At 46.0% G+C, this 62447-nt stretch overlaps 4 protein-coding genes across 5 annotated transcripts; 3 read left to right on the forward strand and 1 right to left on the reverse strand.

Annotated features, from left to right (window-relative positions):
* Positions 1-3366: 3366 nt before the first annotated feature.
* LOC139658582 (C-terminal-binding protein 2) lies at positions 3367-20478 on the forward strand. Of its 2 annotated transcripts, XM_071536710.1 has the most exons (9): positions 3375-3525; positions 6904-7048; positions 8310-8516; positions 12154-12368; positions 14454-14584; positions 15853-15980; positions 16665-16782; positions 17358-17432; positions 18445-18579. In XM_071536710.1, the coding sequence occupies exons 1-8, from the start codon at positions 3388-3390 to the stop codon at positions 17419-17421; spliced, it is 1146 nt and encodes a 381-aa protein (XP_071392811.1). In that variant the 5' UTR covers positions 3375-3387; the 3' UTR covers positions 17422-17432; positions 18445-18579. The 2 variants fall into 2 exon arrangements, with proteins under 2 accessions (XP_071392812.1, XP_071392811.1); XM_071536711.1 differs by lacking the exon at positions 17358-17432 and having other exon boundaries at positions 3367-3525; positions 18445-20478.
* A 1331-nt stretch (positions 20479-21809) lies between these two features.
* LOC139658589 (ubiquitin thioesterase ZRANB1) lies at positions 21810-35637 on the reverse strand. Its single transcript, XM_071536718.1, has 10 exons — positions 35373-35637; positions 33977-34832; positions 30544-30731; positions 29339-29492; positions 28269-28340; positions 27042-27240; positions 26184-26304; positions 24187-24316; positions 22998-23227; positions 21810-22833 (listed from the first exon to the last, which is right to left on the reverse strand). The coding sequence occupies exons 2-10, from the start codon at positions 34809-34811 to the stop codon at positions 22618-22620; spliced, it is 2145 nt and encodes a 714-aa protein (XP_071392819.1). The 5' UTR covers positions 34812-34832; positions 35373-35637; the 3' UTR covers positions 21810-22617.
* A 1218-nt stretch (positions 35638-36855) lies between these two features.
* LOC139658598 (4-hydroxyphenylpyruvate dioxygenase-like protein) lies at positions 36856-39443 on the forward strand. The gene is made up of 5 exons (XM_071536729.1): positions 36856-37526; positions 37617-37783; positions 37885-38036; positions 38592-38719; positions 38858-39443. Exons 1-5 carry the CDS (start codon positions 36856-36858, stop codon positions 39057-39059), a joined length of 1320 nt encoding a protein of 439 aa, XP_071392830.1. The 3' UTR covers positions 39060-39443.
* Positions 39444-42277: 2834 nt separating this feature from the next.
* Positions 42278-58135, forward strand: fam53b (family with sequence similarity 53 member B). The gene is made up of 5 exons (XM_071536719.1): positions 42278-42469; positions 50134-50364; positions 51318-51372; positions 53151-53914; positions 57517-58135. Exons 2-5 carry the CDS (start codon positions 50275-50277, stop codon positions 57877-57879), a joined length of 1272 nt encoding a protein of 423 aa, XP_071392820.1. The 5' UTR covers positions 42278-42469; positions 50134-50274; the 3' UTR covers positions 57880-58135.
* The last annotated feature ends 4312 nt before the right edge of the window (positions 58136-62447 follow it).

The raw sequence follows: 62447 nt of genomic DNA on the forward strand, positions 1-62447 counted from the left end.
TAACTGTGAAACTATGATCAAAATAGTCAGTCTTCTACATTCTCTAATTGTGTTCACTTCTTGTAAATGAAATAATGGTGAAGTCTAACAATTTATCAATTTGCTGGGGACCCCCTGGAACCCCCTTAAGGACCCCCGGTGGTCCCCGGACCCCACGTTGAGAACCGTCGCCCCAGATATACACGCACGCAATCATTCCTCTGTATTCCTCTATATATGTATATACGGCGCTATCTGTCTCATATGCACGCACACGCTCTCACAGATAGGACGCTAAACGCTCGAGCGCCCTCACACACACCCTCACACACACCCTCACACACAGCCTCACACACACCCTCACACACGCCCTCACACACCAGCGTGGCGTAAGTGGCCTCGGTCATCGGCGGCCGGTCATTACCAGCTGCCTCCATTAATATTCAAAGAGCTGTCAGTCACAGATGTGGACGCACAGAACAGACACTTGCGCCCCTCGACCTCTCGGCTCTCTCTCGGCGCGGATTGCCGAAAATAAAGTGCATTAAAACCAGCAGCCGGAGCCCGCTAAGTGATCACCATGACAACAGGCGGCGGGAGGCACGGGGGGGGGGGGGGGGGGCGGGAGGAGACGACACCTCCGCTCCGATTCTTCCTCCTCCTGCCCCCTCCACCCCCTGAGAGAAACCGCGCTGCCGGACTGCTCGCTTTTTCCGTTCCAGCCGGGCTTTTTCTGTGTCGTTCCTGCTCTCTCCCTCCATCCTCCTCCTCCCTCTCCTCTGTCTTCTCTGACTCTGATATGTCTCCGGGGAGCTCTTTAGGGTAACAGGCAGTGTTTAGTCTGTCTTAATGCGCACTCATTTCACATTTTCATTCCACTCCTCTGTCTCACTGTCTGTTTTTTATTTTTTTTCTCCCTCTCTCCTCCCACCTGTTTGTCCTCTCGCCGTGTATTTCGGGCCACACACACACAACTTTCTCCGCTCCATCTTAAAGCTCCTAATCTCACCTTTATCTCCCCTAATCGGCCTCGTCTGCCCCTGTAATCCCGCAGTGCGCGTCCCTAATGAGCGCTCCTCCTCCGCTCTCCTCTCCCCTCCTCCACCCCGACTCCTTATCTCGCCTCCAGAGCCTGACGTCATGCTAATCTGCAGGGATAACTTCAAACACACACACACACAGCGCATGCACCTGCACGCACACTCCGGTCAGACTAGGGCTGGGCCACACTGACAAAATCAAATATGACAATATTTTAGACCGAATACCTCGGTATCGATAATGTGAAGATATTTTGTGGATGAGTATTTGTGCTTTCATAAGATATTAACACACAAGACCATTTTGAAAATTAGTAATGATAATTAGCAATCAGTAATGTGTTATGAGTAATGTAATGTAATGTGGATATGAGGAGCAGGTAAAGCCAATCATTGTTCATTTTACTCAGCCAGAACAGGCTAATAAGTTCAGAACATTGTGTCACTTTACTGTAACGCAGCTTTTAAGACCAGGAAGAAGTAACAAAATCCCAGACGATATCTAGTCTCATATCAAGATATCGATGTTAACGATATATCTCCCAGTCCTAGCAGACCTATGCATGCATATCTTAGCAGCAAGCCGCAAAAGAGCAACAGAACACAAGACAGGAAATCACACAGCGTGGTCCAGGGGGAGCTTGCTGTTGCGGTTCTGTACAGGGAGACTTTCGACCTGTTCTTCTGCCCCGGAAGACCCAGAGCTGCCAGCTGCCTGTGAAGATCCTGACCTCTGCGGCGATGGAGCTTCTCCGTACCTCCGTCCGTCCGTCCGACCGGCTGGCTTTTTGAGCTGCGCAGCGCTCAGAAGGCACAGCCGGCCCGGCAGCATGAATATTGATGGTCCCGGGCTTGTTAACATTGTATGAAGCAGGGGCCGGTAATTGTCTGCCTTCTCGGTATGGCACGTCTTCAGTGGGATGTGTGAGAAGGTCGGCCCGCTGGGGAGCTCGGCTCGGCTCAGCCCTCTTCACTTTAAGTGAGGGGGTGGGGGATGGGGGGGTGGGGGAGCGAGCGGAGACAAAACCGTGGTTCGGCCCCCATCGGAATTGCGACACGCACCGGCTCTGTAATGGAGCTTTGTCGAGTGCGCCGGGGTGCAGATGTGAGTCGGCTGCGGGTTTGTTTCAGCTTTCTCCGACACTCTCCGTCTCAGTGATACATGGCTCTTTTGAGGCAGGGCAGCGGCGGACCTGATTTCTAAAGGTGTAGCTCGCAGCTTCTCCTCTTTTTTTTTTTTCATTCCCCCTCTCCTTCGCTGTCTCTCTTTACACAGCTGCTGTTGCCACTCACAGCGAGGCAAACACAGAAGCCAGCCTCTCCTCTGAACTGAGAGCTAACAAAGTGCGTGTGTCCATGTGTGCGTGTTTGTGTGCATTTGTCACGCTCACACACGAGGGAATACGTTGCTCGCGGCATGATGGAGTGCATGTGTGTGTACACCTGTGCGTATATATTCTTATCCACGCATACAGTATGTGCATTCCCGTATCAGTGTATGTGCAGAAAACGTCTGTGTGTGTGTGATTTGGCTGGGTGTGAGTGTTGGGGAGTGATGAGGAAGTGCAAGGTGAGACGGGGAGGATTCCTGTAAGCCAGGCTGAGGTCTAATCCAGTCTCGAGTCAGAGCATTGATTTATTGAGCAGTGTTTGTTAGCTCGGAGAAGCCCTGCTTCCCACTATAACCTAATCAACGCATGCACACAAGTGCATATGTACACACATACGCGTATAGCAGCTAATCATCACTCCTTGTTTTTAAATTTCAATAAAATACAAAAACCAAATCTGTATTACCTTCAGCTGGCAAGACAGTATCAGTTGATGCTTGTTGAACTAATAATAAATTTGACTTGGCAGATTGTGACTTCTGCAGCGCAACATAAAAAGTTGGAAGGAATCTGAGCACTGACAGCATTTTACTGGCAATAGTGGAGTTTGTTCCTGCCAGTACAACTTTGTATACCTATCCATCTGTTTCTATTGAACTTGAACCCAGGGATACTTTACAGGGTCAATCAATATTGGAGGTGGGGTGGGGGGTGACCCAAATACCATTTAGTGATAAATTACCCTATGTAATAAACAATATTTTTCATTGTGCATGTATTTTCATTGGTGATTTGAAACTAGTTACACCTTTTTTTTTTTTTGCCATTTAGCCATCTTACCCATAGCGACTTACAAGTGCAACAGGAAAATAAGATAAAAGCTCCAAGATCACTGAGATTACAAGCAACAAATAGGAGTGCAAGGGTCAAAGCCTTTGTCCCTAAAATGATGATGAGCGATAGAAGCTACAACTCCTGACCCGGCTTCTCCTCTCCTCTCCTCTCCCTCTGTCTGTCCAGGTATTCGGCCCCAAATCATGAACGGGCCGATGCATCCGCGCCCCCTGGTGGCGCTGCTGGACGGGCGCGACTGCACCGTGGAGATGCCCATCCTCAAAGACCTGGCCACCGTCGCCTTCTGTGACGCCCAGTCCACACAGGAGATCCACGAGAAGGTGACACACACACACACACACACACTGCGCTTTCCACAGAAGAGCAGCAGGCAGATAGTTGACAGATAGCGTTGTCTGCCACTCACTCAAGTTCCCCTCTGCCTCTCCTCCCCTATCATGGTGGTAATATGTGAATCGTATTATATTGGCCCCATACGCTCTTGCCAGTTAAAATAAAGTGGCTTCATTATGATTTAATGTCACTTGGTGGCAAAGTGCGAGATGCCTATATCACTGCCATTGTTCTAATAGAGAGCCTGGTATGGGGGGGGAATGCAGTGTAATTACATTGCGCCGGCTTGTAGTGGCTCTTTATTGCTTTTTATGCAGCGCCGTGGCTGCAAAAAGAATATATGGCCACGGAGATGGGTATCGCCGAGGTGCTATCTCTCCATCTGCGGAGGGAGTGAGGGCCGCCGCACTTTTCCTCGCGCTGCCTTTATGAAAATAGGACATATTAAAAAAGAGGCATTTGCATAGAGATCAATTCAATCAAAGACCTTGGGCGGTGAGGAGCGCGCGGAGGAAAAGGGAGGCGTGGGGCGCTTTTTTTTTTTTGTGTTTGTTTTAACACCGCCTTATCAGGAAAAACATGATTGTAATGTTCACCTCGCCAACATATTCAGCAGTTCGCAGTAATAACTTGCGGTCTAGATACCCAGAGGGGCGGTGTAGATCGAAAATGTCCAATCTCTTATTTTGCGCGGCGGGGAGATGATGGCCGGAGATGCGGAGATGGCGTGCGGATAACTCAGTGAGTTCCAGTGAGATGCTGTTACGCCAGACACCACCTGCCGCACGGCCCTCCATCTACACCGGGCGAGATAGAAACTCACGGGCGAGGGTGGTCAGCGGAAGATGGAAGTATCCCGGGGTTACAGCGGGTCATCCGCCCCGGTAATCCCCTTATTACTGGAGCCGTAGGGGTGCGATGAAACACACGTGCGAATGCTGTTCTAGATGGAGCGGCGATACCACTTCAGCGAGACCGAATCCAGCACACAGCACCTGAGACCATCATCCAAGGTCAACGATCCCCCGTCTTTCTCACAGTCGTGTCCCACGCTCGTTTAAAGTCACATATGGCTCATAAAACTTGGATGATGGCCCATATGGCATAGAGTCAACATCGGTCTATCACATATTACGCTGCCTGGCTCTACTCCTCCAATCCAATCAATTGGGATGTTAAGGCTACAGGTCTATTCCCATATTCACCGAGTGTACAGTCTTTTTATTATTTAACCTTTATTTGGCCAGGTGTGAAAAACAATCTTTTATTCAAGGGAGACCTGGCAGCATCAAAACAAGCATAAGAGTTGCAGAACAACAACATGCATATACAAGTCATAAGGTGAGAGAGCAAAATACTCAAAATCACACAAAAAAAAGAAAGTACAATTTTCAGACTATTAGGACCGTCTGCTCTTCGCATGAAATCGACTGACCAGACGAATCCGGGTGAAAGCTGTGATCCCTTATTGATCGCACCTATTATGAAGCGGAGGTGTGGATGAAAGGCAGAAGACGGGTTAAAGAGCGCTTTCTGGGTGTCGGAGCAACGTTTTCGAACAATGCAGCCTCTCCCTGCCAGGTGGAGAGTGTCTGTTCTCAGCATTACATCCAGCCCTCATCCCCACACTGCATCCACCCTGCTCACTAGTGGGATGACCTCATAGCCATAAAGTCCCTCCCCAGTAAGCCATGGAGTCACACACGGACTCTCTCTCACGCAAACACACACACACTGCGCCTCTGCGTCATGTCAAAAAAAAAAAAAAAAAAAAAGCCTCATCACAAATGATAGATGTGGAAAGCAATAAGGCTTCGGTTTCAGTGGAGAGTGGCGAGGAGGTGGGTGGAGGGTGGGGGGGGGGGGGGGGGGGGGGGGGGGTTGGTAGACAGATTAGGTCAGAGTTTCCATTAAAGTAAACTACATTCACAACTGATTTCCCTCACAAAGCCCCATTCCTCATGCTACAATGCTTTGTCTCCAGATCCAAAACAACACTCGGCCTTCAGGCTTAGTCCAGACAGAGAGGTGGAAGAAAGTGTGTGTGTGTGTGTGTGTGTGTGTTTTTGTGTCCGGTCGTACGCGCATGCATGTGTGTCTCCTTGTGTGTGTGTGTGTGTGTGAGGTGTGTAAGCAGCATTTTAACCTTGAATTAGTATCTGCGAGGCCTGGCTGGGACACGGCGCTAATAAAAGCAGTATGGAAATTCGGGGCTAATCTGCTAATCACAGGAAAGCTAATGCAGTTTGGCTGGAGGTGAATGCGGAGCTGTTATTTACCGTGGGGCGCTGACAGGGGGCCGGGGCCGATACTGAGGAGAACGGTTAGATCCACATCGGGCTGAATCACAGGCCGGGTCACCTTGTCTATGTAAAGTGGCGGAGGAGTAGCATTTCACAGTGGTGGGCCAACATGTTTTCCCCCCTCGCTGACTGACTGAATTCAAATTTTTAGACCCTTAGGCGAATGCTGGTCTCAAGTGCATTTGTTTAGATGTGGGATAATATGGCAGCTGTAGCATCAATGTAGAGTATATGGGCTTTTTATCCAGACCAGGGCAGGAATATGTTTATTTAAATTTAAAATTGAGTTGCACTCGATTTAAGTGAAGACGTCACTTGCAAGTTGAGGTTAATCAAGGGCTACATATGTATTTCATTTATTCATTCATTCACATTTTCTATTCTAAATTTTTCCACTCTCCTTTCATTATGCGGGCACACCATTGTAAAGGAGACTCGGGTCACAATAGGTTTCCCTTTTAAAGGTTAAATAAATGAAAATCCAGCTATTCAAAAGGTCAGCTGGGTCCCACTCTCTGTTTCTTTGACCTAACCACATCTTATGATATCTTCAGGTTTAGCGCGGGATCAGCGGCTGCCCTGACCCCTCCTCCCAGTCAATTAGCCTGATCCGTTGACCGTAAAGACCCTCTGGGTATGAGCGCAATTGTGATGACCATGCAGAACCGCGGCCCCTCCGAGACAATATAATGATTTGTTCCAGTCGGGGCTGTAAAAAGGACAGTGTGTCACTGCAGGATGGCGACCATGTGATGTGTGTGGTTCCCCCTCGTTGTGAAATTGAAAACCGTTTTTTTTTTTTCCATGTTTCAGTGTCCTAAATCATGTCAGCCATGTGATTTTCATGGCCTCTCGGGAAGGAATGCGATCTTGTGATTGTCATGGGACCTTATGAGCGAATGGACTAATAGCCATGAACTATGAAGAAACTAACTATGAAGAAAGGAAATGAATGAATGAATGAATGAATGAATGAATGAAAAATAAGACACTTGCTTTTCATTACTTGACGATCAAATCACACTAATTACCACCCTACTCTGTGTTTGTGTGTGTGTGCAGGTGCTGAACGAGGCGGTGGGAGCGATGATGTACCACACCATCACCCTGACCAGAGAGGACCTGGAGAAGTTCAAAGCTCTACGCATCATCATCCGCATCGGCAGCGGCTACGACAACATCGACATTAAGGCCGCCGGAGAGCTGGGTACGAACAGCAAACAGTTACTACTGAACATCATCAATATTAGATCATATCCAGCAACACAGTGCCCACTACTGTATGTGGCACTTGCGGTATGTGAGTTACCTAAAGATCAAATGTGTGCTATACATTTTTGAGAGATGTTTTTTTCCATAGAGCTAAACAAGATCTTAGTAGACTTACGCTCCTTTGGTGTTTACCTTATCCATCTACCCCGTGTTTTATTGATTTCATCGTGGGGAGAACTATGGATCGCTCTCTGTCCATTTGTTTGTTTGATGGTTTGCTGGTCTATCCGTCACACACTATATCTCCAGCACCGCTGATGGGTTTTTGGTGAAACTTGGGGGGATGATGCATCCCATCACTGCGTCCCAGATTTTCTAAAAATACACTGATTGGTCCAAGGGGGGGCGCTGTAGTTACAGATCAAAACAAGGTGACATGTTTGATGCTGATTGGTCCAGAAGGGGACCGACGTTGTTGCTGTTGCCTTGTTTTACTGTATGGATTTTCAAAAAGCCGAAAGGAACGGCATCAAAGGCGGAATTAAAGAGTCAGATGAATGGTTGCCATCCTGGTGTGAGGCAGGTTGTTCAAATAGAGGGAAGGAGGGAAGGAAAGAGAGAGAGAGAGAGAGCGAGAGAGAGAACTCAATGGTACAATTCAGTCCCGACTCGGAGCTGCCACCCAGGCTCTATCAGCAGGCCGGTGGCTCAAACAGCCCTTGCAGTTGACAGAGCTGCCATTTCCCTGCCAATATGAGATAGAGTGTCTAACTGCCACCCACTCACCAAAGGAACCCTGCCTCGCAACGCAGGAGTCAAAAGCTATCGTGCCTGGAGAAGGCAGCGCTGATACGAGGGCTATTCTCAGGAGAAGAAAAGGGGCCATTGATCGAGCAGGCTCTGCTTTTTTTTTTTTTTTTTTTTTTTTGCTTTCTTTACTGTCCAGAGACGGCTCTGCTACTTGGAGATACAGAGTGGGATGAGGATATTAGAGGCGAGCGAGGGCAGGCTTATAGAAGTGCTGAAGCATTACAGCAAAAAAGTTCTTTATGTCGTTTGAGGGAAGAAGAGGCAATACCGTAAGGTCAAGGGTTTGAATTCCCCCGGGGCGGCGAAATTATGAACACACTGCTGCTAGAGAGCGTGGATGAAAGTGTCTAACCCTTACTTCATATGTAGCTTGATGAGTTCTCAACTGATCTGTGTTGTGTGTGTGTGTGTGTGTGTGTCTGTGTGTTCGTGGCGGCCCCCTCCAGGCATCGCCGTGTGCAACATTCCCTCGGCGGCGGTGGAGGAGACGGCGGACTCCACCCTGTGCCACATCCTCAACCTCTACCGGCGGAACACCTGGCTCTACCAGGCTCTCCGGGAGGGCACGCGGGTCCAGAGCGTGGAGCAGATCCGCGAGGTGGCGTCCGGCGCCGCGCGCATCCGCGGCGAGACCCTCGGACTCATCGGCTTCGGTGAGGAACTCGAGGAACCGCGCGGGGCTATAGACTGTCACTTCATCCCTTGTGTTTTTTTCCCGCCGTCTCTCTCCATAACTCTCTCCCTCTGTCCCTCCCGCTCTCTCTCTCTCTCTGCCCTCCTTCTGTGATTCATATCCTCTCTCTGTTCCCCGCGCCCTTCTGTTTTCCTCCCCTGATAAGGTTATTTTTCTCCCTCTGCCTGTCCCGCAGATTATCTCAAGGTTGTCTCCTTGCCTCCCTCCGGGCAGGCTTCCTATTCTCCGCCATCCTGTTCTCTCATCTCTCCCGCTCTAATGCTCGCCATTATATCTCCATTATTCTCTCTCCTTCTCTTTTCAACACTCTCTCTCTCTGTTTCCCACCCTCTCTCTCTCTCTGTCTCTCTCTCTCTCTCTCTCTCTCTCTCTCTCTGTCTCTCTGGTCCCTCGCCACCCTGCCCTGCCATAATCAGGCCCCTCGTGGTAGATTTGGTTCTCTGCGTGTGCATGCTTGTGTGTGTGTGTGTGTGTGTGTGTGTGTGCTTCCCTCTCCGCACCTGTTGTGTAGTGCTGAGTGTGTGTGTGTGTGTGTGTGCGTGTCTTGTGTGTGTCCTCTGTGCTCATTCTGCCCGTCTCAACATCATTGGGCTGACAGATGCTCTCTCTTCTCTCTCTGCTCTCACAAGCCTTTCCAGAGTACCACCTTATCTCCGTGTCCACATACACCTACCCCCCCCCCCCCCTTCCATCCCAATCCCCACCCTCCACCCCCCTACACACACACACACACACACACACACACACACACTCCTCCCCCACAGGCGCCAGACAGCTGCCCAGAACTGCTGTGCCCAGACGGAGGCCCTGGCATTGAGACCCCCCCTCCACCCCCTCCACCCCCTCAAATCCCAATCTCGTCTCCCAGTCTTGCTGGCTCAACCCATCTCCAACACAATGTCCATTGTGGGGGAGGTGGGGGAGGTGGGGGGGGTGGGGTGGGGGGGTTGGAGAGAGCGAGGGCCTCCTGGTGACACTGAAGATAATGGGCCTGTCTGTAGGACCGGCACATACAGCCAGCGGCACAACTCTGCAGGCTGCAAATAGACAGGATGAAAAACCCCTGGCGGTTCAATAGGCCCCACCTTCCCCCATCTTTCAGGTCTCTCTGCGCTGTTTAAAGTCAAGTCACTTGTTACTTATTTCAGAAGTAATGTTATTCTTATCACTCCCTGGATTACTTTTCTGTTACATTCGCTAAAATTGGTGATTGCATCCTCTCTTACCTTTTTGTGTAAATGATCAGGGGAGAATCAAATAGTGTTAATGTGCAAAGTTCTCAAAAGTCATCCTTTTGCTTGATTGGATCAAAGTTAGCTTCTCTGCCGTCTCTTTTTTAAGCTACCTTACCGGATGCCTGTGTCAACTGAAAGGACGATGACTAATTATAATGAAAATCTTATCAGGGATGAGGGCAGGATTTCATTTTTGGATAAATCAACTTCAATCTGATATAGCTAATAACTATACAAATAATAATAAATATGACACATTGCCACCCAAAACCGTTACTAATGAAGAAAAAAGAAAAGAAAGTCTGGCCAAGCCCTGCAGCCCCACAGGCTGACACACACAGCTTCAGTCACAGATGATGCAAACGGCTCTCAGTATCAGCTAGCATGGATCAACACACAGCCAACCTGGCAGAAGGGTAGAGAGAGGTGAGGAGGGGCGAGCAAGGAGGAAGGATGTGGTCAGCAACAGTAAAAAGCAGTGAAAAAAGGCAGGGGAACAGGAATCTAATAATTATATTTATTAATTATTTATATTATTATTAAAAACAGTTTACAAAGCAATTACAGAAGGGAAAAAATGACTCAAAAACAACACATAAAAACAGTTAGTCAATAAAAAATAAGAACAAAAACAATTAAAATGTAAGAATAGTTACAAAAAACAGTTTTATAGAAATGGGTTTTAAGAAGAGATTTAAAGGACTGAATTGATTTAGCCCGCCTCAGCTCCTCAGGCAGGCTGCTCCACAATGTAGGTCTATTGATGTTGTAAGTCCCCCCAAAAAATAAAAAAAGAAATCCTGAAAACAACTGAAAAATCACATCCCCGAACAATGAAAATGGCTGCCATTGCCCTGACCTGGTGAGAGCTGATGAGGACTAGCGGTGACTCACCAGACACTCTCATCCCTACTGGAGAGGAGGCACTTAGCTCTGAGAGAGAGAGGGTGTGTGTGTGTGTGTGGGTGTGTGTGTGCGTGTGTGTCGGGGCACTGACTGTCGGGGAGAAATCCACAAGACCTCATCCAAGGCTGCAGACCATTTTCGGCAGCCTACTGTCCGCATTACACTGAATGGGCTGGTTTACAAAAGCATTAGGGAAAAAACAAAAAAAAAACCATCGTTCTTTCATTACGGTGCCCTTGACCAATCCCCACCAGTTCTGCTGCAGCGCCTCTGGGTCGGACCGCAGTGTTGTTCTCACAGATCGCTGTATTCTGGCCTCCGATTTTTAGCGCAATGTGCCGTCCTTCGCCTTTTGCCTGTGGAATGATGAATGAGCAAAACAAAGCAGAAGTCTAACGTTGCGGTGCGGTGCCAGAGATCAACACATCCGTATCAACCTCGGTGTGTGGCATCAGACCCTCTGGTTAGAGTATATGCTCTCTGTTCGTGGTTCTCCTGTTCCTCGGGCTCGTCGAGAGGCATTCTGGGAAATGTAAGAAATCACAAACTGTAGGTAGAAGCAGACGAGGCAGGTTGAGGGAAAGTGGATACATCACAGATTAATGATATGTAACAGTATAAGAGTGTAAGTCCCACCATAGTGGAGAGTCAAAGTAATTCTGTCCTTATCACTATTAACATTATGAAATGGCATCCGTCCACTGCCATTATAAAGCTCAAAATCATTGCTCATATTGAATAGTATTGACACGCGTGAACTGAAACCACGGCATAAGAAAACACACAACTTACTATTACAGGGCCGCCATCACTGATTCTTTATGCTGTTGTTATCCTGTTGGAAGGGAAAATAAAAGCGAGGGGTTCTCCCTACAATCAGCACACAACGCTCCGTCAGGTCAGAGGACCTTGAGAGAGGAAGGGACCTCGTCGATCCTTTCACCAGCAGCAGCGTCCCTCATCCGCCATCGCTCTCCCTCGGCTCCGGGCTTCTTCTCGCCGACAGACCCGGAGACTCGCACAGCCCACACAACAAATGGCTGCATGTGAGAGACGGGCGGGCGGGCGGGCAGGCGGGCGGGTGAGGGAGAGAGAGAGAGAGAGAGAGAGAGAGGCTGCCGCGCGTCGGATTCGGTTTCTGATTCAGCGTCTCGCAGTCTCAACTGAGAAACGAGCACCTGGCATTGTCCACTTCCCACTGAATGATTTCGCCTCGCTACTCACTCACTCACTCTCTAATCATCGCACTCTAAAAAGAAGAAAAAAAAAATATTCTCCTATCTCTCTCTTTAGCTCCTTTTCTCTCTGTTTTCTTAGCACTTTCACTCTACGGTCACAGGAATGCAGCTAAATGCCTCCAATGTTAACCTTTTACATTCTCTCTCCCTTTGCCTGTGTGCATAAATAAACTTCTCCCTCCTCTTCTTTCTTTCTCCCCGTGTGTCCGTTCCTCAGGGCGTTCGGGCCAGGCGGTGGCGGTGCGGGCCAAGGTGTTCGGCTTCAACGTCATCTTCTACGACCCCTACCTGCAGGACGGCCTGGAGCGCTCGCTGGGCGTCCAGCGCGTCTACACCCTGCAGGACCTGCTGTACCAGAGCGACTGCGTCTCCCTGCACTGCAACCTGAACGAACACAACCACCACCTCATCAACGACTTCACCATCAAACAGGTGGGGGGGGGGGGCCGGGGCTCAGGGACGCACTGCATTGGTACAGAGCGGATGTACAGACACACATTCACTACCAGTCAAAAGTTTGGACACAATTTTTCACATTTTAGAATAATATTAAAGACCTCAAAACTATGAAATATCACAAATGGAATTGAGCAGTGACCAAAAAACTGTTAAACAAATCAAAGCTATCTTATATTTTAGATTCTTTAAAGTAGCCGCCCTTTGCCTTGATGGAAAGGCAAAGGCTTTGGAAAGAAATTCATACTTCACTATTTATATTTGTCTAAGAAACAAATTACAAGCATTTAAGCGTAAGCCTTTAGATCAAAATGGCTTTAAGAGAATGAAAAACACAGTACATTAAATCAGGTGTGTCCAAACGTTTGACTGGGATGTGCACATGCAAACAGACATAAACTCCATGAAAAAGACAATCACATATGTGTTCATACAGTCTCAACATCATCAGTTAAGATTTCACCAACATTTCGTCGAGTGTGAAAGTGTAACAGAATGGGAGGCATTCCACATGCACGCACGCACGCACACACAGGCACACACACACACACACACACACACACACATTATCCCAATGCCAGCCATGTCATCCAAGCAGAGCCAAACATCCCATTGATCAGCTGTGACCCGACCTGGGCTTAAAGCAGTGCTATCTCCAGGTAGACAAGCAGAGCTCCTGGTGTATTCCAGCTCCTGTCAGCCTGGAGGCTGTCCTAAAGAGCATTACAGTCGGAGAGAGAGAGAGAGAGAGAGAGAAAGAGAGGAAACAGGCCGTCGTGCAGCAGCCAGCCTTCCTGCCTGCACATTCCCCAGCTCTTTATCTTAAGCTCCACCAAAGCTGGACACAAATTCATTCCTTTGCTCTGTCAAATGCAATTAGCGCCAGCCCACGGCTACAGCAAATATATCGACTAGGCTCCGCAGCAGGGGGTTGAGAGCAGTGCGAGGGGAAAGTGCTGTTCTCTGAGTCAATAACACACTCGCACACACACACACACACTCAGGCGCTGCCTGCGGCGACACCTGCAGGGAAGCGGGGGAACTGCACAAGCTGAAGCATCTCCCCCCCCCTCCTATCCGTCGACGTCTCACTGTGTTGCTGCTCGCTCTTTAGTCGCTGTATCTTTCCATCTTTGTCTCCGCCTCTCGCTCCTCTTCTCTTGCAGGTTGATTTCAGTGCTGTCAGATGTGAAGTGTTATGTGAAGAGAGTAATAGAAAAGTGGGTGTCGGGTAATAGCCTAACCTAGTTAACTCTGTTTCTTCTCCAAAGCTAAAGATCCTCAGCTGCCTCTTAAGTGCCACAATGAAACAATACTTTCCTCTCTTTCCTCCCCAAAAATGTTGGCAGCCGTTCTTAGCTCCTACATTCAAAATGTGTGCATGCGTGCGTGTGTGTCTCTGCACTGTGTGTGTGTGTGTGTGCACGTTCGCGTGTTTGCGTGTCTCTGTGTGTGTCAAAACCACCAAGGCCTAATAAAAGACTGCCTGGCAGCGCAAGGGCTTTTCATGCCCTGGATTTCAGCTTTTGTCAAGATTAAGGGATTACTTTCTTCTGAGCATAATTCATTTGATTTTTTTCTCTCCCTCTTACACTTTTTGTTGTTTTGTTTTTTTTCTTTCTGGGGTGGGGTGGGGGGTTCGTGGGGGTGCCTCATCTTTCAGCTCATCCCTCATCCTTCATTTCATCTCCTGGTTTTGGATAAAGACTTTTCTCTATCCCAGATCTGACAGCATTTTGCCCAGTTGCTGTCTGTCTCCCATGGACCTTTCAGTGGTGCAACAAAGGTGTCTCGGATTTTTTTCCCTCTCCATCTCTGTCCTGTGTAATACGTATTGAGACCCCCGACATGCAGCCAGCGAGAACCCCCTACAAACAATCCAGATTGATGTCCCACCTCAGATCAAATAGATCAAATTGGCTCCCGTGTGGCTGGGTCCTACACACACACACACACAGCCTCTCACTCCTTTTGATCTTTCATCTTTGAATAACTGACTGTACCTCTGTGTGTGTGTGTGTGTGTGTGTGTGTGTGTGTGTGTGTGTGTCCCGTACCGTAGATGCGTCAGGGGGCGTTCCTGGTCAACGCGGCACGAGGCGGCCTGGTGGATGAGAAGGCCCTGGCCCAGGCCTTGAAGGAGGGCAGGATACGCGGAGCCGCCTTGGACGTCCACGAGACAGAGCCCTTCAGGTGCGCTCACACACACACAATCACAGGTTCACTCTTTAGGTAGGAAAGCCATATAGATAAACACTTCACTTGGAGCGACGGGGACAGACAGGAAAATAGATGGGTAACGCAGGAAGGGAAAGAAAGCCAAAGATTGGGCAGGCGAGGCAACAAGGCCGAGAGCCTGAAACAGGGGAAGAGACAGACAGTAAGGCAGAAACAGTGGCAGACATATGATGAGTTACAGACACCTCATACTCTGCTAAGTGGCCCCTATAGGGCTCTGAAGGTAATGAGAGATGGAATCCAACCCCACACACAGGAGATGGAGAGCTAGCTGTTCCTGTCAGGAGGAAACTAAATACAGTTAAAGGTGCTGGTGGAGAGGAGGGGGAGGGGGGTGGGGTGGGATGGGGTGGGGGGTCAACTGCAGCGCATACTCTCCATCTTCCCTGTTTCCATTTGCACTCCGGCGCTCAGCAGAGGGTAAACAGCTTGACACGCCTCCCAGTTTATCGCTTTTTTTTTTTTTTTGCTTTTTTTTTTCGAAGGCCCCCATGTTTCCCCATCTCAGAGTGTAACTGGTGTTGATGTGTTGTTCACGCATCAGGGCTGTTAGGGAGTGCGGAGGCTGCTCCTTTTCTGGCCGGCTGCTCGGCTGACTGGCTGGTTGAGAAGGCTGTGAAATCCAGCCTGATGAGCCGCGCTCATGCTCCGCTGACCCAGTATGTCAGCAGGGAGGAGTGTTTCATAACTCTGGGCCCTCCGTCCCACGCCACACAACACTGGGTCAGGTCGTGGCTGAGGCGCCGCACACGCGCACGCACACGCACACGCACACACACACACACACACACACAACCAGGCAGGGGTTTATGAGGATGGAGGAAGAGGAGGAGGGGGGAGTCAGAGTATCTCTTTTGAGTGCTAGATGAGAGGAGAGAGATAGGAGGTTTAGGAAAAGGAGGAAGAAGAAAAGACATTAAATTTGTCAGACCGATCATGCCAACCTGACATCATTATTTTTTCCACAAATGTGTTTCCATCGCTATTTATCACATAATTTCTTTATAGGCAAAAATAGTTTCCGCTTCAAGTGAGTGTGAAAACCTTTTTATGATATTGGGGAAGTTTAATCGAAATTTTTTCCATTCAACGTTTCTAATTTGATTCATCATAAAAGCTTCGGTTGCCTGTCTTTTGTTATTTGCCCCAGTCTCTAATACATTTCTCTCTGTCATTGTGTGTGTTTCTCCACCTCTCTCTCTCTCTCTCTGTGTGTATTGCAGTTTTGCCCAGGGCCCTCTGAAGGACGCTCCTAACCTGATCTGCACGCCACACACAGCCTGGTACAGTGAGCAGGCCTCTCTGGAGATGAGGGAGGCGGCCGCCACTGAGATCCGAAGAGCCATCACCGGTATGCCGTCGCCACACACACACACACACACACACACGCACACACGCACACATGCACACGCAACAGTTCCAGTATGGTACACTCATTAGATTGGGCCTGATCCATACAAATTTAGCCACACAGATTTTTATTTTTGGTTTCTACCTACCAGTTCCAGCTCATCCAACGCACATCAGATCCTCTTCTGAGCCCCTGCACCGCTTTCTACTCACACCCACGACCTCCCCTCCCCCCACCCCCACCCCCCTCCCCACCCCCCAACCCCGCCCTCAGACCCAGTCCACTATCTGATCTGATGCACGTCTTTCTTTCCCAGATGTCACATTTCCACTTCAATAGGCCCCGGGCAGCCGTTATTAAATCTGGACCTCTTAATAGATGTCATCATTAGCCTCCCAATGCACAGCGGAGCAGAGCCGAGCCGAGCCCAGGGGTTGGCCTCCCTGATAACATCCAGATTGTTAAATGATCTTAATTTGCGTTTGTGTATCCAAGCCAGATATGTTTGTCAGGCCAAACTCATTAACGCAGAGGCGTCTTTCTGGTCTTTTCATCCCCTGCAACAAGTTATGGCCTTTTTAGTGTGCGTGATTTATGTCGGCGCGCTCTATCGCTGTTAACTATGTCTGTGTGTGTGTGTGTGTGTGTGTGGTGGTGGGGGGGGGGGTTCTGCTCACATAACAGGCCGTATCCCTGACAGCCTAAGAAACTGCGTCAACAAGGAGTTCTTTGTCACCACAGCACCGTGGGCAGTGATGGACCAGCCAGGCGTTCACCCTGAGCTCAACGGCGCAGCCTACAGGTACGGGCACGGACACGCCAACCGCCTCAGACGTTTTATTTAAAGCTGACCTGTGTCGGATTTTCTCTAAATATATCATCAAATGAATTGTCATCAGCATCGCGTCCCGTAGCTCCTTTAAACTGCTTTTTTTTTTTTTTTGGTATGTTTCATTATTTCCTTGGAAACCTTCTAAAGGGAATTGTGCTCAGTGTGTGTCAAACTGGAGCAATGTCTTAAGCAGATTATTGGGGTTTGTAATGGTGACAGTTGTTTTTGTTGCTATCATTAGAATGCGCTGTCACAACTAATTTCCCACTGATATATTAATGAGAAAATCCTGCAAGTACCATGTTAATTTCACGTTGTCTTTTATCTGCTTGCCGATATTCAGTCTGTTCCATTCTGTTTTGTTCAATTCACAAACATTTGGTTGCTTAACAATGTCTTATCAATGAACCTATCAGTGCCCCCCCCCCCTCCTAACTCTCCTCTACAGTAGTAGTGGGTAGGGTAGCTCTCCCTTTCCACCAATATCCCATTGTGGGCCCTTCCTGATCTCAGCATGTCCGCCTCCATGTGCTTCTCTCACACAGCCAAGTGAACCAAACTCTTCCGGCCCTAACAACCGGTGTCCCCCAAGACAAAATTAATGCCTAGATCAGGAGCAGGTAAATACAACCATCCGGGCCGACAGCCTCTGTCTGCCGGTCCCGGATAGACCCTCTCACCTGATCTACTGTGTGCCAATGCTGTGTCCCCCCTCTATAACACCCCCCTCCCCGTCCAGTCCCCAATACTCATCTGGGTATAAGTAGAGGTGGTAGCGAATGTGGGTTTGGAGTGTCCAGTAAGCATGAGGTGTCGCCATTCACATGGAGTCCTTTCACTTTCATGGATGGAGTCATGCTTCGTGGTTTTCCTTCTTATGGGTTCTGGGCTGTTATGTTCTGTTGGGTTGGGCTGCTCTGAACTGCATCACCCTTTTCCCCTGTTTTGTTGAATGGTGTTACTGTGAATTTCCCTCGGTAAGGGTGTTTGCCAGGATATTGCTTACTCATTGTAATGCTTTAGCACTAGATGTCAGGTAGAGCTGAACAAAAACAATCAGAAAAAAAAAATGCAATATGCGCAATATGAACTTAAGCAATTTCCAAATTGCAGAGGCTGCAGTTAATTGCTTAAGAGAGAGGACGTTCCAAATTGATTTCTAAGGTCTAATTTCAAGATGTTTTAGAGCTGTAGGTAATCTTTGGTCCATGAATCAAGTACAATATTGGTGAAAACCTTTCATCATACTCAAATTCAGAAAATTCTGCACATTGAGATCTGTTTTTTTTTTTAACAAAATCACTGTTCTTTAAACAGTTTTGAAGTTCTAAAAATTGTAGGACAAGAAAAACTTGCAGTTTAAATCACAATTGCAATATTCTGTCAAATAATCGCAATTAGATTTTTTGTCAATATCTTTCAGCCCTAATGTCAGGTCTGTTAGAGAATCCTGTCTTTCATGGTGTTGGGGATATGGGCTAGTCAAGCTGTGAGTCACTGGGTATTGCCCCTAGCGGTCAGTGATAGAACCCTTTATCACAGTGTCTGAACCAGAAAGCAGGCAGTCGCCCTCTCTGTCTGTGCCTGCCGGTCCGTCTGTGGCTCTAACCTGTGGGCTTCCCCCGTTGCCAGGTACCCGCCGGGTGTGGTCGGAGTGGCTCCGGGCGGCATCCCCGGGGCGTTAGAGGGCATGGTGCCGGGGGGAGTGCCCATCGCCCACACCCTGCCCTCCGGGACACACCCCTCCCAGGCCCCGTCGCCCAACCAGCCCTCCAAACACGGCGAGACCAGAGAGCACCTCACCGAGCAATAGCAGCAGACGAGACGAGACGGCGACATCTCATCCGACCAGTCAACACTCGAACGCCACCAAGCAACCGACCGATTACAAAGCAAACCGACCAACTGGGACCAAGAGACAGTGAAACATAAGCGGCTGCCTGTCACTCAGTCAGCAGCCGGGAACGAGCGAAGTGTTCCGGGCGAATTTGTACTTTTAACGTTTTAGTTTTTACTCTCTCTGTCTCTTTGGGTTCCGTACCAACTTTACTCTTTGATGATGATGTTTGTTTTTTTTGTTTTTTTTTCTCCTTCTTCTTTGGGACATGCCTGTCATTCTGGAAACAGAGTCCAGTGGTTTTTAGCGCTCCGGGATAGACTTGCCAGCCGCCGCGCGATGAGACTCTGTCCCCCCCCCCCCCCCCCCCCACCCCCACCCCCCACCCCCTCCTCCACCTCAAGAGCTCATGGGAAAAGTAGGCCCGCATCTCGACACACCAATGGGAGAACAAGAGAAAAAACTTTTGACATCATGTGCTACTGGACCTTATTCCCCCGACCCCCCCTCCCCTACCTACCCTCCCACCCTCTACCCCATCCCTTCCCCGAGCCCTCCTCCATCCTCCCTCCCCACCCCCTTATGTAACTAATGTGTGCTGTTTAGCCCTCCCCCCCCCTCCCCCCAGTCCATTCTGTATTATGCCTCAGAAGAGAATATTTTTCTTTCGTTCGATCTTGAGTGTGAAAGGCAGAAATGAGACTAAAAATGGATTATCGACTTATATATATTTATCATTCATCAAACAAAAAGGAAAAGACAAGATTGCTCATCAGTAATAGTAATCTAGAGAGTGGGTTTTAACCCTTTCCTGACTATATTACGTCAACTACGGTGTGTGTCGCACTTGTCGGTTACAGGTATGCAACCCCAGAGGGCAACTTTCATAGCCTAGGAGTCTCATTGTCACGACTGTTGTGAATAAAGTCAATATCAAGCCGTCAGCGGCGAGCACTCAAAACATTCACTCTATATATTTGACTGTATTTGCTACCTGATATGAATTTATGTGAGTTAAGAGGGAGTCGGCAGCTCTGAGTGAAGTGAAGGACTGTGTTTGGTTTTGTTTTTTTAGTTCATAAGAAGTGGTAATGTGTCATTCAGTAGTAAACAAAGTAAAAAAAAAAAAGACTTTGTCAAGAGGACACTGCATCTCTGATTCTTCGTCTGTGTTGATGGGAGCGGACATTTGTGATGACGACTGACGACCAGTGGACAAGCTCTCTTTACTTTCCACGCTGATGGCAGCAGAAGACAGATGGCGCCGCCCTCCTCCCTCGGACAGGACAGCACACTTCACACCTCCGTGGACAGGAAAGGGTTAAAGCAAACTTCATTCCTTAATGACTCAGGAAAACACTTTTTTGCAGATATTGTTTATTCCCAAAATTTTGTCTTGAGGAAAAAAAAAAAAAAAGAAATTACTAATCTGGTTAGTCTGGATATTTTCTCTCTTCCCTCATCCTCTCCATTGTGGTATTTTTATATACAAGACGCATCCCATGTTTTTGGTGTTAAAAAGAGTTTTGAAGAGTCCTGTTAGATTTGTATTGCCTAGTTAAATGTTCCTATAACCATAGTCCTATGTGATCCACCCTCTCTCTCTCTCTCTCCTTCTTATATTTTCTTTGTTCTATTGAAGGCCAGGTTCTTTGGGGCATCCTGTACTCTGTAAGAGCAATAGCAAAACTCCTACTTAGTGTCCCAACAATAGCAGAAGAGGCAGCCAGCAGTATGTTTTGTTTTTAGTGTGAGTATTTGTATTTGTTTCTTGTACAAGGTGAACATTTAGCATTCAGTGCAGTTCAAATAAAAGATACAATTCTGAGAACCAACTGTCTGTACTGACTGCTTGCTTGATGATCGATACTTGATATCCCCTCTATGTAGTAGGTCTTACATTCTGTTTATTACTTATTATGAAATACCATTTAATCCTCCAGGATGCATCTAGTTTGAGCTTCTGTCACTAGGGGGCGCCATATATCAACAAGCCCTGATAAGGGGGTAACTCAAAGGATTGAAAGAAAACGAATTGCAGCATGGACCAGATTTCTGACTTGTACATCTGCCAGGACTGAGTTTTGAAAATAAGCAGAGTTTTTCCATTTGGACCCACATGACCCATTAAAATATACCACAAAAGACTGGAACCCTTTGAAAATTAACTCAAACACAAGAGAGGCTCCCATGGGAAAAAGGAAACGTTGGCTACTACAGCTAAAACAACTTTGATGACATCCATCGCTGATAAAAAAAAAAAAAAGTTTATACTGTAGTTGTGGGAATGTGTGGGAGGTACTGTAAGACTTGTACAGATGGTCAATTAAGTTTTGAGGTCAAGATGTATCTCCATTGAATTTCAGCAGTGAAAAAAAGATCTGAGAGATTGGCGTGTGTGTGTGTGCTGAGCAGAGGAACATGATCCAGGGAGAGGTCAGGAGGAGACAGAGGAGGAGCAGCCATGTGTCACATCCCTCTCAGCTGTGGATGGGAGAGCCACAACCTCATCTTGTACCTGTGCTACTCACCTTTACACCTTCCTTATAATGGAGGGAGCAATTTTGTATCAGGTTTTTGCATCTGTTTGCAACAAAAGTGGGTGAAAGTGATATTGGCCTAATTCTTCCCAAAATAACACTATGCATTGCTCTTCTTAATGAAAATGTTCTCTAAGTACAGGTTTCTGCCCCACACTGCAAAAAGTTTCCATCTTAACATGGGAGTTAGGTCTTAAAATCTTATTTTTCCTAAGATTTTTTTAGAAACAAGTGTTAGTACTTCAAAATGAGGCAGAATAAGATAGATCACTGTGAAAATTAAACTTGATTCAACAATTTAAAAAATGTTTTCATTTGCTTTGAGAAAAGATTTACATTTTTTGCGTGTGTGCGTCTGTGTGTACTGCGGTCATCCATTGTGCTTCAATTGGCATCATTCATCATCATATTGGTATTCATCAATTATCAAATTGCTAAATCAAACTTTTTGAAACATTGCTCTCTAATATATGACTCAATGTGTTTTGTATGGATTATTTTTAGTAATGGTAAGAAAAATTACAGACTGGAGCGACAGTCAAACACAACAGTCCTGGCACCACTAACCCAAACATGGGAACTGGAGATGAAAAAACATGCAAATGACAACAAGGAGGATGTGAGTGAGTCAAATTTAATGTTAATGCACTCCATAGAAAGAGGCAGAGTGTTTGGTTTTCTTGTTCCCCCACCAGCATCACCGCCACCCACTCTAACATCAAAATGAGGTACTAAATCACACAAAAATGTCAGTAAACTTGTACAGTTTTTTTTTTCTCTCACAGAATGTATGTATATCTGTGCAACATAAAATTCTTCAAGATTGCATGAATCAAACGAAACACAAACAAAAACGGGGGCAGAATAAAGGTCTTGCCTCTGCGCGCTAACTCTCCTAAACAAATAAATAGAATCCAACCTTAGAAGGGGGTTTGCAGAAGGCTTGCAACGGGATTAACAATCAGGAAAATAAGTGCTCTTTAAACCTTAATAGACACACAAGGATTATAATGCTCTCGGTTTTAAGCAAAATTTCTGTCAGGCAATTCTGTAAATAAAATTTCTCAGCAAGTGCAGCTTCGGGATTTCCTTAAATATATTTTCCTATATGTATTAGTATTTCTCTCTGGTCGAGTATTGCGAGTATTTTCAGAACAAATGAGGAGAAATCTGCAGGATAAAGGGGGGCGAACTAAGAGGAAAGCAGACCGAATGTGCTTTCATAGGAGAAATAATCAGGATTCTGTTCCTTGGTGCTGGTATTTTCTTTTCTATCACAAAGCTTACAGAACACATGCATTATTACAAGTTAAAGATTTACAATTTGGGGAAAGGAAAAAAAAAAAATTCTTGATAGTAAGGTACTCTTCCAGAGCCCACGAGCCACAGTGGGTGTCCAGTCTCCTAGTTACCATCTCTCTCTCTCCCTCACTCGTCTTCATCCTCCTCCTCCTCTCCATCAGAGAGAGAGGCACAGGGGCGGATCTGGCGGTATCTGTCCAACCACTTCTCCACCATCTGGGTGACCAGGGGGTGGTTACGGTGGCGGGAGCTCTTCTGCATGGCTGCCAGCATGCCTCCTTCTGTCACGCAGCAGTCCAGCCATTCCCTCAGTAGCTTCTCCTGCTGCTCCTCGTTGCCCATCTGAGTCACAGACAAACACTGCATTACTCATCGCGGGATAAGACTGAAACATATTTAAAGACATGAAACTGCCCGCCACCACAGTCGTACATCGCGAAATTAATTCTCGAGAAAACATCCGCTACAGAACACGCAAAGCGCCAGGACTCGGGATCGATCCGTACCTCTTGTGCAGACAGAAAGTGAATGTGCAGCAGCTTCCTCTCGCTGTCCACTAGTGGCAAGAAGGTGACCGTGACGTCGTCGTCCGTGTTGAGGTTGGCGCCAGCGCCGCGATTGTCGTAGCCGTCGTTCTCCATGGCCACCAGGGCCGAGAAGTGGCCCCGCGTGTAGCCCAGGGCGATGGGGCTCTTCCAGCAGAAACTCTGCTCCCATAACAGAGGCAGGTACACACCTGAAAAGACACACACGGTTTCAGACGACGTCGGACCGGCTGGGAACTACCGCGGGCCGCGACAAAAGCCCGAGGCCCTGACACTGGAGCCGCCCGGACGGAACAGGCCCTGCAGTTTTACACTCAAATTACACCGTGTGTGAATGCCGCTCGGGGCCAAGCGCCATCTAGTATCTGACGTGACACCAGCGGTGGCTGCGTTCCAGCTGAGTGAAAACAACTGGCCCATTGTGTGCAGTGAGAAGGGAGAGCAGCTCTGCGCTCCCTGGTGCAGCCTGGTGCCCTGCTTTTCCATGAATACACCCTCCCTCCCTCCTCCTGCGTGACTTGGCTTCTGCTCGGCCCGCTTCCTGCTCCAGACGCACACTAACAAACACTGGCCAATTAGCCTGCAATGCAGACTGGAGCCATGGCACTGTGCTACACCCACTCCAGCTTATCATAGCTCATTCTCTTTTCATTACTTTACACTGCTCAGTGAGCTACTGGAGTTTGCATTGATTTTAATGGGTGTGTACTGAGTCATCGGTGGTTATGCTTTGTCCAAATTACATTCCAGGCAGTACAATAGACTGACTTGGATCAAGATATTTTATGTCTGTGTTACATAGCAGCTATGAATCCCCAGCTCTGGGCCCCCTAGCTTTAATATAAAACTCTAGCTTGTTCTTCCCAGGTTATAAAAGAGGCTATGGGCAGGCAAAAATAACCACAGACCACATGTGATGTGATTAGGGGCCTCATTTCATGCTATGGTCCAAGTGTATCGAGTTAGAATCCTATAGCCAAACCCATGAAGGAATTAATGTCTTTTACAGGTCCACAGTCAGTATACTGACTTATAGAAACGTCAAACATTTCAGGTCCAGAACTATAAGCACATAGCCCATATATAAGTGACCATTTAAGTGTAACAATATCTTTTCAAAATCTCCAGGTTTACCCCAGCGCCGGCTCACCTTGAAAACGTGTGTAGCCTAACGTTTCCCCACGGAAACTCTTGAAGTATTTCACTCCGTAGACTATGATCGGTCTGCGAAGAATGTGTGCAAGAACAAAAATGTGGGTCTGCTCCAGGCTGGCCCCGGGCTGCGTGGGAAAAAAAGACACCAAAAAGGATACAATACATAAGTGATTGGCAATATAGTAGATGTAATCATACTGTATATATTTTTGCAATTGTATTTTCAATATTCGGACAACTAAAAACAGTGAAGGGGGCGGAGAACAGTGGCTGGCAGGCACTGTCATTGTACTGCGTTTTTCCTCTCCCCCAGCTAGTCTCTCCTGCGGGGTCCCACAGGGTTCCATCCTAGGTCCTATTCAGCCTGCCTGACTCCATCAAATTGATCGCCAACAGCCTAGGCATCCTGTCCACTCTTGTTAAACCCTATGTCAAAAACCTTGGTGTGATATTTGACTCTGCCTTTAAGTTTGACAAGCAGGTCAATGCAGTAGTAAAAGCCAGTTTCTTCCATCTTCATACTATTGCCAAAATCAAGTCTTTTCTCTCATTCAAAGATCTTGAGAAGGTCATCCATGCCTTCGTATCCTCACGCTTAGACTATTGCAATTCCCTGTATACTGGGATTAGTCAGTCGTCCCTGTCCGCCTGCAACTGGTCCAGAATGCTGCTGCCAGGCTCCTGACAGGTACCCGGAAGAGAGACCATATTAGTCCTATTCTGGCCTCTCTACACTGGCTTCCAGTGCGGTTCAGAATTGATTTCAAGGTTCTCCTGTTTGTCTTTAAAGCCCTGAATGTGCAGGCTCCCTCTTATATCACAGACCTCTTAACCCCTGATTCCACCTCCAGGTCCCTCAGGTCGTCTGACTTGGGGCTCCTGGCTGTCCCACGATCCAAACTTAAGCTCAGGGGTGACCACGCCTTTGCTGTTGCAGCCCCTAGACTGTGGAATAGCATCCCCCTCTCTATCAGATCTGCCCCCTCCATTGATTCCTTCAAGTCCAGGCTCAAAACATACTTTTATTCTTTAGCGTTCGGCTCCCTCAGGGGGCCGAGGCGCATACTATGAACTCACAACATTGCAGGTTTGCTTCAGTCTCCTGACATTTATCTCATGCTACCCCCCACCTCTCTCTTTCCCACCTCTCAATTGTACCATCTGATACAGCGGAAATGCATTATATTTAATCTTTAAAGCAGATTGCATAACTGATCTTAGATACAGCGACAATAACATTTCATGTTAAAAGGGAACTTCAAAGTCATCCACACCTAAGGGATACAAAGGCTGATCTTATCCCTCGGATTGCATCGCTCGCTCACTGTCGAAGCCTCAGACGGAGATCGCATGGTAGCTTTTGTACTGTTTGTTTCTACTGCCGGTGAGTGACTCCCCCAGCTAAATGCCTGTAATCCCCGGGTCACATGTTGGGAAGGAGTGCTGCATCAGCAGGCATGCCAGCCGGGCAGATGAGCTGTCAGCCTACGACTACATCTTAGTGGATCTATCTTAATTGCTTATGTCCTCCCTCTTCCTCCTCAGCCATTTGTTCTCACACAATCCATCTTCCACAGATCTGTCTTTGCCTCTTTGAGTGCCCTCTGTCTCTGTCTCTCTGTCTCCGTCTCTTTCTCTCTACTCCTTTTCGTGCAACACTCCTTAATGGATTATCCTTGATTTGATGTCCTCACTTCGTCCTTGACATGCTTTTACAACACATATCTCAGCCAATTATCCTTGACTGCCACTGTTCGCACTCTCTCTCCTAAACTAATGCCAGTCCATCCTTTCTTCTACACATATTAATCCCTTGTTCCTCACTACAATTCTTAATAGTATATCTTTAAATCCTCGCTTGCTCATAACCCCTTGAAAACTCTGAAAAGATCACACATGCCTCCCACACCATACTTGCGCATTCTCTGTTTTTCCAATTGATTTTGGAGGGAGTAAGAGAGTAGGTCAGAAGACTAGAAACCCCGTAATTACCTGGCTGGCCAGAGAGAGGATGAACGCCCAGTCCTCCTGCCACTGCTCCTCTCGCAAGGAGAAGTGCAGGCCGAAGCTCTGCGAGTACCACGACTCCCACTCCTTCCAGCGGGAATAAAACCTACAAAACCATCACAAAAGAACACATCCATTACCAGGGTGACTTCTGAAAGTTACATTGAAGACTTTTAAAGATTTTGTCAATGCCAATTTTGGACCAATTTCACCCCCGAAATAAGCCTGAGTAGGAAAAAAGTAACTGTAGTGTAAGTCTGTGCAACCAGGGAGATTTTTCACAAGAAAAGTAGTCAGAGAAAACATTTTCAATACCTATGAAACAGTATATCATATCTAAAATTCAAACGCAATGCATAACCATATGTAAGACCCTTTAAGGCTTTGAATTTAGATAATTCAGTTTAAAACATTACTTTTTAAATGCTTTGCAGACGCCCTGCATACACATACTAAACACAGTCATACACAGTCCAATTGAAACACACACTGGAGGAGATCATCCCTTATTTACCAAGTACCCAAATCTCCCGTATTTGATTCTGTGAGGGAAGTATGTAAATATATTGAGGTAGAGGTCCTTTGATGATTGAGCCTGTAGTCAAATCACACTCCAATGGCTTGGGACCAACAGCACTGTTAGTCAAGTCATATCTATAGAGTGGAATACAGGAACAGCAAATCTAGCAGTTTGAAACTAGCTCCACTGACTGCAGTTATGGCTTTTAAAGTCCAGATGGGGTTCCTACACATTTTTTGCTGAAAAACACTTTTTTCAAATTCAGTTTTCCAGGATTTCAGGGACCACAGGGAGCCTGTTCAGGGGGAAGCCTGGTGTCTCACCAGTGTGAGCAGTCGTGCAGGCTGTCGTGGAGGGTCTTGCGGAGGACAGAGTCCTTGTCGTAGATGCCCCAGGTGGCCTGTAGTACAGAGTCGAGCAGACAGTCCCCGGCTGTGCGGTTCCACAAGGCATACAGCCGACTGTCTAGGCGCGTGCCCAGCTCCAGAGACCAGTTGATGACAGGAGACTCCTCTTCCAACTCTATACGACAGACAGACACACCAACACAGAGGGGTGGGGGGTAGGGACACAGCAGGAAGATAGGTGACATTGTTAGCCACTCAATAATTCTATTAGGCCGTGTTTACACTATTTTTCTTTTGTCAAACTGCCAGCAACCTTTTTTTTTTTTTTTACAGTAAATACAGAAGGAGCGGCCGCAAGGTGGACAGAGCGGAGTGAGTGGAGATGAGAACACATTGTGAGCTGACCATCACAACAAAGACGACTGGGTTTCATACTACTAGGCAGTGGACAATTTATGACAAGAGCAACCATAACGAGAGTAATGGTTGGAAAGTTGATAATCGATCACAAAGAGCGAGTATGGGAGCACATCGGCTGTGCTGCGAGGGTTGCAGATGGTGGCAGCTACTGCAGGTAGTCGTTATGGAAACAAAGTGAGCATCACACAACCTGCTTTTCAGCGCTCTTTCTACAAAGACATAGTTTAACACGCCTTTACTCAACCATTTGCGATGCAAACGACCAAACCCAGAACGTCTCTCCCCTGTAACCCAGTTTATGAAAGCTTAAATAGGTCGCAAGACTCCTCTGAGACCTGCAGTACAACACTCAAGACAGGCAGTGGGAGGATGCACACCATGCACATGTATGCACGCAAGCACGCACTCACCCACCCACTCACACACAGACACGGTGAAGTCCTGGGAGTGTCGCTGGATAAGTGCGTGGGAGGGAAACGGGAAAGCTCAATTAGCCTAATTAGAGTGGGAAGAGAAGAGTGAGGCAGGAGGTGGCGGGCTGGTTGGCGACAGGAGAACAGAGCAGCAGATTGAGGCTCCTAGACGTGAGCCCCTCCCTCTCTTTACCGGCACATCTGAGCCGGGCTGATGTACTGTGTTCGCCCACGCACAGCCAGGCCACAAGTCAGATAGCCAATACACAATTACACAACAAATCTAGATTCGTGCAGAGTTTAAGACTGGACTTGAATGAATGCGGGTTAGGGATAGGTGCAGATAAGATTGTGTGTGAATGTTGGGTACCTTTCTGTACGTCCCGATCCAACACCTCATCAAACAGCTTCTCTTGGACAGCAGGCGGCAGGTCCTCTATATCTGCAAAGATAGATGGGAAAAGTATTGTATTTTCATGCTTATTATAACCTGCTAATGGCTCCACTGCACCAGAGGCAACACAAACGGCTACAGTAATGACACACAGAGGGGATGGCTTTTGTGATTCCATTCAGCGGTTGACATTTCGTCAATGGCACACTGTAAACATGAGCTCTGTACAGCATGTTGTTTTTCTGTGCGTATTGAACTGTACACACAGAGCGAGAACACTGGTGGCTATTCTCTGGCTCAATAGTGAATGGCACTGGCTTTGTCTGAAAGAGAGACACAGAAAGAGAGCCCTGCAGCTGGCCTGGGGCCAAGTTCAGTCTGCACAGAAATACTTGGCATAACACACACACACAAAAAAAATTAAAATCTACCAGTGAACCCTACATAATCTTTCATCCCAGCGGCATTGGCGGCTCTGAAACGGAATACAACTAGTAGCTCTGAAAAGCAAAGTGCATGTCATTTCAGTGAAGACATTACGCCACAGGGACAACGAGCTGCTGTTTCTCCAAGAAATGCTGCGCTACAAGGCTGACCGTCATTCTTCCAATTCTCGGGTGGAAGGGGAAAAAAACAGTCAAGATCGCTCACTGAAATGGTGCACATTTATATCGTTCGGAGGAAAATCCTACAGATGGGCGTGAAATTGAATTATGAATATAATCCCAAAATCACAAGACAGACCCCCCCCCCCCCATTTTACCTTGGCAGAGTAAATGCAGCTTGTAATGTTCAGCGTCAATTCTTATCTAAAGGACATCAAGTAGCGTTGAAACTAATGTTAAGACTGAATGGTGGGTGGGTGTTGGTTGACTCGGGTGTTTACTAATGCTAGAGCACAAGCTTTAAGAACTTTTTTTCTGGCAACAGGGGCCGCTGAAGCTAAATCTCTGTACGGCTAAATTGGGGTGGGGTTAATAGATATAGAAGAAAGGCTAATAAATTAAGTGATGTCAGCTGCAAAAGGTAGTGGGTAGAGTGATCACCTGCAGGCAGGGTGAAGGTGACCAGGTCAGTGAGGAAGTAACAGGCGAAGTCTCCCTTGCGCTGGTGCAGCGAGGCCGCAATCTCCCTGCGGATCTGTTCTGTCAGCTCAGGGCAAACCATGGAGGGAATGCACTTAGCTGCCTGCTGGTTCACCTGGGAGACACACACGCACACACACACACACTCATTAATGCAGGCTGGAGGCAAAAACACTAGCAGAGGGTGAATGGATGCTTGAGGCACATAAGACATAAGCAAAAGTTTAAATTTTGGAGTTTACAGAACGAGAGACCGATCATTTTTGACAGGAAAAAAAAGGGACAATGGTTCAATGGAGGACTTTTTTTTTTTACATCAGGTTACTATTCTTGTAGAAATACTTAAGTGCAATATCCTTGTAAATATTCACAATACTGAAGATCAAACACTGTCATGTCTGTTTGCAGAATGCCAATGGTATTACTCCCTACATGGAGGCAGTACACAGGCCATCTATTGTCTCCGTCCAACCACAGTCACTTGTGTCACTGTGTTGCCTTCCATGTCTTTCCTAATCACTGCCTGCCCTCCCTGCATACCGCATCAGCTCTATGGCATCACCAATGGCAGGATTGCAGCCTGGCTAATCCTCTAGCTAATCCTCAAAGTGCACTACTACTGTAATTATAGACATTATATGGGCTATATATTGTCCACTCTGGGCCTTAACAATGATAGGCCTACGTGTTTGAAATACAGAAGCACAGAATAACATCCAGATACCCTTGAACAGTTAGAGGAACACTTCTGACTTCCTCTTAGGTGTTTTGCCCACCCTGATTGTTTGGCTTTGAATGCTACCCAACTTGTGTGTGCAGAGTGATGAATCCCCCAAGGAAGACACAAAATCACTAGTTACCTATTCATTTTTATAAGGCTAAAATTGCATCATCTTCTTACAAAATGCCATTATTCATTCTGCTAATATGAGCTTTTAGTGCATGCATGTGTGCGTACAGAGGTGCGTGCAGAGGGGATTGAATGAAGGGACAACTTGTTAAATTGGCTCAAAGTATATTAACGGCTCCAGTTCCTCAAAGGAGATGGCATTACTGAAAACTATATAGGCACTGCACATTTGAGAGTCGGTGCCTCTTAATCCCTTTCTGATGTGGTGGTGAAAACATAGCCCTCTCCCCTCTACCCCATCTATGGGCAAGCTTACCTCTGTGAGGAGGATGGCCAGCATGTCCTGCCTCTGGAAGCGGATGGCCAAGTGGACCAGGGTGAAGCCTGCATCAAACGCCGAAGACCGGTTGAGAAGGCGCACCTCGTCAGCGGTGAGCTGCCGGGCGATGTCGCCACCGGACGACTTGTAGGCCTCTATCGCCGCCAGGTCTCCCTCTACCACGCCTGCAGCACAGAGGGAGAAAGGGAGGTCAGAGAGTGGGAAACGCATGTTGGCATTAAGACGGCACAGGTGGATCAGTGTCTTACTCTACTGGTTCAGTCATTCTGTATGGTATCCACACAGGCAGCTGACTGAACACACTGAGACCTGCTTCCCCAAGACTGTCAGGTTTGACATAGATGGGGGTGACACAACCACAGTGTTTAAATTTCATGCTCAAGGAACAAGGGTAGGGAGGCTGTTCCCTGAAAACAACGATTTACGTTAAGCACCTGTCATTGCTCCGGTGCCAGGCGACCACCGCTGTCAGGCTGCCACTCCATCATAAGGCATAACAATACATGCAAATCTACTACGCCAAATACCTCTGTCTCCCTTTCAAATACATCTGCAAGGCAAAAATTCTTAATTTTGTAGACAGAAATGAGAATCCTTTTCAAACAGGCCTATGCTTTGGGAATGGATTAAGCTGGCTTTTGAAACCGCTCCAGCACTATGTCCCTACATGTAATGAAAAGCAAGATGTAACAGACGGCTTGTCATGTTCATTAAAAGCACTACAGAATCATCCATCAAACTGTGAATACACATCATACTGTTCCTAGTCACTACCAATTAATATTAAAATCTGGGGGGAATTTGCATGGCAAATTCCTAATGTGTCAAGCGGAGAAAAAGAGCTAAACGCGAGAAGCATGCAGGGATCTCTAGCCCTTGACGTCAAGCCATAATTCAGATATGACCTCTGGGGCAAACGGCTCTAGATGTAGCCACTGGCCGGCCCAGTGTGAGAACAGTTATCACCCTATCAGGCTTCTACAAAGCAGGAAAGCCAGAGCAGCGTATCTTAAAACAGCTAGCAATCAGAGAGCCGCGCCAGACGGAGGACAGTTTGTGCACATTAACTCTGTGCTTCCCCCCTCCTGAGGCCCGAGTCTCAACATCTGTTATGACTGAAATGAGAGGCAGAGGTAGCACGGCGAATGCTGAAGCGCAGGCTAATTTTAACAGACTGCCTGTGTGAGGACATTCTCTGGCAGCGTAGAGGAGAGTTATGACAAGTTACCTTGAGAGGACCTGGACTAGAACGTGCCAAGAACATCCTGTCTCCTTTTACTTGTGCTGGGTGGCATTTTGCAAACACAGCTCCATAAATAGATACCAAATGATTATGGATGCATTATAGCAAGTGCCATGTTTGAGATCTCATAAGAAAAGTTGAATACTGTGAGCTTCATTGGAAAGGTGGGTGGATTAAGGCTGAACAATTAATCTTGTATCATAATTTTAGATTAAAATTTAATCATTTAACTTCATTTCATTTTGAATGATTGCTGTAGGCTAAAGTAGTCAAGATGCAAAAACTTTAGTATAATAGCTTTGTTGCCAAAATCAACAATAATCATAATTAATATATTCATGATCACAATATCTAGAAAAATAATTGGGATTATCATTTAGCTGGAATCGTGTAGCCGTGGGTGGATGCCATGTTTTAGCCTGTTAGATAACCAGAGTGTTCAGCCTCGAAAATCAGCTATTGCTGATCAACAAGATCATTTTCAGTGCTCTAAGGCAAACAAACAGAGTTCCTCAATGACCTTTTTCATAATCAAGCTTGGAAAATTGTACACAACTTCACTTGTGTAACACTGCCCATGAGCAACACAAAAATGTTTGTATAATGTTTTTATACAGGCTCATATTCTCTGCAACAGGAAGACATGCTGGTTACAGTCTTTGCTGGCATACTGAAACAAAAGAACAATATTACACAAACAGTGTCTGCTTCCTTTTGCGGAAAACTGGAATCAATGGGATCATCCGATTTGGGCCCAAATAAGCAGCACTGAAACAACATCAGACTTGAAATGTGGGGAACAGTAGAGCAATGTGAGATCAAGTTCTGAGACCTGAGGAAGTGCTTGGCTTGGCCATAATGGGCTGCTTGGCTCGAGCGTTTCCTCCATCGACAAACACTGTGATCTCACTTTGAAGAGCACAAATGTAGCACATGTAACATGACTGAAACAACTCAGATCCCATGGCATAAACAAAAAGTATATAGCATAATGTCAGGCAGATGTGGGACATTAGTGAATAAGCTCACTGTGGCTCACTGTGACCCTTAAAATAATATTTTCTATTCCTCAACATCAAACACCACAACGAGGCAGAGACAGGAGAGAGGGGCAATCAGTGTGAAGGTCAGGAGGATGCTGATCATGTGCTGTGTTTATGTTTTGTGTTTGTTTTTTTGACTGATGCTCATGTCTTGTCAAGGCTATTTTTGCCTCCTGGGTGCCTGGCTCAGCACATAAGCACCACTGTTTACAGGGTCTGTTGACCGCGAGCCAGGGGAAGTCTCTGGTCCAGGGGCTCCACTCTCACTCTGCTGCCCAGACGGCCCATTCATCCCCACCGGCCAGGAAGCACTCACACCCTCTCACTCTCTCAAAGACACTCTCAGTGGCACAGCGAGGACAGGCAGACACATGGGCGTTCAGTGGGGAGTTGGATCAAATTCCTACTAGCCATTTAGCTACTTGCTGATGCATCTTCATTACACTGCAATTCAGCACCATTTGTGCTCTGGTAATGACAAGTATCATCTCACTACAGTGGATAGCTTCCACCAGCAAACACCTAGTGAAATAAAATCTCTCATATTTACTATAGCCAGGACAGGGCTTGCCAAGCCGCTGTCTTACTTACAAATACAGTTCAAAATTCCTGTTCTATTATAGTGTACTCTAAATTTTGGAGTCTAAACAATGACACATATGTTGTCATTCATCACCAAAATACCAAATGGTTCACACTACTATCGAACCTAAACCTATGAAGAGTGAGGTCACCATCTGTCAGTAACAAAAGGAACTAAGAGGAAACTGAATCTATCACCATTGGGACCAAAACAATAAAACTATTGCCGATGGACTAAAGCATCTCGCTCTGTTATTGCAAAGCATGACATCACGGAGGGAAATAAATAGCTAGAAGTACAATAGAAACGTTGTTACCAAGGCAATAATGGGACAAGAACAGGGAGTTTTCATACCAATAGGACTATTCAGGTGAGTCATAGAGAGGGGAATAAGGACATTTATTCTCACATAACCAAGCCTAGTCAAGGCCTTGACTAATTGTAATCATATCATTAAGGAACGCACTGACCAGAATGAATCACTACATCATGCCAAGAATGGAGGAATGATGGGTAATGATGCATAAATAAATAACTCACCAGCACAAGCATTGAGAAACAGCCAGTCTGTTTTTCTCATTCGGTTTTTAATCTGCTTTAGCTTTTTGAAGTCGACCTCTTGCTCCTCTTTGCTGCTCATGGCTCCAGCTGCTAGCTCTATCCTCTGGAAGTCCATTTTGACCTCCACCTCCCTCTTGGAGGTAGGAGGGGACCCCCTCAGACCCTGGCCCCCACTGCAACTCCCCCTCCACCTCGCCCTGTCCTGCTCATTGATAATGGGTGATGGCTCCGCAGTTTCTGCCAACTCTATGGCTTCCTGGTTGTTGGGCTTGGGGTGGTCGCACACCACGCACATCCTGGTCTTGGGCCAGTTCTGGTAAGTGCAACCTGTGCATGTCCAGTGCTGCTGGTGGGTGTTGAGTCTGTTCCTGTCGTTGTACTTCTCACAGGGGTCCACGGGGGGCTGGGGTGCATGGCGGCAGCCTGCATTGGAGCCTGAGGTCTGGGGGGACTCAGTGGGGCTGCAGGTCCTCTGGCGCTGGCCCAGGCACTGTGTGCAGCGGATGGCCCGCGGCCAGTTCAGGTAGGTGCACATCTGACAGGACCACTTATTAGTGGTCTCAGCAGTGCTGGCTGGCTTGACTCTGGGCCTGGCACTGGAGTCTGGGCAGATGAGGAGACCGCTGCCGCTCTGAGTCCTGGGAGGGTCCCACTCCAGTCCAGGATCCAGATCGGGGCTGCTTTTGTAGGGTTCCTCTGTGATGATGGGACCCCTGGACCTCTGCGCACGGCACATGGTGCACTTAACTGCAGAGGGCCAGTTTTCATAGGTGCAATAGTCACAGGACCATTTCATCCTCTGGTCTGTCATCATGGATCCTTCCCTTAGGTCAAGCTGTATTGATAAATCACAACCAGAGATGGGCATAAACAAAAGCTATATTCGCATTGTGGATCCACTCCAGGGTCAATAAATACTGGAGAACTAACGGTACATTTTTAATGAAGCCAAATCAAACGTAGAGACTTCATGGACTTCTCCTGGGTAAGCGATGTATGTACTTTGCCCAGCAACTCATAAACTGCTGTAACTGGTTGGTCATGTTCTATGACATTGGCAGGCTGAAATTGCGTTGTGATTGAATAACTAAAATTGCCTGCCAGCTGTTTATCATCGGCAACATTATTGAGCGCGATAACAGCCTTGGTTCACGTGACTGGTGGCTTTATTGCGTTAACTAACGATAGTTAGTAATAAGGTTACACTTCTTAGCTTTAGCTTGCATGCTAGCTAGCTAGCTAGCTAGCTAGCTAACCAGCTAGCTTAGATATAGTCAACTTTAACATCTAATCAAACATTTCATGATACATAGAATCAATGCGCGAGAAAAATATTGGAATTTACAAAAAAAAACTCAAAATGGCAAACTCTTACCGTTTCGCAGCTGTGCTCTTTTCTCTGGTAACGTTACTGCTGAAAACCACAACAAACCCTCCCTGTCCAGTCCTCCTCCTCCTGCTCTATCAAACCTTTCCCGATCCAAGTTATTTGGACCTCTTTGTTCTCTCACATGTTTACCTTTCTAGACACATTAACCTCTTGCAGAATAAACCACACCTTGGCAAAGCCTCTGTCTGCCTTGAATCATGTTGCAAATCCGCCACACTCCATGGTTTACATCGCCTCGGTGTTGTTTAATGGCGGCGACAGGGAGACAAATGAGTATCAGAGCCAAAATAAACGCTAGCAGAGCACAGGCAGGCTTCGTCACCAATCATCGAGCTCAGCGCACAATGCGATTGGATCAGGAAAGTACTATGTTGCCTTCAAGTGCTATCGGAAATGTTGAGATTACAAATCCCCAAAAACTAGCAAGGAGGAGAAGAAGAAGAGATTACGATTTGAGCGAAAATCATTGACCAACCAAAATGGTACATAGGACTGGGAAAGGGGATGTTTTCTATGAAACCCGAGTTTATGGACAGTCACAGATAGCATGGAAACCGTGTCGACAACTAATGGTAAATTGATGTATTTTATGTTATATGCTATTTTTACTATTCTATGCAAACAATTAGTATTGCTGTACGCTTCTATTGTTCCTATTTGTTTAAAGTTTAGTTCATCATGTTATTATTTCTAAAAAAAAAAAAAAAACACTTAATGCGCGACAAGTTGGATTTACAATTTCGTATTTCAAAAGTACGAGCTTACAAGGAACACATAAAGCGTCCATCATCACTATTCATGATGTGGAATAAAAAGATGTCCTTTGATTTTGTAAGACATTATCTACACGGGTGTAGTGGGGAGTAACCCCACTTAAACTCATATTATGCACCATTTTATTTGCAGAATAGTTGAGTTTACCCACCTTTTTAGGCTGACATAAATCTTTACAATATTTCATCATAGTAGGCCTACACATCATAGAAAGTAGTATCAAAGTGATGGAATTTTATATGAAGACATGCAGGCTCTTTTAAGGGAAAAAACAAACAAACACAAATGATATGAAAAATAATAATGATGTTCTGACAATATGATTTTTGTTTAGATCGGTGGTTGTTTGCCTTATGATGATAACGACTGGATGACAGACTTTACCTACCTTTCATTTACCACTGCGTCACTGGTTATTTAATAAATATTGCGGTAAATCCTTACGAAAAAGAGCTGTCTATTATAGAGTTTTGAAAGATTACGATACAAATATCACAGCAAAATTATATATAATACATCCTACAGGAATATCACAGTATATTATAGTGACACCATATGAAATACAAAAATAGATTATTGAGTACGATTAGGGAAATTATTTTGCTCATAGTAACCTATTGTCTTCATTTTTTATTTTGTAAACAGTGTAGTTGCTTTTGGACACGCCTCCTGTCCAACACGTCACAGAACAAAGATGGCAGCTTACTTGAGCCGGTTGCATCACATTTCACTCCACGTTTCAAACGTGGATAAAATAGCTCACGACCTCGTCTCTAAATTCAAGTTTGATCTGTTTGCAGCCAGACTAACCGGCAGGTCCAGGCAGCTGGCTTTCAGAAAAGGAGCGGCGGTATTCGTCGTGAACGAGAGACCAAACCATCCTACTCTGAGATTGAATGGGGAACTAGCCAAATACTCTCCTGACCCAAACCGGGACAACGTGGGGAAATGCGACAAGGACAAGTATATGAAGTGTCTTTACGATGTCAGCCCACAGTACTCCGTGGATACCGCGTGCAATGTGTGTTTCGAGGTGGAGGATGTGGAAAGGTCATTCAAGGCTCTTCGCCACCAGGGCTGCGACTTCCTGGTGCCCCCCACGGCGGTTCGGGACGAGAGGGGCCTCGTCACCTACTCGGTGGTCAAGTCAATTGTGGGGAATGTGTGCCACACGCTTATTGACAGGACTAAATACGAGGGGAGCTTCTTACCTGGGTTTGACGACATTGAAACCGTGAGCAACAGCAGATCTTGTCCCGTCACACATTTTGACCACATCACCTATGCTTGTCCGAGGAAAACAACCGCGCAGGTCATGCAGTGGTACGAGAGGCTGTTTGGCTTTCAGAGGTTTTTCATTGACAGGTGAGGAACCGCTTCATTGCGAGTCTGTTCTCTATTCTGTTCAACATGATTCGTGAATGATACAGTTGCCTGTTTTGTTCTCCTGAGTAGTAATGAAGATGTGGATGAAGGTTATGTCCTAAACCAGGATGGCATTGGACTGCGTCTTACTGCAATGGAGTATTGGAAATGCAGCAAAGCGGGAATCACACTTCCCTTTGTGGGTAAAAAAGAGCCCGACTGCAAGTTTGTCATTGCAGAATCGCTACCTGAACAAGGTAACAGTTGTCACTCCATAGTACAAGAAATGAGTCTGCACTTTCCACCATCATTTATTATATTCTAACCTGTTCTGTGTTGTTTGTGCATGTACTTTCAGGCAGGAACCAGGTCGACACCTTCCTGGAGCAGCACATGGGTCCGGGGATCCAGCACATCGGACTGTACACAGAAGACATCGTCTCTACTGCGCATACAATGGCTGAAGCCGGTGTGCAGTTCTTCTCCCCTCCTCCCACCTACTACACCGAGGTTTGCCTGACACTTACCAGAATCTCACACTGACTCGGCTCCCACACAAAACAGGCTAACTATGACTCAGTTACTACAAGAACCGGTCCATGCATTAATCACCAAGTTGAACATTAGATTGCAGAATGTAATGGGAGGCAAATTACAGCCACACATTACAACATCAAGGTTCTCTGTAATAGTGAAATTGCACTGCTGCACTCGCTTTTGAACTTGTAACTCCACCATGTAAAATTTGCAAACAGGTAAATCTGCGATGAATCACTTAAATAAAATGATCATTTGTTTGAAACGGTTTCCAGCACCACCTCCTCACAAAGTCCTGCGGAGAACCTTGCAGCTGCTGAGTTTTGTAGTAAATAGTAGCAAATAGAGTTTATCGCATTCAAATTGTCAGTCGGCACCGTTACGACCTTTGTGTAAAGCAGCACCTGTAGGAGATTATTACATTAGTTATGCAAGTCTAATGGCATCTAACAGATATGAGCGCTATTTGCAAACACGTGTTATTTCTGTGGTTAGCAACCGCTCTACCTGTCGTCTGTGCTGTGACAGGTGGGCAAACAGCAGGAGATAGAGGAGGCAGGACACAACCCCCAGATGCTGGCCCAGCATGGCATTCTCCTGGACACAGACCTGCGCCAAGATCCCTCGCCACACACATCATCCAGCGAAAGCAGAAGGTGAGAGGCCGTATATTGTCCTACGTCTCCTGTTGAATCCATGTTTGTAGTGTAGGTGTCAAGTCAAAGTGTGCCTCAAGGTCTGGTTATCCCATTAGACCGGCTTGGTGTCCTTACCTGGTTATCGTCTTGTTCCAGATACCTCCTCCAGGTGTTCACCAAGCCCATCTTTGCAGAGGACACCTTCTTCCTCGAGCTGATAGAGCGAAGGGGGGCGTCGGGCTTCGGCGAGGGGAACATCCGAGCGCTGTGGAGGTCGGTGCAGGCCTACATGGAGCATGAAAGGGGAGAGTCTCAAGGAGAGAGCACTCCAAAAAATGTGCAAACTGCTCAACGTTAGCCTCTTAGAGAATGTTTAACTGATACAGCATCAAGTTATTTTATTTATGGCTTTTTCTTTTATTTATGTACGAGAGAGCACTTATTGGGGGAAATTGTCATATATAGTATATATATAGTGCTTTGTAAAATGTTGACTTCAGTGTGCTGTATGTTGATAATGGATTTACTGGTAAATCTCAGAGGTTACATGTTGCACATTTGTACCTTTTAAGCATGACTGAACTGAGATAAAGCCGCACTGAACAAAGTGGTACAAAAAGGCAAAAATTACATGCTGTACACGAAATGTTATTCTGAAAATACACTTGAAGTTGCATTATAAGTACGTCTTTGTCTTCACTGTATCAAAGCAAATTGGCATAACCAGCCGAATAACTCCAGACCAACTGTTCTTGAATAAATCTGTCATTCACAGGAGACCGTGAAGAACAATTACTCTGCCAGAGACAATGTGCTCTCTGTGTTTCATAGAACGTGGGTGGGCCAAACTTCAGAGCATCAGCCCCTCTCTGTTTCATCTTCATTGAAAGCCATCAGTGTCTTAAAGGAATGAGGCTCACCACTTCGTCATTAAATGTATAGTCATGTGTCTAACCAATGATGCTAGATTGGTACTTCTACTGTATCCTGAGAAACATTACTCACACAGAATCTGCTCATATTTGCGAAATCTGGAAGAATAGGAAGCCTGATTTAACATTATTAGTTAGGTGGCATTACCATACAAGACAGAAACCTGTCCCAGGTCAGCACCTCTGTTCTAAAATACTTTACTCATGCAGGTCCCCAGCTTACACAGTTGGAGTCGCTCATGAGCAGTTATTGATGGAACAGCTGCACCTCTTTCAAATGCTTGTAAGCTATGAGGGTTTAGTGATGTGCATGCTTTGGCAGAAAGATCGCTTTAGAGCCTCTTAGATGGGCTCCCAAAATCCATTGAGACGTGCCAGTTCAATTAACTTGGATATGAACATTATGGGCTAAGGATTAGTTGGATAAATATGGGTAGTAGCAGTGTAATTTAGATGGTGTTCCATGAAAGCCATATGTTCTTTTCATGTCCTGACTCTACATTAGTTTCACCACTCTCCCACTGAGCATCAAGCCGAGAATAATTTGCACAATATCCTGTGCTTGCTGCAAGCTGCAACAAGTAAATTTGTAAATGCATGTGCTTCTGCATTTTGTCAAATGGTGTCACTGTTTTTCTTCACTTAGAAGTGTCACACTCTTGGCCAAACTGACTCTAAAAGACTTGACTGGCATATTTGTGATTTGTGTACATTAATGGAAAGCTCATGAATTTCTATGAAAAATACACACAACTACATAGAATAGTTGAACTCTTCTCATAGCTTTAGAATCACTTTACAGCACAGTATTGACAGGGATCAAATATCTCTCTTAATTTAAATTATCATTAATTTATGAATGGAAAACAAACTTCTAAATCTTATGTAATGATCAATTACGTCAGGGATGGAGAGTATTAGCTGTTCTTTAAAGTTGAGAAGGGTTGGCTCCTGTAACAAGAGTCCTTTAGCCATCTGTCTGAGGCCAGTGTGAACCACAGATGGCATACAGCATTCTGCATGGGGTCTCCGGAGTCCGGACTGGGACTTGGAAGCTCACTTCCTATTTGCTGTTACCCATATGGTAGCTGCAGGCCACATTTGATCAAAGAGAAATGACAAAAACAAGTAAATGAAGATTTATTATCCCTTGAACACACGTTGATTATGTAGTAGCTATTACAATTCTGTGCTATCTTGTGGTCTTTTCATTGCACCAGTAGGTATGATTGGTGAATACTGCCCCCTATGGTTTTGTTAAACACAACACAGTCACATACTGCCAGACTTGTTGAATGCTGGGACTACTATTCTTGTATGACCGCTTAAGTATTCAAATTGTTTTGATCTCCCTTCCAAAGGGTCATCACTGTCTTTTAGGACTATGGGACACAACAGGCAGTGTTTGCCATGCCACATATTCTATATTTGGTTGGTAAATCTATCAGCCACCTTCCAGACTACTGTTGGGGTCTTGTTAATAACAAGTGGGTGACCCCCCACACTGTAGCCTACATAGTGGAAGAGACAAATCCTTGGTGCCCTTTAACACAAGGGGCAGACAGTCTGAACCTTTTAGGCGGACAGTCTGCCATGCTGGGGGAGATTAGTGGCACACAACAGATGTTACTCTTTGATTAACAATAGTGTCTGCCAGGGGTGAGCCTCAGCTCCCCGCCCCGCTGAGGCCTACTGTCTTAATTTCAATCCCCACAAAGTCAATGAACATATATGATGTGACAGCAAAGATGTTATGAACAAAATATATATGTTTTCTGTTCTTTTTAGTCTCCCACAGTACAACTTTGGGGACTGTTCAATTAAGATCCAGTGGTTTTATCTTTTAAGTATGCAAAAATAAGTACAGTAAATGTCATGAGTAAGCTGTATAGTGTTTTATTGAAAATCCCAGCTTGTTATAAAGAGTATATGACAGAAGAGTGAGAAAGCAGATGACAGTTGATGTTGTCTGCCTGTACAAATGTGGTTGAGGTCACAGCATGTTCTGCTCTAATAGTGAATAAGTGCCTCCATAGCAGGCAGATCCATGTATACCATGATAAAAAAGCACTTTCTTTACTCCCTCGTATGAGAAACATCTGTTTGTAATAAATATATTTATTTAGGACAGCCCCTTATAATTTGGATACTGGAACTCATTTTGTTTGGGGGAGTTATATGTAACACACACACACACACACACACACACACACACACACACACACACACACACATACACACACACACACACACACACACACACACACCCTAACCCTAACACACACCCTCTTATCATGTAGCACCGTTGTATATTGTGAAAGTTCCTTGTCTATATGCACAGCATAAAACTGTGATTACTTTTCATTACTGCAGCGAGGACCAGACCACTAGTTAGGGGGAAGACGGGGAGGTAAGTGATGCAAACGACTCACAGGGATTAATATCTTACTTTGTACATTTCAACTATATAAACTAAATCAGCGATATTAAAACAATAAGCTACACGGAATCAAATAATACACGTGTGAGTAAATCTTTAGTGTTAGAAACTAAACGGTCGGACCCCCCCTGTAATAAGTGGTATGTCCTGGTGTATGTTGTCACGGCGTCATTAGCGTGCAAGTTGGACAGTAGTGCACTGGGGCAATGTTGTAGTTGCAGGAGCTGCCTGGAGCAGGACGAGAAGTTAGTGCTCGTCTAGCTTCCTGCCTCACGCCTTGTTTTGTCTTTGTGCAAAAAAAAGGAAAAAACAACAACAACTCACGATGGTCAAGCGAAACTAACCAACTGCTGGTGTGTCAGTCGTTGGATCCCCGAGATGTTCACCGTGATGCTTGTGAGTGATAGTTTTTAGCCTTAACGTTAGTTTCTGAGTTGAGTTACCTTAGGAACTGGCAAGCCTCTGTGTCCCAGCCCATAGAGTGTGAAGTGTGAAGTTACTCCTTGGTGTTTTGAAAGTATGTGATTCAAATGCATGGCGATATGTACGGTGAGAGTTTGTGACAAGAAATGAACTAGTCGTCCCACGATAGCAACGGGGTGAAAAGTATCTACTAGCTTTGTGGGGAATTGCGCGTTCACTTAGTTAAGTTAGCTTAGCAAGTTTTCCTCATGTGTCCACTACCTTTGCTTTGTCCCACTTTTGTCTTGTATGGGTAAAGAGGTTACTGCCTCTGTTTTCTGCTTGCATTGATTACTTTTTCTGCTCTTTCTTCTTTTGTATGTCTGGAATACCATGTCATAGTTTGATAAGGGGATTGTGTGGTGAAAAGTTGCCTGTGTAGGTTCATTTAATAATACAGCACTGCTGTCAAAAGAAGGTTTGCTGAATCTGGAAAAAAAAAGTTCAAAACCCGAGTCCTAAAGACTTATTCCTGGCAGCTATCAGTTTTTTCATGTTCATGTAAGTATCATAGCATCCAATGTACAGAGTATTCATCGCCTTTGTGTAACCCCAGAAACTATGCCTGTCTTGTATAGGCAGCTGACAGTAACTTGTAAGCTTAAATTGTTGAATAAATCAGACTAGGTGACAAGCTACTGAGTGTTCTGTGCAGTCTGCAACATGTTGCTCAAAAGCATTTTCCTGTGAATTGGCTTGCCTTGGAGTGCAGACAATCTGGTCTGCACTTGGATTTTCACTCGTGCATTGCACACACATGTGAAGATGGGTTAGTATACCAGCTACCCGTATAAGAGCTGTTAAATACCTTTTCCACAGCCATCGGGTTCATGGCTCCATATCTGATGCCGCAGTATTTGGCCATGTCATTTAGTCCCTCTTGCTGGTATGTTACAGTTTTGCCGTTGCAGTGGAATGTTGTCTTATCTCTATCTAGTTAACCTTCCCCTCAGGTATGAAGACAGGCCTGGCTGACATACAATCCAACAGAATCTGCAATTTCAGTGCTCAGTCGGAGCATAAACACAACAGCTTGCTTAACCTGAACTCTTGTGAGTGTCCCATTGGCTATGACTGCCAAAGTGTATAAGTAGCTCATAGTGGCAGTTTTTAATCCTTAACATACACAAATTTGGTGAAGTGGCATAGAGAAAACATCGTATAGTAGGCTTTATTGTTGGTGTACAGAAGTGCCGATTTACCTTTTGTGGAAGTACATTTCATATTTTGTCATCCGTAGTTTGTGGCCTTTCTCTCGAGTTCAAAATCCTGTTTGCTCTGTAGCCTGCATGTAACATTCTGTGAGCTCCCGTCACACCAATTTGCTTGCCAAACTCATTTCCCTTTCATGAGGGATTTTGGAAAAGGAGTTTAAGGGACTGTTTGTGCTGGTTACTTGGACTAGCTCAGTTTTCAGGGCCTTTTCTCCACCTGGAGGTTTGGCAAGCTAATCTGCAAAATTGTTGAAGCAATTTAGTACAAAGCAAGTTGCCTATCAGACTGTGCAGATGATTCCCCCTTCCTTGCCCGTATTGCTGGAAATATTTAGGCCTAGACAATTCTTTGAGGTTCTCTGAGATCCTGTGTATCATAATGCCTAAGTTATGACATTGTTCAAGCACTATCTTGGAAAAAATGCTGTTCCTGTCTTTTTCAAGTTCCTATGTCTGGTCAGTGGAAGTGCAGTGTGGGGGAAGGGATGTGCTCTTTCTCATCGAATTCTTGATTTTGATTGAATGCAAATAGGCCTGTGTCCTGTAGATGTGACTTACTCCTATTTAGGCTTATTAATGTGCAATGTTGTTCTGCTGTGGAAGTAGAGGCATGCTGTGTCTTCGACCCTTTGTGATTAAGAGACTTTGTTAGATTTAGCATTCATGTGGACAACATTTCTCTCCAACTTGGACAGGTTTGCTGAAAGCCATGTTTACAGACCTCAACGAACCTCTTGTTCTGAACAAATGTATACAGTGCAAGTGATTATGTATGAGATAATTAAACAGCAGGCCTTCTTTAAAACGTAGGCCTCCTTGGCTGCCATGCATAGCCTTGCTGAGCCTTTGTGTTTATGGTAAGTGGGCAGCTGCATGCTTGTGAGACCATGGCGCTACCCCAGGCCCTCAACCAAGCTTGGTCACCATTATTGAAGCCTCCCAGCCATGCTCATTTCTGACTATTCACTCACTGCTTTAAATTTAGTGTATGCCTCCCGTTTGACATAGCCTAATTTCTGTGAAAATGCAGGCAGCTGTGGGCTAGCCTACACCCTATAATGTGTTTCATAAATTTCTTTTCAGTCAGTCAGCCGTAGCAAAACTCGATGGGGCCTGCCCTTTGTAGCCACTAATTGATCACAACACAAAGAAGTTTTCAGGTTTCAGAAAATACCTCCATTTTCACAGTGAAAATGATGCGCAGTGCTGCAGAAAAAGCCGAACCGGTTTGCGGTTTTATCATTCAGTCGGTCTTCATGCACCCTTGGTGTCCTGCGCTTTGTGATATGCCCTGTCAACACGACATGACATGGGAAACTGCCTGAATGTGCATAAGTCCAAATATGGATCATTCACAAGCCGTGACCACTCAAAGAAATAGGCCACAAGAGCCAATAGTTTGGGGACACAAACTTTTTAGGAACATGCATATTTTCTCCCAGATAATTTTTTGTGTGGAGTTGAGCTAAGCATGACTGTTGCCCAGCATTCTTTTCTCAAGCGGCCCAGTGATGAAGAGCAGCACAAATCCCTCAGCTAGGTTTCAGGTTGGGCCGTCTCAGGTGCTCAGCAGATGCTCAGATTACTGAGAGGGCCACAATCCTGGGATTGTTCTGAGCAGGACACAGATCCAACTGCCATGCATGCAGGAATGTCAAAGGAGAATATATGCAAATGCAACCTCAAAATTATGCTATTTGTGGGTGGGGGTGGTAATAAGTGTTTTGTATAGCTTTACACACATGAAAGATGTAATTAAACTCGAATCTTGAGTTCTAACCTTTAAAAGGGCTAAAAAGTCTATTGATGCATTATTGATACAGTCGTGTAACTAGTTAACAAATTGAGTTACTCAGTAGCCTACATTAGGCCTATATAGCCTAATGGGGCACACAAATTATGTCAAGCAGTGTTGTTTACCACTAGTTCTCCAAGTGCCATAAGATGGATTAGTATTAGCTCTAATTGTCAGAGTCAGACTCAAAGCTGCCAGATCCTTATGTAATGTTGGCCTAACCCATGGGATTACAGTCTGAGCAATGTATAGAAAAGCTGCCCTAATTGGAAAATTGCATTTTAAAGCTTTCAGGGGTGACTACACTTCAGAAGCCTGTTGTAATATCTAGGCTGAAAGTCTGTACTCTTTCTGGACTAGGAAGAGGCTGATTTACAAGATAGTACTCCTATGTCTGTTTTACAAATACAGAAGTTCAGCCAGTTCAGCCGACTGTAAATTAGGCCTAGGCTTCATACTTGACCCAATCGACTCTGTGGTTTTCCTCTCTTCCCATCTAGCATTTATTTATTCTATGCGATAGCTTGCTTTTGCAACTTTTGACACCCCAAAATAACGCCGGTTGAAAGGCTTGTGGTGACCACAAAGGAAGTGTGGAGCTCAATCAACTAGTCCAAGACGGCACTATTGTAGTGCTATAAGAAGGCTGCTGTCACTGCTGAGTTCATGGCAGTCAGTCTGTCAGTCAGCAGCCTGTTTGCATGTGGTAGAGAGCCAGATCCGAGGGAATGTCCTACAACACTCTTCCCCTACTCAGAGATTAGACTTCTCAGTTGTCACGGTGGCTGCTGCCCTAACCCAGATAAAGAGCTATCGGCCCCCAGAAGCGTGAAGGCTCTCACTGATTCCAGATAACGGCAGCATCGTTATGAAGGTGAGTCTGCCCTGACGTCAGACGGGTAGAAACATCCCTTTGGCAGCAGTTCTAATTCCATGAACTAGATACCTCTGTCGACTTCATCGGCATCTTTTAACACAGAAGTGTATGCGATTTGAAGCGAGTGCAGTGGGTGTACCCACCAGGCATTGGAGACAAATGAGGGGCATGTCTTGGTATGCCTCATACGTTTGCTTTACAGTTTCGCCTGTGCAAGAGAAAGCACAGGCCGTTTGCCAAGCCCCAAGGAGAGTGCTTCTCAACACATGCAAGTTTTCCATTCACAAACTGTCACACAAGTTTGAATGGATTTCAAAGGCTGTGGGACTAGGTTAGGCTTTTCTTAATTCTATGTTGTTCAACTTCTGTCATAGAGCCGGGGAATGTTTATAATTACATTATAAACCTCTCCCACTTAAAGCGCTTGGTTTAGATTTGTGGGGAAAAAAACTTCATGCCGTCGCCTGACCGTGAGAAAGATGAGAAAATTGTTGGGATGCTCCTCAACTAGAAGTAATGGATCTTGTTTACAGTTTAGAAGAGTGTCAGACTACATTCGCTTATAGTAGCCTACATTTTTCATCCCTCTATAGAAGGAAAACAGAAGTGCTCCTCAATGCTCATCATTTGGTGTCGTTTGTGTAGTATAAAGATGGTGTTAAAAAGCTTTTTTACCCCCTCCAACCATGGGCCTAGGAAGCACGGGGGACAGGGGGGACATGTCCCCTCCAATATTAAAAGATGCTTAAAATGTCCCCCTCAAAAAATTCACCACGACATTGTGTTATTTTGCCTCCGCATTGAAAAATCATCATTCTGAAAAGCCTTTGACTTTGTGCAATGTGGAATGAAGTTGAATGAAGTATCTCCATATGAAAAAAGTGCGCCACAAGAAATAGACTTGATAGGGCTTCATATCGGTGAGGAGCAGACAGCAGTCAAAGCAGCGTTCCAAACTACAGCCAAAAACAAAGATGCATAGATCATGTGAAGAGGTGTCACTCTGGCCCTAAATTAAATATCTTGTAATTACATTACATTACATTACATTACATCATTTAGCAGACGCTTTTGTCCAAAGCGACTTACAATAGTACATTTTGTCAGCAGTAGTGAAATTACGTGTTCTGTTCTGCAATATTAAAAATCTGACGTTTTGGCCCGCAAAGGCAGATTGTAAAGAATATAATGACTTACATTCTGATGCAGGCCTTTGTGGGCAAAACAACAATGGAATGATATTAACTGTGTAGAAAAAATAAATACATTTATATTGTGAGCAGAGTGATGCCTCTTCACTTGATCTGAGCAGAGCAGTCAGCGAGCACAGGGCCATTAAAGTGTGAATCATAATGAAGAAATTCATGGTAATCAAACGGCAAGATTTCCAATCAACACTACTGATCAGGTGCCGATAGAGAGAGAAAAGAAAAACGAGGATGTGCAGCAAATGAAAGGTATGATATTGCGCCAAGGAGGAATAAATGTGTAAAAAGTTATTTAAAGCTAGTTTTCATGACTGTCAACAACAAAAGGTCAATAGCTTTGTTGTCACTGCTTCCAAAAAGCACAGACATCTGTCCGTTAGTTATGTAAAGACAATACTTTTGCCTCAGTGTCCTGTATGCTTGTAAGTATGTAATCTTTCTCTGATATTATTACAGCACTATATTTTCGTCTGTGCTGATTTTTAAAATAGCAAGGTAGGTTAGTCCTAGTTGTTTTGCAGCTAAACTTAAACTTAATTCTTCACCATATTGGATGGCTCGCATCTTGTCTGAAACGTTTCTTTGCATGGCTCATTATCCTACCGTAACAGGTACAGTGCTGGCTTTTTGTATGTCCTTTATAATTAACATCTTTTCAAGCTAAAGCCAGTCAGTGTTGTAGCAGGGCTTGGAGAAAAAACACACTTGGCTCTTAAAAAGGACCAGTGCACCCAAAAAATAAATGACTAGAAACCAGATAATATCAGTGCAGTTAGTTGGAAGGAAAATACAACTACATAAAACACTGTAATTCGAAGACGGAAATTATGATTATTGTTATTGTATTATTATTAATGAGAAACAGGCGAAACTAGATAGATTGGCTGAAAGCTTGCTGTAACCAACACATAAAGTCTGACCTGTCACTTAGCACCTGAGTCATTCTTTCTTTATTTTCAGATAGCCTTTTTAAAAGTTACTAGAAATGAGTATTGCAGAGCTGTTTTTTGAAAAAATGTCCTCCTGCAGAGCATGCCCGCAGACCCCAGTAGTCAAATCCGTCCCCCCCCAATGGCCAGCTGCCTCCTACACCCATGCCTCCAACAATGTGGTTTCTTGGGCGAGGTTTCTTTCTTTCCTTGTCAATGCCATCTGCATCCATCACCAAGTCATTAAGGGTAATATATAAACGACCGTTTCCTCCACTCCAGCACGTCCCTAGTTATCTCTGCCTTGGAACACAGATCTGTGTGGTTAATGGTCACGCACAGTATAGACTGGCCTGACCTATTCCAGCTCCATGCTTTGATCTGTCCTCTTCTATTCAGAGGCCTCCTTGAACTGTATTGCTCTCCTTGTGGAACTCAGTTTATAGCTAAAAACATCCCAGTGTTTAAGTTGTTTTCCTGATGTGATAAGTGTTAGTAATGGAAATCATATGCTGCACGCAAACATCACCTAGTGCCGCCAGTCCGTCAGCCCCCTCAGGGTCTTGTGATGCTGCGCCCCAACCCCCCCCCCCCAACCTCTGATGTTGCCTCTTTTGTTTCCCACGGTGTCTCATCATCTGCACACAGCACTCTTTTGTTTCACAGACACCATCTCTTTCTATTTCTCTCTTCTTTTTTTCTCTCTCTGCAGTTGTTCTGTCATTCAACTGGCCAACAGACACTCTTGCGTCTCTGACCTTGCAGGCCTACCACCATCCTCTGTACACCACACGCTCATTGTTTCATTCCCCTACCTGACTTATCGGGTGGTAGTAGTAAAATCATCTGTGGTGATACTCTATAGATTTACATCTGTGGCTAATCAGCTGTTTTACTGTAATCGGTGCGGCACTAATGCGAAGAGGGTTGTTTTGATAACCGCAAGGTCAGCTATTCCCAGCCAGCCCCTGAGGATTCAATTACACAACTTTGACTTTGCTCTGCTCTCTGTGTTCCAGTGTGGAACACTTTGAGGAAACTTGCTCTCTCAGATGACCGATAATCTTCCAAATGGACAGGCAAGAGCAAAAACAAGTTATAGAGTTCCACTTTTGGTGACACGGCAGAGAAACCCACGGGGGAAGTGAAAATGCAGCGTAGTTCACCTTACAGACTGCTATATGGTGACATAGGCTATGCTCACACACTGTGAATCTGAGTGAGTATTTGCTTGCTCACGTGAGAATTAAAGGATGTTGTCAAACCGCCGACCTCCTTTGAATTTCCCCCTTCAAGCCAGCCATGTTGGTAGTTGTTAGAGGGTTTTGCAAGAGTGTTTGTGTGGAGAGTAAACTTCAAATGCCAAAAGACTGAGAGGGATCTGTGTGTGCACTGAGCTTGAGGACTTAAGAGAGCATTGGGTTTGGTCTGCAGTGATGGTGTGTTTTAGTGCTTGCACCCAGGGGATCCTTGTTCTCCACAATCCAGCTGGATTGTGCTCTGCTTATACGGTAGACAGAATGTTAGAAATGTACCGAATCCTAATCCTTTGCTCATCTTTCTGTGTCTGCCCAGGATTGGACCGAGGAGTGAAGCACATTCCTTGAGGGGTTGAGGGGTGCTGCCTGTGCATATGAGAAATCAGCCTGCTCACGCCATGCCCATCAAGATGGCCTCCAGCCTTATTTGCCTGCACTGGAATGGCTTGGGACAAAGATGTGTGTTGCCATGGTGATCATTTACAAGAAAACACTGGAAAAGAAGGGTGTTGACGATGTAACATCCAAAAGGGCGGATTTGGGCCCGGTGAGAGTTTATTCTCTACTTGTGCATGAATTTTTCAGAGGTTTGTGTTGAGTGTGTGATTGCATGTTTACGTGTATCTCTGCCAACGGGCTTCAGCTGCGCTTGTCAAGGGGGAAAACAACAGGGTGCTGTTATAAATCGAGAAAAATGTTGCCTGCCACATTCATCATGCCACAGCATTTTTATGGCCCTATATTATATTTTCCTATTTTTTCAAAGTTAATCAGAGCTTGAATTTGACAGAGACCCAATAATCAACTTAACTTCCCCTGAGTCAAATTTGTTGGAAAAATCAAACGTGTTGCCTTACGAAATCCCAGGAAATAATGTCAAAAGAATTATTTGGATGTTACGCACTTGACAGAAGGGATGTTTTTGTTGCAATTAATGATGATTGCATTGTAATAGCTCCCAATCGTTATCACTGGGGTGTTTGTCATCTGGTTTGAATCCTCAATGTTCCATTTACTACACTCAAAACAACAATGGAGTATTTTAGTTCCACCCGGCTGGGCAACTCTGACTCATTTTCTAATCAGCATCCATGCAGTAGAAACCTTCTCCCTGCCAGCGTAGAGTGAGAAAATTCCCCCAGTAATGTGGACCGTGTTTGCCCTCTTGGCCACGTGAAATGAAGTCATCATGCTCTGGGCTGGGTATCAGTCATAGACATTTATGGTGGAGCTCTCTCTCTCTCTCTCTTTCTCTCTCTCTCTCTGTTGACTGGCCATGCTTGGTCCTCAGCTCAAAGCAGCTAGTATCCTCCCAACATACACTCTAACGGCACATTTATACATACACAGACTTTGACTTTGTTAATAGTTTGTGGTTTTTAGACTTTTATTTGTTGATTATTAACTCATCCCCACAGTGCTGGTAGTTGATGCTAGAATGTCCTATGTTTGTGAGTTTGAGCGGTGAGCTGACGGTGGGTCCTTTCTGCATTTCCGCAGTTCCAGGCACAGACCATGAGCCAGGGGACTGCCCTCTTCTCCTGCGGACTCATGGGTAAGAGTCAGCCCTCTCTGTGACCCCTTTCAGTCAATATACACACATTCACACATGCATACACCTCACCCCCTATACTCTCACGTTACATTCGTTCCTTCTTGGCCCATTGTTGTCCTTCATTGTGCCTCACTTCCCATCACAGACTGGGTAAGACCTGTAATTATGTACTCATGACATCCTTCAACAGCTTGCGGGGCCCAGAAAATGTCAGGTGTTTTGCGACAGCCTTGGTTTGGATGGGTGGTGCTGCATTGTCACCTTTCAGAGAGATGATTGATAGAAGAGCAGCCATCCAGTCCCTGCTGCATCTGGTCAACGATCACATGCTATTATGTCAAACATGCCTGACAGGTGTTCCTGCTAAGATGAATGTGCATTAATGACCATGTATTAGCGCCTTATCATTAGCAGCATTCTCATGGCGCTCCTGCATGCTACAAAGCTGTGGACATTTTGTCACCAAGTTGAATATCTGTTAATGATTTAAAAAAAGGCTCCCATCCTCCATTCATCTAGCAGTAGTAGGAGTAACAGCCTCTACAGTTTTTGTCCTGTAGTTATGTACATGTGGCTCATTTCAGATTAATGGTTTTTTATGCTCACAGTAACTTGGCACTGAGTCCGTAAGACTGACAAGGTCCTGGCAGAGAACGCCACACGACCAGTAGGTGTTGTTCACGCTGCCCTTTGTTCTTTGCCCTGCCCATGTAAATGGTATTTTGGGGATTTTATCTCCAGAGGAGAAGAATAGACCTTTTGCATACCAGGAGTGGGTAGCGGCCTTGTTGTTCAAGATCTGACTCATGGTTTCTAAAATGGCTGACCCAGTCAGTGATTCAAGAGTGTTTCTGCAAGTGGGGTAGCAGGTGGTGTGCTGTCTGGGCATGGTATCTATGGTGTTGCTGGAGTGTTGATCAGTGTTGGCACATAGCTACCTGGATGGATCTCTGATATAGATCTCTTTAAAAACCAGCGTCCTACTGCAATTCACAAGGTAGACTTCACCGATAACCAAGATAATAAGCCTCAGTCACAATGTTTATGATGGGCTATTGACATTTGGTCAACTATGTCTCTGTTGGAACAAGGCTTGATATTGAGTCAGTTAGACATTGAGCCCCATTCTCTTTCCCCAATCAGCTGTGCTGACAGACTGGGTACACACTAAAGCAGTGCCTGGAGCCAGAGCAAGCTTTATTTATTCTCGTTTTGGATGCCCTCTCTTCTCTAGGTGGCAGGTGCAGATTACATAAAGCAGTGCATACTGTCAATACAAAGTACACATACTAGGACCAGTGCAGTGACCCAGACTGGAGCAGTCTCTGTCTAATGGGCGTTTTCATTGTTGAGGCTGCCACAAATGAAATTAAGTGCACTTGACCTCCCAAGATCATAGAACCCTGGGACTAGCTGTTTTCTGTCGCCTCAGTTTTGAGGGCAAATGTTGGTCAGACCTCCATACCTAAAATGCTTCTCATACTGAGTTTAACTATTCTCAGTTGGAGAGACCTGCAATTAACTCTCGATCCATAAATCATTTAGGGTATTTGTGGTCGTAGTGTTGATATTCAGGTCAGGATCTTGACTTGTTTGGTCCTCGATCATCTGATCTGATGATCTTATTTTCTCTATTTTGGAACTGAATTATTCAAACTATTACTTTTGCTCTTGTACTAAGGGCACATACGTATGTAAGTGGAGGTTCTCAGTATTTTTCTCTTGTTTTTTAGGATGGTAGGTTATTCAATTGAATTGAATCTGGCTTTTTGTTGCAGAGACGAGCCGGTGGCGTGAGGTGGGTCGGGGCTGTGCTATACAGCAGAGGCCCGTGGGGGCCAGCCTGGAGAGCCTGTGGGACGTCCTGCCAGAGGTGCATCAGAGTCCTGCCCATTGGGGTTGGGAAGTTGGCACTACCTCGAGCACCATCACCAGCTTGCTGCAGGACCTCAGTCTGACTGAGGCCGCGTCCTCGCCCTCCACCGCACCCCCCAGCAAGCGGCAGTGCCGCTCCCTGTCTTGCTCAGAAGAGCTGGGTGGTTGCCGCTCTGCCTGGCGCCCCCAGGGCTCCCGCGTGTGGACAGCAGTGGAGAAGAGGAGGTGCCACAGTGGAGGCAGCGTCCAGCGCGGCGGTGCCGGGGCCGTGCAGGTCGGCTTCCCGGCCATGCAGCGCAGCTCTAGCTTCAGCCTGCCTGCCCGGTCTAACACCCTTGAGCTGCCGTGCTTCGCCCAGCGCCTGCCCTGCCCCTCTGCCTTCACCGGCCTGACTCCTTCCTCCTCCGTGTCCCTGTCCTCCGAGCCCCCAGCGCAGCCCCTCTACCTCTCTCATGAACAGATCTGCCTCCCTGAGCCCCGCGGGCCCTCGCCGCCCAGCTCCCCTGACTCCACTCCAGAGCTGGAGCGCCGTGGCGGGCAGGGGGGGTTGGCCCGCAGCCGCTCACAACCCTGTGTCCTCAACGACAAGAAGATCGGCATGAAGCGCAGGAGACCGGCCGACACACACAAACAGAGGCCTTCCCTGGACCTGGCCAAGATGACCCAGGTTGGTATTTAAAACTGCTGCTTTTGACTGTAAAACAGAATGTGCAGCGGGAAGGGGATTTGTATCATATTTAATTAGGGCAATGTATATTCAACAAAAGCAGACCCTAATGCAGATAAAGTACAACCTGTCAGTTTGTTCAGGTCAGGAGTGTGTATCCTTTGTAACATCATTTGATGCCTGTTATACAATCTTTATTATCTGTCCACAAGCTATCTTCATAATCCTTTCCATTCCACATTGTAAATGACTTTTTCTGTGACATTTGAACCCGTCATAGTCCTCGTTTCATGGTCTGGGCAAGTTTACCTCTGGATGGCTCTCCTTGGGTCAGAGACAAGACCCTCAGGAAACGGCCAAGCCAGCTGGGAGCTCTGCTAGGTCAATCAGTCTCACTAACGAGAGCTAGTCGTTGCAGCAATTTGTTCCTTCCATGTTGGATAAACAAACACTTCAAAGGTCATGCCATTGTGTCCTGTTCTCCCCCAACACACCTCAAAGTGTTTCTGCAGGCACTATCATTAAATGAATGCAATCTTTCATGCAGGCCTGTTCTGGGTCACATTCCATTATGTGGGTGTGTATTTGTACTTGCTGAATTGGACAGAGCGTGAAGTAAAGCATTGCCTTTTTTTATTTGTGTTACTGGAGTAAGAAATGGTTCATCAAATGTAAAGGTAAATAGCAGGACAGATGAGCTTTTGTTCATAAAAAGAGATGTGTGTAGTACTGGTTCATCTTGGATCATATTCCGCTGTTTCCTCTTCATGGTGTTATGAAACCAATGACTGTGCTGAGTTTTATCCACTTATAGAGTAAACCATGTTTCAACCGACAACCTGTTATATCTGTACATCCTGGCAGGCTTTTGTCTGTTTGCCTCATAACCCCACACACACACACACACACACACACACACACACACACACACACACACACACACACACACACACACACACACACACACACACACACACGCAGTAATGTTTCACACGTACACTGACTGGATCGTAAACACAGGGCTGGACTTGGCCCCTCTGAGAAAGTCACCCAGAGTTCAGCAGTGTCTTAACAACAGGGCTGCTGTGACACGACAAGCGGACGCCACACACACTCCAAACAGGGAGGAGGTCAGCGTGGAGAAAAGAGCCTTAGGCGAGGCAACCAACAATATTTTTATAGAGAAACTTCAGGGTGCTGAGATTGTTAGCATTGGGTCTTTTCCTGCTGTTCATCATCTCAGTGCAAGGTTATCTGCATTGTGTTCTCTGTTCCTCTATTTAGAACGCACAGCTGTGACATAGGCTTTCTGCTCAGGTAGGAGGGCGCTGCCTTTGAAACCATGAGACGCCGTTTTATGGCTTCATACGAAATAATCAGATTTGCTTTCATTGATACAATTTTTTTTTTTTTCCAAAGACCTTCTTTAATTCCTGTCAAGTGACTCTGGTTTTAGAGGCAAGCCCTGGGGAAAATGATTTCCAGACATCTTGGCCCGGATACATGCAACCAAACCCAGAGGAATATACTGTAGCTCTCATCTGGTCTGTAGAGCTACTGTGGCATGCAGCCTTTTAGTCCGGACAGAGTGTTTAAAAGTAGGAATCGGAAAAATATGCAGCCATGAATAGCCAGGGGAGTTCAGTGGAAGCAAAAAAAGAGTACATATCAAGATGAGGGTCAACTGTTGGCTAGTCCTATTGTTCATAGGATAAACTTGCTTGTCACTCAACATAAGTGCCTCACTTTTACAAAGTCACCCTACCATTCAAAGATTCGTCATAGTGCTGAGTGTGTCTCTGAAGTGTCCTCTCATCCACACCCCATGGTGGTATGGTTTACCCAGGGAGAAACTGCTACCCTCTGTGTGGCTCGCTGCGGCTCTGTGAATGTCAGGAAGTAGAGCAGCTGTGGCAGATATTATAGATCGTCGCACAGGGGATGCGTGTTGGGTAAAGAGATATTGATTTCTGTAAATTCAGCTCAGTGGGTGGATTGCTGCCACAACCGGGCCTCATGAGCTATTGATCAGGTTTTATTGACGGAGAGTCAAGGTCATTATGGATGAGGAGCCTTTCTGCTCTCCTCTCCATTTCACCATTCAGGAGGGATGTGATAGTAGCAGGCAAACTGGACACCAGCAGTGTTTGTTAATGACCCTCATTCTAATGTGGTACAGTAACTGTGAGATGAAACTCTATCAAAGAGCATAGCCATCCCTTTCATTTGCCCTTAATATCTAAGTATAAAAGCCCGAAACTCTTCCTCTGTAGAACACTTCCTCTGTTGTAAGATAGAAGCTATTCTTGGTATGGCTAAACACAGCATGTTGGTGGCCCTATTTTGCTAAGGCCCGGACTATTCATGGCCTTTATCAGTTTGGTCCCAGGGTCTGGGCCAGAAATCTGACTCTGTCCAGACTGAAGAGCTAATGCAGAGGGCAGCGATGCGATGCTGGCTTGCTCGGTGCTGACAAATGTACCATGTTGACCAGAGCCAAATAAAACAGCAGGGCTCCTTTGATCTACTGCTGCTCCGGTGCAGAGCCCTTTCTTACTGCTGGTGGCTCTGGGACATGGATCATAACTTTCCACTGACACCTTCCTTCTCCTCCAGCCTTATTCATAGCTCTAGCCAATTCAGTAGTCTTCATATTCCAAGATCTGAGCTATTGACGAGTGATGAGTCCTGAATGTGCACACATGGCTCTGCGTGAATGCATTTTACTTTGTTCGTCTGCTTGTCTGTGTCACTCTCCTCAGTGTGAGATGCATCCCTTACAGCTCCACGCCTGTTGAGTATTGCATAAGAACACAAGTCTCCTGTGTCCTTTTGGCCTAACACGGTAGAGGTCAGGCATGAGAGACAGCTGTCCTGCCTACTCCACATTAGCTGTCCAGAGTGCATAGGCCTCTGTAATACAGCCTCCCACTCCGCTGAGCCCAGCTGTCGTGGGCCTTGATACGCCTGCAGCAGCGCTGGCACATGTGGATTTGCCTAAGGAATTTGCTGGGTTCCCCAGATGTATGTGTTCATTGTGCAGCACCAGTGAAAGGCCAGCAAAGTCGAAAGGCTGACATGAGTGATGTCTGCCCTCCGGGTATCTGGCCACTTGCTGCCTGGACTCCCGCTGGACCTCAATTTGCACGCTCAGTTCACATTGCTTCACTCATCCAACTACCAGTTGCTCCAGTGTGTAATGCAGGCTAAATTTATACCCTAATAGTCTTGTTACTTTTTTTTGTATTATATTGGTTGTTGCCAAATGTCCATCTTTGACATGTTGCTCACATACTGTATGCATACAGTAGAGGAATTGTATTCAGAGGATGGCTGAATGCAGTTAGACTTGTGTTTGTGTCCTAGTGAGGGACATAATCTAACATGAGGGAAATATTTTTTTGATTTGCTAACCAAATAAGCCATTACTGTAGAGACCTGTGTGGAAACATGCCAATAGACAGTATAGGACTGACACTATGCAACATATTTGATTTCGTACCAGTCCAAAGATTTTACATGTATGTGAAAGTTTATGCTTGCTTCTCTGAGAACTACATAATTATTTTTCTAAACAAATCGTTCTTTCTGCCTTTCCACAGAAACTTCGGAATTTCCACAGCCTTAGCTGCCCTGGAATCACAGGGGAAGACAGCTGCCAGTCAAGCCAGGCCCTCCCCATTCTCAGGAGCACAGCCCAATGTGAGACCGACTTCTTGTCTGTGAGTGAACAGGGCTTGGAGGACGTTCAACCCCGGACCAAAGAGGGCGAGATCACCAGGAGCGGGGCGGCGGACCCCACCATCGAGGAGCTGGACTGGAACTCCCCAGACTACGGCGACGTGACGGCAGGGACAACCAATGGGAAGGACCGTGAGCCCCTGTGGGCGGGGCTGTGTAGCACAAGGAAGGACATGTTTCAGCTGGGAGGCGAGCTTGACATTGAGCAGATCGAGAGGAACTGAGCTGAACTGCCTCCCCTCCAGGGGTTAAGGGACTGTGAAAGTTGATCACTAGGTGGTACAGTCAGTAAACTGTGCTGATAGTCTTAAGGACAAAGCAAGTGGATAGCTAATGCGGGGAGCGCCCCAGCACTTGCCTTGACTTTTTCCTCAAGGAGAGATTGAGTAGGAGCTTTGTGGGGACTGTGTGCAGTCAGAAGCTACTTCCCCCTGTGCAGGATCTCAGATGTGTCTCAGGACAACAAGGAAGTCTGTGGGGTGGGGGGGGTGGGGGAACCGTTGTACTGGGGTCTTAAAGCATTTCTCTGTAACCCTGATTACCTGTCATTGTACTAGGTATGGAGAGAATACACAGCAGGTTTGTATAAATTCTCTGCACTAGAAATAGTGAAGGTTTCTCTGACGTTCTTTAATAGTACATGGGTACATGATGGACAGACACGGAGACTACTTTGACAGCTACTGTTAGTAAAGGCCCTTTCACTCTTAACTGAGCAATGAGCTGCATGCACACACAACCCATAAAGTATATTGATGAGCTTAACATTTCACACAGTAACATCGGACTATCCTCCGAGATCTATGCTCCTCTTTGTTTGAGAGAAACTTAGTGATGCTAATAGCGTTAATATTCTTTCTTTTTACAATTTGTAACTACAAAGCTATGTAAAACATGAACATATTTCTATACAAATAAACACAGTTTTAAATGTGTCATTTGTAATCACGTTATTTCAGTGTCTTTACTCACAAAATTTGGAAATTTGGGATGCCAAGGGTATGGCCTGTACCTTTTTTTTTTTTTTTTTTTTTTTTTTCAGGGGTTTATGGAGAATGTCTGTGTTAGCAGAGCACATGCATTAACAGCAAGGTTATTGTTAGAGATGTCTTTAGTGCAGCAACGCAGGGTGACCCAATTAAGCAGCAGGAAAAGACAACAGTAGTAGTAGTAGCAGTAGTAGTAGTAGTACTGTGAGAGGCCTTCACTTGACGGACACCCTCTGATGAGCCTGTGTTTGTGTGCTGAAGCGGGGAGTCGGCAGGGAGGACGCCAGGCAGGGGTGGGAAGTCCGGTCCCCATTTCTTTTTTTCTTTTTCTTTTTTTTTTTTATGGCGGGGTGGAGTGGTGGAGCTTGAGCGGTGGTTCACCCCAGAGACCTCCCTCCCTCCCTGGGCTGGGAAACAAAAGGGGCTTTTTCTCTGAGGAGCACAGTGACGTGGGAGGCGGCTGTGAATGTGGGCCATGTGTCAGGACTGCTGCTGCTGCTGCTGCACTGTTTCTCTGCTGCCTGTGCAAACCTCCAGCCTTTTACTGTCTCTGGTTTTTGTTTTGTTTTGTATCACTGCTCCACTACAGCTGCTGGTTCAGAAGGTGCCATCGGGGAAACGAAAAAAAAGTCCCCTCATTAAGGACTGGCTGAGTAATTTGAGGACTGGTTGACACACTATACCCCAGGCTCAAATACCACACAAAGCATAATTGTGGGCTTAAACTTGCCTAAAAGGCCAACGTATTCTTGTAATGGACTAGATTATGCTGTCATCTGGAGTATCTGTATGCCTGCACAGTGAGGTCGTCTTTACGCTGTCACCGAGCTGCCTGCGGTGCCGCCTCTTTTCACTGGTTGAGCCTGGTCGGGGTAACGAGTTGAGAGGGAAGCGGGTAAACAGAACCCTTGTAAACGTGCTGCGCTGCAGACAGAGAGACCCGAGGGCCCCCCAACCTTTAATCAGCGGAGTGACAGAAGTGAAAGGAGGCTGTGTTCTGAGAAGAAGATAGGAGCACAACAGGAGGGGCATGCCATGGCGCTGTTCTGCAGCATGTCTGTCCAGGACCCCCACCAGCACTGACAAAACAGTGTGGGGGTCACTGTTGCATTGTTGTTGGGGGGGTTATGCACAGTGTTATGTGCTCTGATGAGAATTCGCACCATATTTAATTGAGCTGTTACTGACAATGTATACCCCACAGTGCTGATGGGGTCAGATTTGTCAGGTGTATTTATAGTACATAACATATTAGCGGTGTTGTAACTACAAAATGTTCTTCTGCATGGCAACAACTGAAAAGTTCTATTCAAATATGCCACATATCCAGTCAGAAAAAAATACAGTATACAGTACAGTAAGTTCATCAAATCCAATTGATCCTTATTGAATCCTTATTCTCTACAAAGCACCATCATTTTTTTTTATTTTGTGCTATTAATCATTTTGTAAGAGTAGCTGTCATGTTTTTTTTCATGTGGTGGAGCTCTTATTTTGGAACGAAACTCTTAAAATAAACACAATCAAATGTGTGTATGACATGAAACTGAATGTAGGCCCTGGTTCTTTCCTCATGTGGTCGGGGCAAACAGACACACTCCGCCAGAACCACCCGGCCACAAAACATTTCCAATTGAGCAAGTGGCTTTTCTCATGAAACTGAGGAGCTGTGTCAGCTGATTCCTGGATGCACACACTCTACCTTGAGCTCCACCGGAGGTCTACTGGATATTTGCCTCCATATACCTTGTGAGTAGGATGAGTCATTGAGCATGCACATTAAAAGTCACCGTATGGTTTTTGAAGATAGTTGCTGTGCAGAATCTCACACTTTTATGTTTTGATTGGCTCATGCAAGGCCAAACCTGAGATTAAGTGTGAAATTTTGCATGTTTTTTAAACTTCAGTCAGTGTTTTGTCTGAACAGCAACAGTCCGGAACCCAGAGGCAAGAGATGTGTCAAGGTCATACAAGCCTACCGTCAAATGGGGGTTAACTGACACATGCTCTGTTTGATTTACTGAGTTAAATCTAGGTGTCCCTTCAGCGAGGGGATTACTGGATCTAGTGTGTGAGCACTCGCTTTGAAAGGCTTGGCTTTTACAAAAGGCAATCGGACACCTCCATGGGAGAGAGCAACGCCCCGCCGTATTAGAGACGCAGCCTCAGATCTGAGGTCAGCTCAGCTCTGTTTCAGAGATAAGCCTTCCAACCTCCTGCAGACTGGTGTCTACGCTCCCTGGGACAGTTAGTATACACTACACGGTGACATATGACCGCCCCCTTCACCCAAATCGTACACACACGCTCAAGGATGACATCACGGGGTCACGCTTTGTGTCTGGGGAGACGAGTCTCCCAGGCTTCAGCGGACAGTTGAGTAGGGGGTCGTGTCCCTCGAGGGGCTCGTGACGCCCGCGACCATGTCAGGAGAGTACAGACCGCTCTCTGTATGAACTGAGACGCTTCTCAGATTGCTTGTAAAGACACTGAGGGAGAGGGAGGGAGAGAGAGGAGAGGAGAGGAGAGAAGAGGACAGGGAGGGAATTCGGGCCTCCAATCCAAACCCAAAGAGTTCTGAAGTCTCCTCCTCCCACTCCATAGAGCGTTGTCAAAGTGTTGTTGGCACAGCTGCCCACAAGGGAAGGAGAGTGATGAAATGCGGGGAAACCATGTGGCTTGGCGAGCGAGAGCAGGAGGCCTCCTCATGGACCATTGCTCCACACACAAAAGGGAGGGGACAAATAATGTGCTGCTATCAAAACAAGTGCGTGTTTCCACGGGTAACGGCGGAATCCGAGCTGCAGGTGCGTGCCGCCGTCTGGTCAGCTGATCCGCCGTTTCCTGTGGAACAGGAAGAGCCAAACGAGCGCAGATGAAAGCTCAAGGTAACACACAGCTGGCAGTTGTTAAGGTGGGTGAACGCAGGTGTGTTACAAGAGCAGCAGTGTGCGTGCCGTGTAAGAGGAGCCCAACGCAAACAGATGACATAAAAACATATATGAATGTTGGCTCGGAGACACACTGCAGCAGTGTGTATGCACTCTGCAGACTTGGAGAGCGATCTCCAGGGGCCCCATCTAAAAATGTTTGACTTTATCCTAGATTTCATTGTATAAACATTCCTACAAATAAAATAAAAACAAATTTAGGTTATATCTATGGAGTTCATACCATGAATAAAGCTCTAAATTAAGTTTAGTTTTGGATATATTGCAAAAATTTTAGAATTTGGATATTGGATTTTAGCATTGACATATTTTCTACATAAATCACAACTGTTATAAATGAGGCCCCAGGAGAGTGTTAGGGCTAGATGCTGGAGATTAGGCAGGACACATTTAACACAGAGCCACATTCTCCTGTTCCTCCTGAGAGACACACGCTACGGGCTCCGTGTCCCTGAGGTGTCAATCAGCATAAAATGGAAATGAGATCATCCACTTAATGACCTAAGGTTGGAGAGGGAGAAGAGGAAAGCAAGGGTGGGGATACTCTCACAGACAGAGAGAGTCATACTCGTGTTATGCTATGATTACAGCAGCAGATATTTAAAGATAAACATCTTGCTGAAGTGTGCCCCTACTCAATTCCACATATTGAGAATGACATTTCTGACATGAATGCCAATATTGGATCGTAAAGCTGAGAAATTATATATGGTCAGATACAGGAGTTCCCAACTACTGCATTGTATCTGAATACAGATGTTTAAATTTGCAGATAAAAGAAAAGCTGAGTAACACTAAATAGAACTGTGCGCACTTAGAGGAGGATATACTCAATGCATGTCAACAGTGAGG

This window comes from Centroberyx affinis, unplaced genomic scaffold (assembly GCF_046629955.1).
Source record: "Centroberyx affinis isolate AG114_WGS23_722 - 3 ecotype Tasmania unplaced genomic scaffold, CSIRO-AGI_Caff_v1 ptg002930l_1, whole genome shotgun sequence".
Classification (NCBI taxonomy): Eukaryota; Metazoa; Chordata; class Actinopteri; order Beryciformes; family Berycidae; genus Centroberyx; species Centroberyx affinis.

What these genes read in the sequence shown, in the direction of transcription:
- LOC139658582 (XM_071536711.1), top strand. Translation starts at nt 3,388, where the DNA reads ATGAACGGGCCGATGCATCCGCGCCCCCTGGTGGCGCTGCTGGACGGG. An exon ending in ACGACTTCACCATCAAACAG is followed by an intron (nt 12,369 to 14,453) that starts GTGGGGGGGGGG and finishes CCCGTACCGTAG; the next exon opens with ATGCGTCAGGGGGCGTTCCT. An exon ending in CTCAACGGCGCAGCCTACAG is followed by an intron (nt 16,783 to 18,444) that starts GTACGGGCACGG and finishes CCCCGTTGCCAG; the next exon opens with GTACCCGCCGGGTGTGGTCG.
- LOC139658589 (XM_071536718.1), bottom strand. Translation starts at nt 34,811, where the DNA reads ATGATGACAGACCAGAGGATGAAATGGTCCTGTGACTATTGCACCTAT. An exon ending in GGATCGGGACGTACAGAAAG is followed by an intron (nt 27,241 to 28,268) that starts GTACCCAACATT and finishes TCTGTCGTATAG; the next exon opens with AGTTGGAAGAGGAGTCTCCT. An exon ending in ACTTTCTGTCTGCACAAGAG is followed by an intron (nt 22,834 to 22,997) that starts GTACGGATCGAT and finishes TCTGTGACTCAG; the next exon opens with ATGGGCAACGAGGAGCAGCA.
- LOC139658598 (XM_071536729.1), top strand. Translation starts at nt 36,856, where the DNA reads ATGGCAGCTTACTTGAGCCGGTTGCATCACATTTCACTCCACGTTTCA. An exon ending in CAGAGGTTTTTCATTGACAG is followed by an intron (nt 37,527 to 37,616) that starts GTGAGGAACCGC and finishes TCTCCTGAGTAG; the next exon opens with TAATGAAGATGTGGATGAAG. An exon ending in CTCCCACCTACTACACCGAG is followed by an intron (nt 38,037 to 38,591) that starts GTTTGCCTGACA and finishes GTGCTGTGACAG; the next exon opens with GTGGGCAAACAGCAGGAGAT.
- fam53b (XM_071536719.1), top strand. Translation starts at nt 50,275, where the DNA reads ATGTGTGTTGCCATGGTGATCATTTACAAGAAAACACTGGAAAAGAAG. An exon ending in AAAGGGCGGATTTGGGCCCG is followed by an intron (nt 50,365 to 51,317) that starts GTGAGAGTTTAT and finishes GCATTTCCGCAG; the next exon opens with TTCCAGGCACAGACCATGAG. An exon ending in ACCTGGCCAAGATGACCCAG is followed by an intron (nt 53,915 to 57,516) that starts GTTGGTATTTAA and finishes GCCTTTCCACAG; the next exon opens with AAACTTCGGAATTTCCACAG.